Below are 72,089 nucleotides of genomic sequence, written 5' to 3' on the forward strand. Positions count from 1 at the left end.
TTAAAAAGGATAAGATTAGGCAGGAAACATAAATCTGATATTAGACTATAAAGAAAACATTTTTCTATCCCATTTGATTATAATTGCTAAGTGTTAAGCAATACTTGTAGACCTACTACTCACTTATTAATTTGGGATTTACTTGGAAAAATGATGCTTTCTTGCAAAACCTCCAACCAATTAATAGTAACTGAAACTGTAGTTAATATTACATGGCATGTTGGTTTTTCTTTGGTAGCACAGCCAAATAGTTATTTGAAAGCTCTTGGTTTATATTTGAAAACCTCCTCTATTTTTTTCTTTATATGAAGAGTCAGCTAAAGATGTTGACTCCACAGTTTTCATCAACAATGTTAATTTGCAACCACAAAACTACACTTTGACAGTGTTTCTTTAGTTTTGAACTGACAGTGCTGTGGAGACGCTCTCTTGATCAACACCCAAAGGACAGAAGGAATGCTAATTTTTTGTTTTTCTTTAAATCTGTGGGCCCCTATTTCTCAAGAGTAACCCCTACCACTTGTTTTTGTTTTCACAATTAACTAGGTAACTGCATCCAGTATGCACATGTCCTCTAGGCAACTTAAGTTCAATGCTGCTCAAAACTGATGTTCAACTTTAGTATTATTAATTATCCTTTCTTAGCTGTAATTGAAATCATAATCATCCTGAAAAGACTACCAATTAAAATATCCGTTTGCCTATATGGAAAGTAGCTCCCCTAGAATATCCCAGAAATCTTTAAAAAGGAAAAAAAAAAAAGTTCCTTAATCTCATCTTGCAAACAGAGGCTGAAATTTTACCAATCAGGTCAGGGACAGGGTCAAGAAAAACAGAGGTCAAGAAAGAACACTAAAGCTTACTTTTAACCTCAACCCGAAAGGATTTTTAAAATCACACAAAATCTCTTTTTTCTCAGTCTTCGTTAAAAAACAAACTTCAGCAGGTAAAAGACCTTTCCCAGTGTGGGCTTCGGAGCCACCACATGCACAGAACAGAGAAAAGCACGCAAAGCCGCTCTCCTTACCTGAGATGAAAGCAGTGCACCAGCTTTGTTACTATTATAACCATCTTTCCCAGGTCAAGGGCGCGGAACGCCCGGGTGACAAGAAGTGAAGAGCCGGCGCCGAGGCTGAGCCGCCGCGGCGACAACCTTCTCAGGGCGCTGCTTCCTCGCCACAGCTCCTCTCTCGGGCTCGGAAGAGCAGCGGCTCGCACTCTCCTGTCACCGGGAAGCGCGGCTTGTCATTTCCGCTGGATCACCCAGCAGCTGCTACGAGCCTCGGGCTGCGGCGCGGGCGCGTGGACCAGGAGCGCGAGAGTGCGCTGCGGGGCCGGCAGAGCGGCTGCAGCTGAGGCTCCGGCAGCCGCACGTTACTGGGCAGGGAAGGTCAGCTTTCCAGGAGCCAGGATCAGCTGCCGCACGAGCCCCTCGCCTCTCCGAGCTCCGCGTGAGCCAAAGCCGGCTGCGAGGGCGGAGCGGCCCCAGCTATGGAGCGTGCTCGCCTCCGACTAGGGTCTTGCACGCGGTGACCTTTTGCCTGATCTGAGAACCAAGAGGTGGGCCAAGGGTGAGATTTAATGGAGGTAATTTTTCTCGAATAGGGAGATGAACTTCTCCCTATCCGCCTTTGAAAGAAAGAAAGAGGGGAGGAAGGGAGGGAGGCCTCCTAAGATGTTCTTTGCCAAGATAAGCCAAATCGAGGGTGGGAGGGAGAGTGGGTGGGAGGTAGGGGGTGGGTGGGGGGGTCCTAAGATGTTCTTTGCCAAAATGAGCCAAATCCAGAGAGAGGGGAGGGAGGTAGGTTGGGGGTATGGGAGGTAGGAGCGAGGGGTTTGGGGGTAGGCAGATGAACACATTGCACTGCCCTTAGCACATATTTCTGATCGGTAGGTTGATGGAGATGTTTGGATGCTATCAGTGATGTTTAGTCTTTAACGCTCTTCCTGCACCATCAGGTTGCCTCTGGGGTCAAGTACGTGGTCTAGGGAGTGAAGGGGTTTTAATCCTAGCAAATCACTGATTATCTTAAGGATTAGGTGTGGAATTGCCTGTGTTTGAAAAATCTAGACAGCTGTGTTATGAATTAATTGATCTCTACACAAGTGAAGTCTGCCTACAGATAATTACTTTAAAAAACAAGCGTTTTATAAATGTGCAATTTTAAAATTGAAATGTTAACACGTATTATAATAACATTTTGAAGTTTCAGTCTTTCAGATGGCAAGCTCAGTGAAAGCAGGGAATGTTGCTGATTCGTGAATCCTTTTACCTGGGCTTGGTGAATGGCAAATGCTCATAAATGCATGTGTGTGACAGTGAACTGTGGGTTTGGTAGTTAATCTGTAAATGGCACATTCAGGAAGGCTGAAGTTCTTGAATTTGGTGTGAATTTTATTCTAACTCGACCTCAGTTTGCCTTTTTAGCCCAATGACACTAATTTTTGTCATAAGTGTCCAAATGCTTAAGCAAATTGGCTTTTAACTAGGATTTTCCTTTTGTGTTGCTGGGTGTTCTATTTTCCTCTCTTTCAGGCCAAGAGGAGTCAAATCCAGAGCATATTCTCTCTGCTACTATTGATATCAGGGACATTGACTGTCCATGTTTGCAGATCACACCATTATTTAATTTTGAAAAATTACTAGCTACTCAGTTCTGGCTAGTAGACTAGCCAGTGGAGGGTGGAGGGTGAATCCAAGAGGATTTCATGGCTGAAGTGGAGCTAAAACCTGAAAGCTGGACTTGTGGGAGTCTGGACAGGAAATAGGCCTGAGCTGGGAGTCAGATGTTTTTTGAATCCTTGGTGCAGCCTTGACCTATTGATCCAGTCCCTAGGTCAGGAAAACTCTATCTCCCCACCCCATATCTGTCTCTCTTCCCCATCTCTCTCTCTTCCCCATCTCTCTCTCTCCTTCTCTTCCTCTCTTTTCCTAGTCCTCCATTTTCTGACTACTTTCCACACTCCCTTTAAGACTCAAGTGCTGTTGGACTCTAGAGCCCTAACCCCTTGCCCCTTCAACCCCCTCACCCCAAACCTCCAACTCCCTCACCCCTCCAACCCCCTGACCCCCCACTCAGCCCCCTCATGCCCCACCCTCGACTTCCCCCACTCCCACCTCTCCAAAGCATATTTTTATCTCACACTTTCTGGATTGTTTTTAACTAAATCAGGCCCTACCTACCACCAGCTGTGAATTCCTTAAGATTAGGGACAACACTGGCTGTTTCCATCTATACAATTGTAAACATCTCCACAATTACTGGTCTTCACTTGTTTTCAGTTTAGATTAAGGCACAGGTGGGAGTCCTAACTGTGGTGACCAATTAGAAAATTGGTGGAGTTAATTTAGGGACATTTTCTAGAAGTGATTCTAGTTGGACAAATTAAAATTTCAGTGTAACCAAATCAAATATTTCATACCTGGGAGGGAAGACACAGAACTTTTTGTGCAGACCAGATAGATACAAATAATCAGGGTAGTGCTGTTTATTTAATCCCTGCTTTGGCCACCTGATGCAGAGTCAACTCACTGGAAAAGACCCTGATGCTGGGAAAGATTGAGGGCAGGAGGAGAGGCGGCAACAGAGGATGAGATGGTTGGATGGCATCACTGACTCAGTGGACATAAGTTTGAGCTAACTCCAGGAGATGGTGAAGGACAGGTGAGCCTGGTGTGCTGCAGTCCATGGGGTTGCAAAGAGTTGGACACGGCTGAGCAACTGAACAACAGCAAATCCCTGCTTCTTGATCCCAATTGAAACAGAAGAGGAAGCAATTATTCTCTTACCTTGGGCCCTCTGGACCCACTCATTTTATTTCATAGCAAAGATTCCTTATACCATCATCCTCATTCATCTCCTACAAATTTCTGCTATTCATTAACTTCAGTAAAGCTGGTTCTCAAAGGTTACCCAGGGTATCCAAATCATCTGAGCCAAGAATTTGTTTTGGTGACATAGCCATCGTTTCTTTGGCACTTTATGTTCTTCCAGGCACAGCTAAATTCTTTACAAAGATCACATTGCATTATCACACAAAGCATCTTTTAATAGCACTTACCACAATTTTATATTTTGAACTTACAGTGTATAACTATATGTTTGCTGAGGAACAAAAGAAAACAGGCACAAACAATCATTGGTCATGGATATGGATAGACTATTATCATCTCTGATGATGAAACCAAGGCTTTGAGAGCTCAAGAAATAGAACTATAGGTGGAACCAGGTTTGAAGTCCATGTTGTCAAGTGTCAGAGTTCATCAGAGCGTCACCAGTGGAGACTGCAACCACTCTGTCAGAATCCTGAGCCTTGCTGAGACAGAGGAGCACAAAAGGAAGCAGAAAGATTCCACCTGGAGAAGGTCAGAGTTGTCAAGAGTCAACACTGTACCAAATGAAGAGTCCAGATGGAAACCATGGGTCTTTAGTGAGTATCACTGAACTGACCTATTTACCAATGCGTACCTTTACCTCACCTATTGGAATGTGAGCTAAAGAAATATGTTTAAAGTCACTTTATTGTTTTTGATTATTTAATAAAATTAGTTTTAGTTTTTTTCTACAATATATTTTTTTTGCCACATGTGGCATGTGAGATCTTAGCTCCCCGACCAGGAACTGAACCTTCCTCCTGCGGTGGAAGTGCCGTGTCTTAGCTGCTGGACACCAGAGAAGTCCCTAAAGTCACTTTAAATTGGGTTTCCTTGTGGTCAAAAGCCTCCTGAAATAAGCTTGTTTCAATTTCTTATTCAAAATGTTAAAATGACTAAGAATTAACTCAGTGTCTTAGCATAGCATGTGAGTACTTTCTGTCACACTCAGCCATGCATTTTATATTCTGGCTGAGCTGGACTGCTTGCTCTGACCATATCCTTTGCTGTCCCGCAGTCCACTCTGCCTTCCTCCTGCACTTTCTCCTTAGTTCTGTTTGCCATATACTTGTGCTGTGGTTAGTCGCTCAGTTGTGTCCGACTCTTTGCCACTCCATGGGGTTCTCCAGGGAAGAACACTGGAGTAGGTTGCTATGCCCTCCTCCAGGGGATCTTCCCAACCTAGGGATCAAACCCAGGTCTCCTGCACTGCAGGTGGACCCTTTACTGTCCGAGCCACCAGGGATGCCCATGTCATACACAAAAGTCTCTTCCTTACTGAATGATAAACTCCTTAAAGGCAGGAATTGGCTTCATCTTTGTGTTTCACTGTATGTTTCTTGTTGTAGAGTCCATGTGGAGATTATGTTACTGAGCTGAATTCTACAATGTGTGACCTCAAACTTCTGTGTTAGCAACTCCTTACCCAGGTAGCTCAGGCTTCCCCAGTGTCATAATGGTAAAGAATCCACCTGCCAATGCAGGAGATGTTGGTTTGATCCCTGGGTTGGGGTCAAGAAGATCCCTTGGATATGGAAATGGCAAGCCACTCCAGTATTTTTGCCGGGGAAATCCCATGGACAGAGGAGCCTGACGGGCTACAGTCCATGTGGTCACAAAAGAGACACGACTTAGCAACTAAACAATAAAGTCCTTATAAAATAATAAGGATAATGCCCTCCTCAATTCCATGAGAACTTGCTCTTGGAAGATGTAATATGCTATTCTGTGATTCATATTTTTTTAATTTTTAATAATTTTAAAAAGAATTAACTTAGTCTTACTCCTGTGGGCCTGTGTGTTTCCACACAGAAGTTCTATTCTAAACTTCAGAGTCCGGTGTCAGGCGATAAAGTGGAGCATTGGTTGTTTAACACTCCCTTTTCCTCAAACTTAAGTCCCACAGACAATGGATTATCAAACTTTTGAGTTAAATTTATAATGTACTTCAATTCTTGACTGGGAAAATAATTTTCTCTTGCTTGATACAGGATTTCTTCAACATTTATTTTTAGGTGAGATGTGTTGACTTAAAACCAACAGACTGCCAGATATTTCTCCAGGAAAGATGGAATTTATTCAGTATCAGCAAGAATTGTTATGTATTATTGTTAATTTAGAGTCAATAATTATGGGTAAGATATAATAATAGTGTTTATCAGCTAGAGCCCGACAAGGAGATGGAAACCCCAGAGTAACTTGTAAAGGGAAAGCTTAATATGAAGAATTATTCACTGTTTTCAGAGAAAACTAGTGAAAAGGGATCAAAAGAGTTCTAAAGAATACCCCGAGGATGAAGAAGTATCCAAGGAAGGAGACTCTTCCCAAGACTGTGACTCATTTCTCTGTGAGGCAGTTGCTGCCCAATGGATAATGGAGAGGTTTCCTGAGTGCCCAGGCCAGCACTGGTCCATCCTCAGCAAGCCGAGGTCATGAACAGTGGGGGCTGGGACTCCCGAGCTAGAAGGCTTCTGCAGTGATGCTAGTAGGCTGAGGATAGCTGGTAGGACACTGCCTGCTGGGAGGCTACCTGGGGAAGCTGCTGTTGAACTGGCTGGGCAGCTAGTTGGATACTGGCTGGACTTACCAGAAAATTGCCAGGAAGTCACCAGCAAGAGGTATTGAACTCTCTGGGCACCCACAGAACCCAGCTAAATCCAGCCGTGAGGCTGTAAAATGAACTTGCAGATGTGTAGGTAGCTGGAAAGACTATAGAACACTCCAGAAGCTGCTGCCTGGAGATGATGAGATGCCAGTAAACTCAGCTAGGATGACTCCAGAACTCACCTACAAACTGCTTTGGGAGGTACTGCTGCAGTACTGCTGGAAATGCTATTGGGGCTGAAAAGACTTCTACAGGAGTGCTGCTGAAAGTCACTGAAGGTGAGCTCCACTGGATGTCCTGCATGTTAGCTCAACATTTCAGGAGAAAGAAGGCACACAGAAGGCACACATTGTGCCACACACACAGAAAGCACAACATCGCAGGAGAAAGAAGACGCACAGGAACCAGGAAGAGGCAGCCCCACCTCCTGCAGTGTCCCTCCAGCGCCCTCTATTGACCAACGTTAATATCATGCCATCTGGAAAGAAATATTTCAGTATCACAAGCAGGCAAAGAATGGTTTTGGAGTTGAGAATCAATACATTAATAACTGACTTGCACTGTGCTTTTGTCAAAATCACTACTTTATATTAAGATTATCTCTTTACTCATTTGTCTCTTCCACTAGCAGATGATATGCAAGGGTTTCAAAGGTAAGGAAAATATTCATGCATGGCATAGACTTTGGCGCATGTTATATATTTAGTAAACATTTATCAAAATGTGGTACTACATTACATAAATATTGCATCCTGCACTGAAAGGCTCACTTGGTCTGACAAGCCCTAGGTATGCCCAAGTTTATTTGACATGAAGGGAGTTATTTCTTTTATCGTCATCCATTTACACAAAGAAGGAAAATTACCTTAGTGGCAGTTGACACACTGGATATCTATAGAGTCACTATTTTCTGAAAATGAACTTATTTTAGTTCCTTGAATGTTTGCTTGAGGTTGACTGACCAAATCTTCCATGAATCACTAGGATTAAAAAAAAAAAATCCCCCTTCTTTTGAGAGGAAGAATAGTCTACTCAGAAATATATTGAGGGAAAAGAGCAAATAGACTAGTAAGCTGAAAGATGCCCATTTCACAGATTTTAGTAAAATAGAAAAAATAAGAACAACTCATATATAACAGAAGTTGTGTGCTTCAGTATGCATTAACAAGATCCACTTCTGTGACATTCTGACTTAAAGACTGAATTTCATCTCATGTCGAAGATATCTGCACTGAATGAGTTTGGGAGTTGAATAAAGAGATGAATTTATTTAGTCGATATCAAGTATCAAGTCAATGCTTTGTGTAGGATAGAAATCAAAGTATAGTTAAAATATAGACTTAGCTACTACAACGAGACCCCCGAAAAGATAGAAATCAATTTCTTCCTCATGCTACACCTGTAAGGTGGGCTCTGCTTCATAAAGTCCTTTGGGAAGGAGCTCAGGTTTCTGCTTTCTTGTTGGTTGGCCATTACTTGGGATGTCATCTTGCCTCGCAGTAGAAGACAGCTCACTGGCAAAAATTTAGCCCAAATTCTCCTGTAGCATTGGTTAGGGACAAGAGAAAGAAACAGCAGTTTTGGCCATGAGTTTGTCCAAAGGTATGAATTATCTGTCCAAAGTGACTGTTTTTATCAAATCCAGTGGCAAAGCAAGGACATCTTTATTTTCCTGGAGCAGCCATGTTTTAAAATTTTGGTAAAGACACTCTATGCTAGTTTTGGGCAGCACCTCCCAGTTCCAGCCCACAGAGAAGAGAGTGAAAGCAGAGGGTAATTCCCTTGAAGGAAATGGTGTTGAGGTTGTGCTTGCGCTGAGACCCACTGACTGGAACATAGTCATGTAGTCACAATTTTCTGCAAGGTAAAGTGGGAAATGTGGCTGCTAACAAGAAGGTTTTTACTATCAAAAACAAGGAAGAATAGATACTGAAAGTTAGCAGTCTCTGCTACACTAAGATACTCTATTCTGAGATAATTAAAATGTTTCCTCAGTTTTAAATACCTTTTATTTAGGAATATGTTGAATGTGCTGTAATATTAACATTGATTAATATTAGCTATAAAATAGTGTTAACTATTCTGAACATGTTAAGTGCTTAGATAGAGGATCAATGTCAGCCCTCATAGTTTCAGTTACTTTGTTTTATTAAATTGATATATAGGCTGCTAAAAAGATGATCATTCACCTTTAATAAACAAATTGGTAGCTAATGTGCCAAGAAACAAGAAAATACATGAAAAAATGGGGAGAGGAAAATGAAGTAACAGAAATTTCTAAAGAAATATATGGAGTAGGAGCAGAGGTACAAAACTTAATTGAAAAGGCAAAAATTATTAAACAACAGCAAAAAGAATACCAACAGCCTTGGAGGAAGGACAGTAACATCATTAATGTTTGAAAATGTCATCTGGGATAAACCAGAGATATGAAGAGCAGGAGTTGAGATGCAAGTTGAAATCACACTGTGATACACTCACTGAAGAGTATGGTAATGACAGGAATAACCACAGTTGAAAACATAAGCTATTATATGACAATATTTTATGACAGTACATATCATGGATTTGATCCCTGGATCAGGAAACTTCCCTGGAGGAGGAAATGGCAACCCACTCCAGTATTGTTGCCTGGAAAATTCTGTGGATATAGGAGCCTGGTGGGCTACAAGTCCATGGTGTTGCAAAGAGCTGGACACAACTGAGCATGCATGCATGTACGTTTTACAGTACTATGCAAACAAATTTGAAAAACTGAGTAAAATAGATAATCTTACAGAAATTTAAAAATAATTGACCCCAGAAGAGATATAAAACCTAAACAGATGAGCAGCCTCATAAGAAACACAGAAAGCAATCAGAGAAACCTCAAATAAAAAGTTGTTTTGTGGATGACTGTTTTCAAATTTTTCTAGTACCGAGAATGTCAATGTAATATAAATTGTTTCAGAGACAGAGAAGAAGGAAGGCATCTGTATCCAGAGAAACAGAACCAACAGGATGTGTACATTAGTCAGCTCAAGCTGCCATACCAAAATATCATAGACAGAATGGCCTAACCAGCCGGAGGCTGGAAGGCAGAGACCAGGCTGCCAATGGGATCAGGTTTTGGTGAGGGCTCTCATCCTAGTTTGCAGATGGCTCCTTTCTCACTGTATTCTCACATCATAAAGGGAGCAAGTTCTCTGGTGTCTCTGCTTATAAAGGGCGCTAATCTCATCATGAGGGCTCCACCCTCATGACCTTGTCTAAACCTAATTACTTCCAAAGCCCTCATCTTCAAATACCATCATATTGAGAGTTGGTGCTTAAACATATGAATTTTGGGGGTGCAATTTGTGTGTGCATATTGAGAGAGAAAATATTAATGAAAAAACCCTAAAGAAATATTAACATGTTGAATTTAACAGAGGTCAATAGGAAATATGTTTAATTCCAAGAGTAGATTGAAGGACAAAAAAATAAACGTGATTGTCATGGTAGAGCCTGGTAGAACCATCTTTTCTGGTGAAAGTAACTGAGAGAAAACCTTTACCTGAGAACATGGGAAAAATCCCTGAACTGAGGGGTCTGGAGAAGAGGACTCCTAAATTATATGTGTGACCTGACGCAAATCAAGCTTACACCTGACCTGACCTACAGAACAGACTAAGAGAAGCACAGCAGAGGTTTTGGGAACTGAATTGTGATATAAAACAGTACCCAGTTCCCAGACTGGCACACAAAGGGTGCATGTGCAGGGCAGACACACACAGCATAGCAAAGCTTTGAAAACTGAACTGCCAATGGAACCACAGCCCACAGATTGCAAGGTAGAACTTTCAGTCTGAATGTTGACTGATTGCTAACATCATCAACATTCTCCACGGGATTTTAACAGGATCCAGAGTCTCACAACATGATATTCAAAATGCCCATGGTACATTTGAATTTACAAAAAATTACCAGAAAAATATGACCACAACTTAAAGGAAAAGCTAATCAACAGATGCCAACCCTGAATCAACCAGATGTTGGAATTATCAAAACTACTACTTGGGAATCAAAGACTGGAATAGTGATGTATGCAACAATGTGGATGAGTCTCAGTTTTATATGTTACATGTAAAATAGGGTACATTCTTTATGATTCCATTTATATGGCAGTCTGGAAAACTACAGAGATGGTGAACAGAGCAGAGGTTGCCGGTGGTTAGGAGTATGGGAAAGGACTGATTATAAAGGAGGGGCTGGATGGAAACTGCCACCTTGATGGCAGTTTGACTCCATGTGTTTGTCAGTAAGTAGAATGAACTTCTTGTGTAAATTTAAAGTAAATGTTAAAAATACTCTAAAAACTTATTCTTTCCTCCTTCTGGGTAATGCTAATATTACCCAGTATTTTCATATCACCTTGGTTTTATAGCTATGAATTGGTCATCATATTTCTTATTCTTTTTTATATTCAACTTTTTTAAGATTTACCAATATGTAAAATGTAAAATGGTTTTTTCCTTCTTGCCTCTCCTTCCTTTCTGCAATTACTCTTCTCCCTGAAATAGCGATACTTCGCTTAATAGTTCATTCAGCAACATTTAACTCAATTTACTCATTATTATCCAAATAACCCTTTAAATTGGTCTCATATTTGAATGATAGCTTATCTGGATATAATATCTAGATTCTCAGTTATTTTCTTATGAATATTATAACTATATTGTTTCATTGTCTTCTTGCAGCTATTGATGCTATTTATGGTGAGAGTTGGACCATAAAGAAGGCTGAGCACTGAAGAATTGATGCTTTTGAACTGTGGTGATGGAGAAGACTCTCAAAAGTCCCTTGGACTGCAAGGAGATCAAACCAGTCAATCCTAAAGGAAATCAACCCTGAATATTCATTGGAAGCTTCAATACTTTGGCCACCTGATGTGAAGAGCCAACTCATTGGAAAAGACCCACTGCTAGGAGAGACTGAGGGCAGGAGGAGAAGGGGGCGACAGAGGATGAGATGCTTGGATGGTATCACCAACTCAATGGACATGAATTTGAGCAAAATCCCAGAGATGGTGAAGTACGGGGAAACCTGGCATGCTGCAGTCCATGGGGTCTCAAAGAGTTGGACATAACTGAGTGCCTGAACAGCAGCAACAAATGTTACTTATCAGTCTGTATTTTTTTGTGCCTCATTGCTTAATATCTCCTTTCTATTTTTGATTTTCAGTAGTTTAAGCATGTAGCTTTGCTATCCTCCAGACTTACTTGTTTAGACTTTGAATCTTAGATTACTAACTTTATTAAATTCTGGAGAGTTCTGTGTTTATGCATGCGTGCTCAGTTGCTTCAGTCATGTCCAACTCTTTGCGACCCCTTGGACTGTAGCACACCAGGATCTTCTGTCCATGGTATTCTGCAGGCAAAAATACTGAAGTTTCCATTTCCTTCTCCAGGGGATCTTCCTGATCTATGGATCTAACCCACGTCTTATGTGGCTCTTGCATTGGAATGCAGGTTCCTTATCACTAGCGTCACCTGGGACGCCCTCTTCTATGTTCGTATCATTTACAAAATTTGCCTCTCTTCTAATCTCGTTAATGTCTTCTCATGGTGTACCAGTTACACATATATTGAACCTTCTCATTCTATCCTGCATGTCTGTTCATTTCTTTTTCACGTTATTTATTTATTTTTATCATATTGTCCATAGTTTTCTCAGTAAAATCTACCAATGCACTAACACTCTTTCTATATTCATATAATCTTAAGTTTAACATATTCAACAATTGTTAAATTCTAGTGACTATATTTGGAGAAGGCGATGGCACCCCACTCCAGTACTCTTACCTGGAAAATCCCATGGATGGTGGAACCTGGTAGGGTGCAGTCCATGGGGTCGCGAAGAGTCAGACACGGCTGAGCGACTTCACTTTCACTTTTCACTTTCATGCATTGGAGAAGGAAATGGCAACCCACTCCAGTGTTCTTGCCTGGAGAATCCCAGGGACGGGGGAGCCTGGTGGGCTGCCATCTATGGGGTCGCACAGAGTCGGACACGACTGAAGCGACTTAGCAGCAGCAGCAGCAGCAGCAGCAGCAGCAGTGACTGTATTTCTTTTGGAGAAGGAAATGGCAACCTACTCCAGTATTCTTGCCTGGAGAATCCCCATGGATAGGAGAGCCTAGCGGGCTTCCATGGGGTCACAAAGAGTAAAACACAACTTAGCAACTAAACCACCAACCACCATATTCAGTAACTTAAATTCTAGTGGATATATTTATTTTCTACAAATTTATTTTTTCTTTTTAAAATTTGCTTGGCAGTTTTCATAGTAACATATCTTTCTCATGTCCTTGTTTGTTTAGTTTATATACTTTATTTAACATGTTTATTTTATTGTTGTGTCTGATAATCTTGTTCTTGGAGGTGGGGTCCAATCATACCTTTTTTTCTCTGCTGATCTTTTTCAGGGTAGATTTTTTTTCCATGTATGTGTTAGAGTTTTAGAATGTGAGCTTATCTTCCTAGGATTTATGTGTGGTAATTCTATGTAATTTGATTTAAGGTATCCTAGGATTGTAACTAGTCTAGGTTCATATTTATGTTAATTTATTGGTATGTAGTTCCCAGACTTACAATGATAATGTCAATTCAAACCTCAAAATTGTGTGATCAGGTCTATGATCATAAATTTACAACGTTATTAACTTTTTTCAACAAAAGCCTTGGCTGAGACCAAAAGTTTTCCTTCTCACCCTATGTTAGGGACAGATAACTTTTAGTTTACCTTTTCCATATGTGTAAATAATTTCTAACTGCCTATCTTTTTGTAGGCTCAATTCCCTACATGCCATTTCAGCATGGATTTATGCTCAGTTAATTTCCAAGCCTCTGGTTCATCAGGATTCACAAACCCCTCTTTGAAAGACATTTTTTTTCATTCAGTTTCCTTTCTTTCCTTTGTGTCCTCTGGAGACTTCCCCCACTTTCTTGTGAGTGTAGCTGTGTATGTTAAAATAATGTTTGCTTTCTTTCATTTATAATTTCTGTAATTTTGCATTGAAAAGCTTTTCATTTACTGTCCTATTTTCAGAAAACCTTTTCTCTTTTAAGATGATATTAAACCACATTAATTTGTCCACAGCTTTACAAACTCTTTCAAAATATTTTGGTATTAATTTTGAAGGCATTTTAATAGCTTCAAATCAGGACAAGATTATACAACATAGCCAATAAACAGTTCATGTGAAAAGACTAAAACCCTAGATTAATAAACAATGTAGCAATCTAGGATTTTTGCAACCAGTTTCTTTGAAAGAAAACTGAATACAGAAATGGTCAGAGTAATATGATTGTGTAAATTACTTGAATTCTTCTCAGGCAAAATCCTTCATTACGAGATCTTAATTCTAACAAGATAACTGGCATAGAAATTTGAAGGTCTAGTGTGCAAAACAGTGGTTCTGGATGTTTGCTGTTCATCAGTTCTTAGAGACATAAAAATGATTTACCTCGATGCTGGCAGGGCTGCAAGGAAAAGGGTAAATGCTTTTATGGCTGATGGTAATATAAATGGGTGCCATTTTTCTAACCATCAAGAAGGTAATATGTAACAAGATCTTAAAAATACATTTATATCATCTGACAAAAGAATGCTACTCCTGACTATACATCTTTCTCCTATTTTCTTAGAAGCGTTCAGTGGTGTCTATGTGTAAAAATCAGTAGAACCTAATTATTTTTATTAATAAAATTGATGTAATTTTTAAATGAGTAAAACATATCAATTTTATTAAAAAAATAATTAGGTTCTACTGAATTTTGTTTTTAATGCATTTATTATACATTGCTGATTTTTACACACAGATACCACTGAACACTTCTATGAACATAAAGATATATAATTCAGGTGTAGGATTCTTTGGCCAGATGATATAAATGTATTTTTAAGATCTTGTTACATATTACCATCTTGATGGTTAGAAAAATGGCACCCATTTATATTACCATCAGTCATAAAGGCATTTATTAATAAAATTGGTGTAACTTTTAAATGAGTAGAACTTAAAAACATGACAACAGTTGAAGCTAAAGTAAAAAAGGAAGATAGTTTACCGGCCCTCATTATCATGACCTGGCCTTTTCCCTTTCTTAAAAACATATGTAATCTGATTTCTTTTCTATGATTTTTGTTTAGCTGAAATGATAAGTATTATAACTGATTTATTGAACACTTAGAAGATTAGCACATATCTCTATTCATTAACAGATGTTTAAATGAACTTCTCTAAAGTAGGTGAAATGAGATAACTATTAAGGCATCATGTGCTAAACAGTAAACAAGGCATTAGATAGTCATGATAAAGTAATAGAGTGTAATAGCAACTGATATTTCATTGTTATGATTCTGAAGACAAACTGTCCTCAAACTGAGGTGACCTGTGGTCCTATGTCAAGAAATGCCCTGCACCCACAGGTGAGAGTTTTCTGGTACCTCAGAGTGTCCTTCAAGTTACAATTTCTTCCCATCTAAATTCATGTGTAACAACAGGGCAGGAGAAAGGATTTCACAAAGATATTTGTGGCACATTTTCTTCAGGCCCTTGAGAACTATTACCTAAATAGGACTTGCAAATAAAGCACAGAAACACTGGCTTGAGATGACTCTGAGTTTCTAGTAGTAGTTAAGAGAATTCCCATCCAAAAGAAAACACAGTTGTAGCACTTTCTTTTCCCATACACATTTTATCGATGCTACCTTTTTAGGTGTGAATCCTTGTATGGAGCAGTAGGGTACATATTATGATTACTATTAACACAACTGAACACACACACATATGATTACTATCACTATTACTATTACTATGTGCTGTGCTGTGCTAAGTTGCTTCAGTTGTGTCCAGCTCTGTGTGATCCTATGAACTGTAGACCTCCAGGCTCCTCTGTCCATGGGATTCTCCAGGCAAGAATACTGGAGTGGGTTGCCATACCCTCTTCCAGGGGATCTTCCCGACCCTGGGATCCAACCCACGTCTCTTACCTCTTCTGCATTGGCAGGCAAGTTCTTTACCACTAGTGCCGCCTAGAAAGCCCTACTATACTGCTACTACTGTTATTGTTATTGTTAGTTATTGAGGTGTGCACTGAAATCCAAACTGACTAACCTTTCCCTGTCTGGGGTTTGAATCTGCAGTGGAGCTGTGACACATAGGAAAGGAAGCCCCATGAGTCATTTCAGATACAGATGTCTCTGAGTTCTCACTAAAATGCATTATTAGTATCTGTTTCCAGGAGCACATATCTTCCTTCATAAATACTTTCCAGATGTGTTCCTCTTGTTTGTAATATAAAAATACACATTTCAAAAAAAAAAAAAACTACCAATAGTGTAACATTTTAACTAAAAATGATCTAGTACTACAATTTATTAAAAACTCAAAATGTAAAACCAGCTATAGACACAATCTGTAACTATCACACAACCCTGCAAATTAGATGTATAACCCTTTTTGCAGCAGAATGCAAATACTTAACCCATTCTGCATCTTGAGTTTCAACACATTCTCTCTCCCCATCTAACAAACTTGCCATGCATCCTGTAATTTTGTCCCTGTGTTTCTCAATCAGTTTCATCTCTCCTGACTCAGAACTTTGGCACACCTTTATATTTTTGTGTCATAACCTTGTATTGAATTATTATGTTCTCCTTAGGGTTACTCCTCCAAGTTCAGGCTAGCCCTCTATGTTTCTCTAAACACAGGTGGCATTTGTTCATTCAGTAAACTGAAGGACCTAGTCTAACATCTATGTAAGAAGTCATCAAAGGCACTGCTACATTCCACATAGCTGGGCAACTGTTTCTTACCCACACAGGATAAGACAGCAGGCTTGTTCCCATACCCAGGCATAGAAGTCTGGAAGAAGGTGTGACCTCTGAAAAATGGGCCAGTTAGAAGATGTAAGCAGACTAGGTACTGAAGCTTGCAGATTTTATTCTCCATTCCTAGGATTCTGAAAGCCATTTTTCAAAACCAATGAAGATCATTTAGTATAAAACCTGGGAACTTTACTTAAAAGGTAGAGCTTGCAGTCACTTGAACAGGACAGAATAAAAACAGGTGCCCCCACCCTGATCCTCATCTTTCATGGCACAAGCAAAACTGGATGGAGCCTTAGTCTCCCAACCTCCAGATCAGCACTCTTGTAAGCCATGCCAGCCCCATCTTGGGTTCACCCGAGTCAGAGATTCTGACCCGCCCCAGCCTTAAAAGGAGCACCTCCAGGCCCACGTGGAATTTAGCAGTGGTCCAGTCCCAGCCCTGGCTCAACTTCTTTTCTCGATTTCCTGTCTTCCTAAGGCAGGAAAGTGGAATGGTTTTCTTTAGGAAATTTCTGAGGCCCAGGGAAAGTCCTAGAAATACCAACATCAGAGGTTCCACAATTAAGTGGCCCACTTAGATCACCTGGTGCTGAATCTCACAGTTAACACACCTCACTCATGGACCCAGAGCTTCCAATCACCCCTCCCTCTACAGTATACACGGACAAGTAGATATTAAGATATTAACAGGCATCTCAGAAGGCCCTCTAATATAAAAGATATAGATCCAAAAGGAAGAAAAACAGAAGCCACTTAGGAGAAAAATATATTAAATAGGAAGAAATAAAAAAAAGTCTATCATTAATATCTTCAACAGTGAATAGTTTTATATAGTTTTAATAAGGTATAACATTGAATGCCAATCCAACATATCAAGCCAAAATTATGATACAACTTTATTGGGAAAAGGGTGGTTCACACACACACACACACACATATAGAGAGAGAGAGAAGGAAAGGGAGTTAAGTCCTCAACTTTCCTAGTGGAAAGTCAATAGAAAATGCTTAAAATTTAAAAAATATAATAATACAGCTTATTATTTAGTAGCTAAATACCTGGGCTTCCCTGGTGGCTCAGTGGTAAAGAATCTGCCTGCCAATGCAGGTGATGCAGGTTCAATCCCTGGGTCAGGAAGACCCCCTGGAGGAGGAAATGGCAACTCACTCTAGTCTTGGAGAATCCCCAGGGACAGAAAGCCTCATAGGCTACAGTCCGTGGGGTTCCAAAGAGTCAGACACAACTTAGCATCTGAGCACAAGCACCTAAATTATCAGCTAAAATTGCTGATGATTGCTCCCTCTAGGGAAATGAAGGAAGGATGAGTAGGAGACCAGTGTTGTTTTTCTTAACAAATTTTGTGAAATCTTTTGCTACTTTATATACGTGTGTGACCTCAACATTTTTTTTTAATTTAAAAAGAAGAGATAAAAAGAAGCCAACAATGGCATATCATTTAGAAAACTTTTTTGAAGTCTATACAAAAATGATGATGTCTTGAATTAGGATCATGGTAGAGGAAATTAAAAGAACTAGACAGATGGAACTATTTAATTGATTTCTGGCATTGTGATCAGAAAAGATGTTTTGATATGATTTCAACAGATTAAACTATGAAGTCACAGGATCTGAAAATAACTTAGATGTAGATATCCAGTTGGAGAGCGTGAGGCATCCAGAATGACCACTAGGTATTTAGCTCAAGCTACTGGATAGATGGTGGTGCCACTTGCTGAAGGAGAGAATTAAGGGGGCGGAGCAAGTTTTAGGGGAGAAAATACTGAGTTCACTTTATTTATTGGTCATGCCACAAGGCATGTGGGATCTTAGTTTCCCAACCGGGTGTCCAGCCCATGTCCCCTGTATTGGAAGCATGAAGTCTTGACCACTGGACTGCCAAGGGAGTCCTGAGTTCACTTCTAGAACTCTTTCATTTAATTTGCTTATGTGTGTGCTTAGTCACTCAGTCATGTCTAACTCTTTATGACCCTTTGGACTGTAGCTCACCAGGCTTCTGCGTCCATGGGATCCTCCAGGCAAGAATACTGGAGTGGGTTACTATTCCCTTCTCCAGGGGATCTTCCCAATCCAGGGATCAAACCCAGGTCTCCTGTACCACAGGTGGATTCTTTACCGTCTAAGCCACCAGGGAAGCCCCTATACATTTCCCCAAAAGAAGCAGGGCTGCAAAGTTATTTATATGATCTTCTAGAGCTCAAGACCCATAGTTAAGTTAGAAATTATAGACAGAAAATTGACCAAAAGTGATAAAGAAGACCATGGATATGTATTCTGTTTTCTTGCCCAATAACTCTTTCCCCCCCTCAGAGTTCTTGTGAGGATGCGCGTGTGTGTTGGTTGGCACTCAATCTGTTTTACTCCTACTGCAAGGTTAGGACCCAGACTGGCCCTCTAAGTAGCCTTTCACTGTGGCCACAGGGCTTTGGTTCAGGAAGAGCATGTAAACTGAGCTGAGTTTATCAGAACCCTTTTAGCAAAAGTGGAAATGGATATAAATGAATATTGATTTCTTTCCTTCTAGAATTCTGAGCCAGGAAAGTCTGGAGCTGCCTATGGCTCTCTTGTCTATTCAGGGAGTCTGGCTGTGGATGAAGACAACATTGTGTAAATCAGGACAGATTCTTACTATGATTAGTCACCTTCTTAGACTGAGCCAAGTTTCATTCTCTGAATTCCCCACTTATGTGAGCCAGTAGTTTCCCTTCCTAAGATGGTCTGGGTTGCCCTGACAGTGTCCTGTCTTGTGAGTGGACATGGATAAGGCTGTCATGTGAGAGTGTGAGGGGTTAATAGAGAAAGTATCTGGATCTTACAAGCCTTACAAGTCTATGAGTAGACGAGGAGCTGGCAGGAGAGACAAAGAAGAAACTGTTGAGTAGATAGTGGGGGAGTTGGGGGGGGGGAAGGAAAGGAAAAGCCACGGCAGTCATAAGACAGTGTTTCCAGAAGCAAAAAGGAGTCAACAATATTAACGTTGCCCAAGGTCAATCAACACCTTGAAAAACTGGCTGACCTTGAAAATGTTGGTGAGAGCAGTCTTGGGGAAGTGAAACTTTGTGGAAATGGCTTGGGGGAATGTGTGGGAGTTGGAGAAATTGAATTAATAAATGGTGACAACTCATTCAAAAGTAAAATTTGTTGAAGGAGAGAGATCACATAGAAAGTACCAGGGGACGGGTCTAGGGAACATTTCTTTTTCCTTTTTCAGGTTTTTGTTCTAAGAAAAGAGAGGCATGAGTATAATTAAATACTGATGAAAAGGACTTAGTGAAAAGAGAGAAACTGAAGTAGCAAAGTCTAATAATTTATCATAGGGAATCTACGAAACGTTGGGGGAAATGTAGTCAGGAGCAGAGTTGGAGGATAAACTTAGGAAGAGAGATGGTGATGTTGATGGGTAAGATGAAATTGACTTTTATAGGCTTGGATGAGAGAGTTCCTATCACATGAATTCATTTTCACTGTGAAATAAGAAGCACTGCTGCTGCTGCTGCTAAGTCGCTTCAGTTGTGTCCGACTCTGGGCAACCCCATAGATAGCAGCCCACCAGGCTCCCCTGTTCCTGGGATTCTCTAGGCAAGAACACTGGAGTGGGTTGCCATTTCCTTCTCCAATGCATGAAAGGGAAAAGTGAAAGTGAAGTCGTTCAGTCGTGTTTGACTCTTCGCGACCCCATGGACTGCAGCCTACCAGGCTCCTCCGTCCATGGGATTTTCCAGGCAAGAGTACTGGAGTGGGGTGCCATCACCTTCTCTGAATAAGAAGCACAGTTATCTAAGAATGAGGAGATGTGGAAGATTTGACTGAGGTAGGTAAGACCTGAAATAGTCACTGGGCCAACACGTGAGATAATACTGGATTGCTGGGTAGAGTTGAGGGCCTAGATCAGGTTGTGTCCAGGAATTTAAAGAGGCACAATCTGCAGAACCGAAGGAGTTTGTCAAACAGTGAGGGGGCAGTGTGGATGCAAGCAGGGAGGGAAAGCTGGGTTTGTCTAGGATTTACATAGAATGGCAGTTCAGTCACTGTTTCCTATAGAGTTTGGGAGAAACCGTGATCTTGGGGGGCATAAAATTTCTTTCTTTAGAGAACAACCCATCTGTTTTTCTTACCCGAGGGTGTTTCAGGGAGAGTTGATGGAGCCTATTAATTGAACAGTGGGGTGGAGAGTGGAGGGATACATTTTATATCAGGAATAATAAAAATAGGTATTTATCAGGCAGGCTCATTGGTAAAGAACCCGCCTGCCAGTGCAGGAAACACAGGAGATGCGGGTTCAATCTCTGGGTTGGGAAGATCTCCGGAGTAGGAAATGGTAACCCACTCCAGTATTCTTGCCTGGAAAATCCCACGGACAGAGGAGCCTGGTGGGCTACAGTCCATGGGGCCCCAAACCACTTAGTGACTGAACAACGGCAAAAAAAATCAGGCAACGAGTAATTGATTATTCATCAACTAATCTTCATAAAACTCTAGGATGTAGTTTTACTGAACCCATTTTATAGCTGAAGAAGCAAGACTTGGAGGATTACTAACTTGTCTGAGGTCTCTCAGCAGGAAATGCAGACAGACTGCTATTGTAATAGAACAAGCAAGATTTCTGCTGTGTCAGAGACACACAAATACCCAGCCAAGCTCTTCTCACTATGCAAGAGCTACACATGTCATCATCTCTGGTCCTAAACACTCTGTGTGATGAGTGGCGTATCTCTGGGGACAGCAGCCCTCGGGGCAGTGATGGCAGGGTCCAGACATCCATCTAGAACTTGGGCCAGAAAGGCCCCTGTCCTGTGCCTGGCACTTCAGAGGGCCACAAGTATCACAAACTTCTGTGAACGGGCGTGTAGTTACTTCTATCAGCTTGCCACCTGTGTGGTGCTTGGTGCTGACATGGTAGATCCCACAATCCTAAACATCTGCTCTTGGAAGTAACACTTTTCATCCTTGGAGAAACACTGCACATTTCTCTTCCTGTCTCTAGACGAATGCTGGCCGCCACTGAATGCTGTCAGGGTTTGGGGGTTGTGTCGCTCACACTGCTTCTGAGTGCAGGGAGGATTCTCGGTGTGGAAGTAGGTGGAAAACAGAAAAAGCAAATTAACCTATTGTCAAATCCTTCCTCTCAAATAAGATGATTGCATTAGACTCTGGCAGAATGAAATTGTTTTCACAGTGGTATCAAGCCTCCGCGTTCCCACTCTCCTCGCCGTCTACATTCACTGTTGTATGTGGCACCCAGGGAGCATTTTTACATATCTATATCTCCATATACATAAATCTAGACAGAATGAGTAAAGAATAATCTAAAGTTTGTAATGACTAGATGAACATTAAAATCTGCAATTGCAAATAGTTCAGTTTTTGTGAAAGTATTTAATGAGATTTTATTAACTTGCCCCCAAGTAAATAATTTCAGGCTAGTTTAAATAATTTTATGTTAAAATTTTAATCAATCATTATAATTTTTATTGTATTTTACTTTATATACCATTTTGAATATTTTAGAACATAACATTTTTGAAAATATATAGATAAAATTTTAATTTCCACTTTTAATGAAAAAGGTCAAACTGAGTTTAATTTGAATATAATGACATTTTATTTCTCAGTCCTTTAGGTTAGTGAGAATGAATTCATATTTCTAGTATGCTAGAAATTGAAAATACAAAAGTAGCGCTTATGGAGAAAAAGGTGAAAAGCATCAAGAAATAGGAAAGGTTCAAAGAGGCAACTTGCTTATGTTTTTAAAAACTCAAAACAATGAAAGTGAGATTTTATTGGCCATAACCCACATAAAATTTACAAACAGGATATTATATAAATACTTTATTAAATAAGGATTTAATTACTGACCAAAACACTGAAAATGAAATGAAATTATTTTATTAGATTCACTTTAAACAAATCAAATCCCAGCAATAAATTAAGATTTAATGAAAACATTACTATAAGAGATGGTAAATATTATTGCATAAGTACATGATGAAAATAAAATATCTCATAAAATTTTCTTTGCTGCTGCTGCTGCAGTCGCTTCAGTCGTGTCCAACTCTGTGCGACCCCATAGACGGCAGCCCACAAGGCTCCCCAGTCCCTGGGATTCTCCAGGCAAGAACACTGGAGTGGGTTGCCATTTCCTTCTCCAATGCATGAAAGTGAAAAGTGAAAGTGAAGTCGTTCAGTCGCGTCCGACTCTTCGCAACCCCATGGACTGCAGCCTACCAGGCTCCCCCGTCCCTGGGGTTCTCCAGGCAAGAGTGGGGTGCCATCACCTTCTCTGAAAATTTTCTTTAATAATGTTCAAATTTTGTAATATTGTTGTTTCATTCCCAAGTATGAGTATTGCAAATTTTATTAATTGTTTTGCTATTTTTCAGCTGGGTAGTTTCTCCAAATTTACATTAATTAAATGTAGTTTAGGACCTACAGTGACTCAGTTTGATATTACTGTTAATAGAACACAAATTATAAGAAAATCCTGATTTTAACAACCTAATTGGCATTTTGCTTCCTGAAATAAAACCATGAGAAATAAATTGTATGGAATAATTATACAATGATGTATAATTATGGAGCATCTCCACTGTATTACTTACTTAAACATCATCACCTCAATCAACAAAGCACCCGAACTTGTACAATAATAATACAATCACATTTTCTTGAAATCTTGTTCTCTTCAGGTACATAAAAGCTTGTTTTACACGGTGTGTATAAGTTTTATTGTTAGTACGATATCTTTGTCAGGATGGGGGTAAACATTTTATTTAACAGTTTGATAGACTTTACTATTTAAATGTTGGCTTATGGGATATGTGGGTCTCCATTTATATTCTTCCCACAGACCGTTTAGTAATTAACCATGGACTTGAGACTAGTCAAAACTTGTTAAATCAGAACCCATTAACTTAAGCACCTGTGGGCTGCCGTCTATGGGGTCGCATAGAGTCGGACGACTGAAGCGACTTAGCAGCAGCAGCAGCAGCAGACTTAATTTAACCAAGGGATTCCAGAGAACTACCTGAAAACCACCCTGAAAACCCCACTGGGATGATTTGGAAAGCAACAATGCAACCAAATTAACCTAAGAGATTCAGCCGTGGTAGAAGAAATCAGAAAGGAAGGGCACTTGTAAGTACAATGATCTCTAAGTCACTGGCTCACACCAAAACCTTCATGAAACATTGTATAGAACTGGCAGTGATAGTTAAAAATTCCACCTGGAAAGGTTTTGGCAAATTATTTTTGATTATATGAAAATCTAGAGTGATGATGAGTTGCTTATTTATTTTTGTTATTATTTTTCCTAAAAAATGATAATGGTGCTAGTGTATGGAAGCAATTGAATAAAGGATGCTCTATGTGATTTACCTGCATCATTTTCTCATTGAAAAATACCTCAGTCTCATCCTATCTGTAATGGAAATAGACAATTTCTTTAGTGCATATAATGGAAAAAAATTACAGCTGTCAGAAATGATAGCCTAGATTACTCTTATAAAGCATTTCCTTAAAGCTGTAAATCACTGGTGTTAGTACAATCTTAAATTTTCTTCTCATTCTTTTTCTGTTCTTCCTGTTTACATTTCTACCCTCATTTATTTCTTTATATTATTCTCCTTATAAGTGTTTATCCATGCTGTCATTTTGAGTAATGCTTCTCATTAAAATTTTTCTCTTATTTTTCACATTTTGAACATATTAAGCCTCAAAAATCTGGGTCTTTGTGATACAGTGACTTCTGTTTAGATGTTCAGCATGTTAGAGAAAAGGATACTTTAAGTTTTGACATTTGAGAAAGTTTTTACTTGTATGAAAACATATATGATAATACCTCATAGGATTTTTATTTTAACACAAACAAATAAGCAAAAAAGCGAAAATAGCGACAATGGTTGAGAGCACTGGTTTAGGTCACATAGACCTCAAATCAGTCTGAGCCCTCCCTTTACTAGCTGTCTGACATTGAAGAATTTTCTTAATCTGCATTAGCCTGGATTTCTTCATCTGCCAAGTGGGTATAATAATAGTTTCTATCTCATAGAGGTGTGAGAATAAAATGATCTATGTACTGTGCTTATAACTGTGTGAAGTACATAAGCAAGTTTGTAAACATTATTACTGATTCCACTGTTATTCTCATTTATTGTTATTAATTGCTTCTGACCTTCTTTTATTGAAGAAGGAAACGGCAACCACTCCAGTACTCTTGCCTGGAGAATCCCATAGACAGGGAGGCTGGTGGGCTACAGTCTGTGAGGTCCCAAAGAATCAGACACGACTATGCACACAGAGGGCCTTCTTTTATAAAATAAAGTGAGACAGACTCACAGTAGAAAATTTAGATGGTGGAGAAGCATAAATTGAAGAGCCTTCTTTTCTTGTGTCTGTTATCCCCTACCCTCGACCTCTATTAATGGTTTTTCTTGTGTTCTGCCCCCAAATTAAGTAGGGAGCCAGCATATATATGGTCCTTTCTGAAATGACAGGCAGATCAGACTTTGCACCCCATTTTGCTCTTTCGTCATTTAATTTATCTTGTGTGCCTTTCTCTATGCACACCTATCTATCACCCTCAGTCTTTATAATAACTGTGTCATGTCTCATCATATAAATGTACTCTGAGTCATAAAACTAATCTTCTTTTGCAGTTTTTTATATTACTATTATATCTGTAATAGTAAGTAGAATAACAGTAGAATTTCTCAATTGAAGCATGCAGGTGTTTTCTACTTTGATACATTTTGCCAAAATTACCCTCCCAAAAGTTTACACTAATTTACTTTAGTGGTATGGATGCATTTGGATATGGTCCTGAAAACATATATATATATATATATATATATGTTATTTGATATATAGATTTTTAAAAATTAAATTAATTAGAGATGTGCCTTATGTTATAGCAGGCCCCATGACTTTCTTTGATCATTTTTGAAAGATGTAGACTTTCATGTTTCTAACAATTTACAATCCAGAAGACGCATGTGTGCATATTCGTTTAGAGGAACTGCACCTATGATAGGCTGGACAATGCCCGCCCCTCAAAGATGTCCAGTGAGACTCATCTCAGACTTCTCACCTCCAGAAACAATATAGTGAATTTGTGTTGTTTTCAACAACTAAGTATGTGGTCATTTGTTATAGCAGTAAGAGAAAACTAATACATCAACCATATATCCCAAGTGAGGATTCAGCTGTTCGGGCCGATGCGCTGTATTGGAATACATGAGAGCACAGCTTTAGAAGGACAAAAATCCTTTGGTACACAAAGCAGAAAAAAGTGGAGCTATCCAGGACCCACCCTGTCCTCCCACTGTCATAGTCCTGAAAGCATCTTTGTGGAACCGTCAGCATTCCAAGAAGTAAACTGAAAACTACTCTTTTAGAAAGTTAAATAAGCTTTCCTCTGTGATTTGAGAATGTGTTCATAAATTGGATCTTTTAAAAATGTATTTTTCAATTAGTAAGTAATTATCGGTATCTGTTTAAGGTCACTACTCTACTAGACTCCAGGACACAGCAATAAACTAGGCAGACTTATTCCTACCCTCACAGGCTACAGTATAGAAAGGAAAATAGCCAATTCCAATAGAATGTGACAAATGCTTTGATGGGAAAAGACTAGGGAGCTGTGTGGATGCACAGAAGGGATACTGTCAGTGGTCTGATAAAGGCATAATAGAAATCTTCCTGAGGGAACATCCAAGCTGAGATTAAGCAGAATAAGAATGAGCCTGCGAAGCTGCCTAAGAAGGGGTGGGGTAAAGATAAGAGGTGTGGCATGTTGAGAGTCACTCTGGTAGAAAGAACATGATTTCTAAAGACCTAGTAGAGATAGATGAGGGTACAGTTGGGAAACTAGCATGGATAAAGCACAAAACACAATGAAAAAATGGAAGGAAATGAGGCTGAAGTTCTTAAGGGGTCTTGGTCTTCCTGCAAGGCATTTCCTCTTTATTCTGCTGTCCAGGCAGAGACACCCCAGTAGGTCTGGAATGGAGCCCCACTCACATTTAGAACAATTGCTCTGTACAGTGGAGGACTAATGAGAAGAAGTTACGCTGGAGGCTACTGCAGAAATCAAAGCTAGAGCTGGAGCAGTATGGAATGGCCTGACAAGATCTTTAGGTCCCATGCTTGACAGGGCTGGTGATGAGTGGGTCTGTGGAGTGGGGGCTGGCAAGAAGAGAGAGGAATCCGGAATACACCTGGATTCCTGCCTTGATGAGGAATACAGGAGACTTTCATCCTGCACGTGTTGAGTTTGAGCACTTGTAGGGCATTCTTTTTTGTGCTTAGTCTCTCAGTTGCTTCCAACTCTGTGACCCCATGGACAGAGGAGCCTGCCAGCCTGCCAGGGTCCTCTGTCCATGGGAATTTTTCCAGGCAAGAATACTGCAGTCGGTTGCCATTTCTTCTTTCAGGGGATCTTCCCAACCCAGGAATTAAACCTGTATGTCCTGCATCTCCTGCTAGGTAGGCGGATTCTTTATTGGTGAGCCACTGGGAAGCCCATGGAGAGGTCTAAAAAATAGGTGCATAAATACTTTTATGGAGCCCCAGAAAGTAATCTGGAATAGAGACAGAGATTTATGAGCTATTAGCTTATCAGTCAGTTCAGTCACTCACTCGGGTCTGACTGTTTGTGACCCCATGGACTGCAGGACACTAGGCTCTCCTGTCCATCACCAGCTCCCAGAGCTTGTTCAAACTCATGTCCATCAAGTCGGTGATGCTATCCATCCATCTTACCCTCTGTCATCCCCTTCTCCTCCTGCCCTCAATCTTTCCCAGCATCAGGGTCTTCCCCAATGAGTCAGTTCTTTGCATCAGGTGGCCAAAGTATTGGAGTTTCAGCTTCAGCATCAGTCCTTCCAATGAATATTTAGGACTTATCTCCTTTAGGATGGACTGGTTTTATTTCCTTGAAGTCCAAGGGACTCTTAAGAGTCTTCTCCAACACCGCAGTTCAAAAGCATCAATTCTTCAGTGCTCAGCTTTCTTTATAGTCCAACTCTTACATCCATACATGACTACTGGAAAAGCCATAGCTTTGACTAGATGGACCTTTGTTTGCCAAGTAATGTCTCTGCTTTTTAATATGCTATCTAGGTTGGACATAGCTTTTCTTCCAAGGAGGAAGTCTCTTTCAATTTCATGGCTGCAGTCACCACCTGCAGTGATTTTGGAGACCAAGAAAATAAAGTCTCTCTCTGTTTCCATTGTTTCCCCATCTATTTGCCATGAAGTGATGGGACCAGATGCCATGATCTTAGTTTTCTGAATGTTGAGTTTTAAGCCAACTTTTTCACTCTCCTCTTTCACTCTCATCAAAAGGCTCTTTAGTTCTTCTTCACTTTCTGCCATGAGGGTGGTGTCATCTGCATATCTGAGGTTATTGATATTTCTCCGAGCAATCTTGATTCCAGCTTATGCTTCATCCAGCCCACCATGTCACATGATGTACTCTGCATATAAGTTAAATAAGCAGGGTGACCATATACAGCCTTCACGTTGTCTTTTCCCAATTTGGAAACAGTCTGTTGTTCCATGTCCACTTCTAACTGTTGCATCTTGACCTACATACAGATTTCTCATGAGGCAGGTCAGATGATCTGGTAGTCCCATATCTTTAAGAATTTTCCACAGCCTGTTGTGATCCACACAGTGAAAGGCTTTGGCATAGCCAATAAAGGAGAAATAGATGTTTTTCTGGAACTCTCTTGCTTTTTTGATGATCCAACGGGTGTTAGCAATTTGATATCTGGTTCCTCTGCCTTTTAGAAATCCACCTTGAAAGTCTGGAAGTTCACGGTTCATGTACTGTTGAAGCCTGGCTAGGAGAATTTTGAGCATTACTTTGCTAGCGTGGGAGGTAAGTGCATTTGTGCTGTACTTTGAACATTCTTTGGCATTGTCTTTCTTTGGGATTGGAATGAAAACCAACCTTTTCCAGTCCTGTGGCCACTGATAAGTTTTCCAAATTTTCTGGCCTATTGAGTGCAGCAGTTGCACAGCATCATCTTTTAGGATTTGAAACAGCTGAACTGAAATTCCATTACTTCCATGAGCTTTGTACATAGTGATGCTTCCTAATGCATTCCAGGATGTCTGGCTCTAGGTGGTTAATAAGCTAATAACCATCGTGGTTATTAGCTTATACTTAGGTATAAAGCAGTGAAGTGTGTGAATAAAGTTCCCCAGGCAGAGAATGTAGAGTGGGGTGAGCATTTAGGACAGGACCGCAAGGAAGTCAGTACTTATTCAAAGAATAACAGAAGAGGTGCCCACCATGACACTGATGAGGAACTGCTGGGGAAGGAACAGGCAAGGCTGCCAAGTATAAGGGAGTGGTTGGTAGGGCTCCTGCCAGGCCATGCCCTGTGAAGGGCTGAAATAAAATCATTGCTAAAAATGTCTCTTGAGTATTCCACTGAAGGAGGGCTCAAGTTTCTCTAGGATAGTTTTAAGAGTGTGATGGGGGCAGAAATGTGACCTGAATAGGGTGAAAAGTAACTGGGAACTGAGTCCCAGGGAGAAGGAGTAAAATTCAGAGCATAAGTGGAAGAATGAACTGCAGAGGTGGGAAAGAAAACTTGCTCCATTGCAACAGAATGAAAGGAGAAAGGATGGGTGCACTTCAGTTTTCATAAAGAAAATTTAGTCTCATCTTCAGCTATTAGAGAATGATTTTCTGATATCTAAATTATAAGAAAGAGCAATTAGAAATCTTGAGTTGTCTTAATGTCGGAAACAGGACCAATGAGGAAACTAGCGAAAGATCAAGTTTGGCTTGACTTCAGGAAGAACTTGTTAATGATGACAGTTCCCAGAATGGAATACTCTTGTTAGTAAATTGTGAGTTCCCTGCCGTGGGTTTGATTGAAATGAACACAGTCACTATTGCAAGGAAGAGTAAAAAAAAAGTAACGGAGAGGGGATAGAGGAGAAAAGGATTGACTACATGTTTTTGAAAATCCCCTCCAGTTTCTCATATTCAATTCTGTAAACCACAGCAAGCCTGTTATGTATTGAGTACTGTCTCTCAATTCCTTTTTATTGGACTCTGCCCAATTACTGGTGATAAAAATTTCATCCTCTAGACACTCAGCTTTGAGATTCAGAGATAGTTACAAGTATAGTATATCAGACCCAGAAACTGCATCACCTCCAGAATGGGGACTGGAATTAGTCTTTTGACCTATGTCTAGTTTCCAGGGTGTCTGAGTTGAGATCCACAGGTCCTTAAAGGCCCGTGATGCTAATCACCACAACTGTTCATTATAACTGAACATCTTGTTTATTGCTAAACACTTACTATGTTCCAGGAACTAGTCGAGGTGATAAGTAGATGAGGTTGAAAGTACATTTAATAAGGATGCAGATATTTGTCTGAAAACAGTTCACTGATGTATTATTCCTACACCTAAAGCAATGCCTGGCACAGTGTGGGTCTCAATAAATTTTTGTCCAGTGAATGACACAAACTGCCTATAAGTTGCTTGAATCTAGTGCTCATGACAAGCATCTTCATTGCCTCCTGTGATACAATGTGACAAGTACAGTTATAAGAAATTACACAGAAAGCACAGAAGGGAGACACCTTCCCCAGCCTAGGGTTCTTGATTTGTATTCCAGTTCCCAAATAGCATGGGGGCCTAGCCTGAACTGCTTGTCAACCTGTCAGTCTTTGCTATTCCTCTAGACCTAAAAATGAACCATGTCATTCTACCCCAAACCATTTTCTGGGACTCCTCTTTAATCAAGCCACAGACATCATGATGACCATGAGTGGCTATTGCTCCTGATCAGAGGTGGGAACTTACATCTAGCAGATCAGAGTTCTTAGAGAGAGAAGCCTGACAGTCCTAACTGTTCCTTGTAAGTCACTCAGTCATGTCTGACTCTTTGCAGTTCCATGGACTGTAGCCCACCACGCTCCTCTGTTCACAGAATTCTCCAGGCAACTTTCTCCAGGAGATCTTCTGGACCCAGGGGTTGAACCCTGGTCTCCTACACTGTAGGCAGACTCTTTACCATCTGAGCCACCAGGGAAACCCATTGTTCTTAATAGACATCATACCTTGGACAGCTCTACATGTTCTTAGAGGCCAAGGCATGCTGCCAAGACAGTGTCTCTAGTGCAGGCCACTCTCCTGGCTCCTATGCTGGTTACCTTAGAATCCCAGTATGACTCATACAAGTGTTCAAGCAGATTCTCTAGGAATCATTGCCTCTGCTAACATGCTGCTGCTGCTGCTGCTGCTAAGTCGCTTCAGTCGTGTCCGACTCTGTGTGACCCCATAGACGGCAGCCCACCAGGCTCCCCCATCCTTGGGATTCTCCAGGCAAGAACACTGGAGTGGGTTGCCATTTCCTTCTCCACTGCATGAAAGTGAAAAGTGAAAGTGAAGCCACTCAGTCGTGTCCGACTCTTAGCGAATGCAAAATGCAGTCACAGGGAGAGGGCCGTGTGGTGAAAACAGCAGGAGTTTGAGCCTTAGACAACCTCTTTGCCTCTTTCATATGACTTTGGAAAAGTCGCTTAAATCTTCTGATTCTCCATCTCTCTCTCTCTATTTTTAAATAACTTTTCTCTATTTTGACAAATCAGACTTATAGAAAAACGGCTGGTTGTGGGTCTCTATGGCTCCAGAGCTGGTACCCACCCACTGTTGGGTGAAGCTGGGTCCTGGGCCTAGTGTCAGCCTGCAGGTGAGGGGATCTGAGTCCTGGGGTCTCTGGCTGTAAGCTCTGGAATTCCAGGAGCTGGCTTCAGCCTGACTGTGGCTAGGGCTGGATCCCAAGCACTGGCAGCAGGATCCCGGGGCTAATGCCAGCCCGCAAGTAGGTGGGACTGAGTCCTGGGCCCTGTGGTGGGTGGGGCTATGTCCTGGGATGGTTGGTGGCTCAGGAAATAATAGGGCAGCTGGTCTGCTGATAGGTGGGCTGTGTCCCTGTCCAGCTGGCCGCTTGGCCTGGCACATTCCCAAACTGTTGCTGACTGGCTGGTGGACAGGGCCAGAACCTGGTGCTAATAAGCTAGAAGGAGGATTCCAGAATTACACTTACCAGCATCAGTCTTCTTGTGGAAGGACAAGCTCCCCCAAATGGCTGCCACCATTGTTTCTGTCCCCAGGGTGAGCTCCAGTTGCCTCTTGGCTCTCCAAGAAGGTCTCCAATATCAACAAGTGGGTCTAATCCAGCCTCCTCCTAAATTATCACATCTGCCCTAGGTCTTAGAATGTGTGAGACGATTGTGTGAGTCCTTTAAAAGTGGAGTCTCCATTTCTTACATCCCTCTGGTTCTCCCGAAAGTAAGTCCCACTGGCCTTCAAAGCCAAATGCTCTGGGGGTTCACCTTTCCAGCGCAGGACTCCCAGGGTGGAGAACTTGACATGAGGCTAAGACTCCTTGTTACTTGGGGAGAAACTCTGTGATCGTAATTATCCTTCCATTTCAGGCCAGCCATCTGGGGATGCGGGTCTTGACTTGATATGCATCTCTGCCCCTCATACCCATGTCATGGCAGTCCCTTCTTTATATCTTTACTATGGCAGATGGTCTCTGCTAGTCTTCAGGCTGTTCTCATCAATAGTCGCTCTGTGAATAGTTGCAGTTTTGGTGTGCCTAGGAGGAGGAGGTGAGCTCAGGGTCTCCCTACTCGGCCATCACGGCCACGCCTTTATCTTCTTTGCTGCTAATGCAGATGGGGTTTTTTACACCATTGTGTTCTCTGTTATCATTTTGTAAGTAACTGCCACTGATTCCTATGTTAGTTTTATGGCCTGCTACAATAGTAACTTCTCTGATTGTTCAAGTTTTATCGTTGCTTCTCTAGGGTTTTCCAGTTATAACATCTGCACATTGAGATAATTCTATTTGTTCTTTTCCACTGATTATGCCTCTAGTTTCTTCTGTTTAATTGCTTGGTTGACATTGCCAGTACAGTGTGGATGGTAATGGAAATGATGGTCGACTTTGCTTTAGTGCCTTGCCATTAAGTAAGATATTGGCTTTAGAACTAAGGAATGTATATTTTGTCTTATTAAGAAAGTACCAGTTATTATAATCTTAAGTGTTTTTATTAGGAAGGGATGCTGATCTTTTTCAAGGACATTTTCCAGCATTTATGGAGATACTCGTGTATACAGTTTTTCTTCTTACAGTTTTTAACATGACATAATATAGTAATGAGGGCTTCCCAGGCAGCACAGTGGTAACAAATCTGCCTGCCAATGCAGGAGATGAAAGAGACATGGGTTTGATCCCTGGGTCAGAAAGATCCCCCAGAGTAGGAAATGGCAACCCACTCCAGTATTCTTGCCTGGGATATCCTATAGGCAGAGGAGCCTGGTGGGCTACAGTCGATGGCATGGCAAAGGAGCTGAATTTTTCTATTTTTGAAATAACCTTGTATTTGGAAATAAATCTTACTCGGTCATACTGTATTTTATAAAAAGTGGAATAGATTGCTTTTGCTAATATTTACAACTTTGTATCTGTACTCATAAGTGACATTGAGTTGTAATTTTCTCTTTTTGTACTGTCTTTATCAAGACTATTGTTATGCTTGCTTCATAAACTATTACAATATTTTCCTTCATTTTCAGTGCTCTGTAACATGTTAACAGTGGAGCACTGGGGACGTGCAATATCTGGAGCTTAGATAGTGATTTTCAGCTCTCTAGCATAAAATGAAATAGTTATAATAATATGTCCTTCCCAAGAAGTTGTGCAATCAATTGAGTTGATGGATTTGAAAATGTTTTACAAACAGCACATCACCTGCTAATTATTACAATTTAGATAAGAACAAGGGCTTCCCTTGTAGCTCAGCTGGTAAAGAAACCTCTTGCAATGCAGAAGACCCCAGTTTGGTTCCTGGGTCAGGAAGATCCCCTGGAGAAGGGATAGGCTACCCACTCCAGGATTCATGGGCTTCCCTGGTGGCTCTGACAGTAAAGAATCCACCTGCAATGGGGGAGATCTGGGTTCAGTCCCTGGATTGGGAAGATCCCCTAGAGGAGGGCATGGCAACCCTCTCCAGTAGTCTTGCCTGGAGAAAGCCCATGGACAGAGGAGCCTGGCGGGCTACAGATCATGGGATCACAAAGACTTGGACAGGACTGAGTGACTAAGCACAGCACACAGGTAAGAACAAGATGTGAGGCAGAATGGGTAAATAAATCAGCCTGTATTGGGAAAAGGATAGATACATAAGAAGGTTTCATTAAAATTATCCTTTAGTTTCAAATAAGGAATAGGATTTTATTGAACATGTACTGAAGTAAATATTCCAGATAAAGGAAAGAGCATAAGTTAAGATTTAAAGCTTATGATTTTAAAATTTACTAATTTTGTGATATACATTCATGACACACAGTTGATGCTTTTACTTGTTAATTTGATTTTTTTGGGGGGAAATATAGATGGGTGTTATATGCATCTTAAGGTCAGGGAGGGCAGTGACTTCATAAGAAGTGTGAGTCCAGCATAGGACCTGGAACAATTGCTAAATAGTTGGGGAATTTTCTGATGATACAAAGCCACAATAAATTTTTGTTTCTTTTGCACTTTCTCTGTTCCTCTATTATTTTTGTGTATTATATAATTAAACAATTATTACCAACATATAGTGTTGTTTTATATACCATACTGTCCATTCACTATGTCATTTATGTTTTCTTTATCTGTACAAATGGTGGCTCCTTTTAATAGGCAGAGTACACATTTGCAGTCTTGATTTCATTCTTGTGTTCTGCTTCCTTCCAGTAGCTTGTGAGTTTCAAGAGAAGCTGACACTCTCTTCCCACCCTCCTACCTTCTAGACAGGAAGTGCTCAGATTGTCTTAAGCCAATCAGTGCATCCCATTGCCCTGGCCACAGTGACTGGCTCAGGACCCAGAATGAGCTAATAAGATTGGAGGCTTCTGGGAAAGAAACATCCTTGCTCTTTCCCACTGGATCTAACAAGGAATATGAGCAATCGAACAAGAAACACCTAAGGTGAAACCTGCCAAGAATGAACCTAAACAAGGAGACAGATTGGAAAATAGAAAGAAACAAACAAAATCTTGAGCTGTCATTTCATACCTCACTTGAAGTCACGTTATCTTGGATTTTTCAAACACATAAATCAATAAATATCTTTATTCTTAAGATCAGTTTCTGTCATTTTCAATCGAAGGTTCTCACTGATATAATTTGTATAGTGCTTTATATAGCTGATGTACTTCATTGGTAGTAAAGAGGTAGGCTAAAAATCATGAACTGAACTTTTGTGAAAACTATAATCATAGTGTATCCATTAATTTATTCATTCGGTACTCACTGAGCATCTACAATGCCACTGATTCTGTTATTCATACAGAAATATTATAGAATTGAATTACTATTAATATGGTCTTGGATTTATTTTTCTAGTAGTTTACTACAAGTGACCATTCATATACTCAATTCAAAAAATTGTTTTTGAGTATCCATTATGTGTTAGTCCATTATTTCTCAGAGACATTTCCCTTGTGACTAGCAGGACTCATTTGTAGGAAACACATGTTAATAAAGGTAAAACTATGGCTGATTCATGTTGATGTTTGGTAGAAAACAACACAATACTGTAAAGCAATTATCTTTCAATTAAAAATAAATAACTTTTTAAAAATAACTATGAAATGAATGCACATTACCAGTCCAAATGACAAAATCAAAACTTTGCACCACTTTCTCAGTAAAAATGAACATAGTGAGTTCAACTTCCATATAATTACCAAATCAGATTGTTTGGATTTTATAAGTAGTATGAAAAACAGCTGAGTTTAAAAATTATTACAACTCCTTATTATACAAAAATGTCCTATAAAAATTGGAAGTGTGTTTGAGACTGACTTCATAGAAAAAACTACATCGGTCAACAGCTCATTAATCTTCACAGCAATAAAGAATTGTGTGATGATGATCACATTTCAGAAAATAAATCTCAGCTATGTTTATTTTAAACTATATTATATATAATTTACCTATGTTTATTTTAAACTATATTATATATAATTTACCTTATTTTCTACATTGGGAACTGAAAAACCTAAGAATTATAATCTTTAATGACTTGATAACTTTTTTAAGTTTTAACATTATAGACATCTGCAAATTGTCTTTTTATTATGATAGTTTGATCAGTCATTAACTTTAGCTTCACAAACATGTTAGCTGATATCCAAAGGGATATTTCCACTTAAAGATCCTGCCTTTAGCTCAAAATCAACATACTGAACACTTAAACTGATCTTTCTCTTTGTATTCCGCTTCTAGACACTATAACCATATGTTCAGGCAATTGGTATCAAGAATTTGATATGAATCACAGCACCATTCCTGCCATATATATATGCACCCATACATAATATGCAGCAATATTTATGTGCACATTAAAAATCTACACAAGAAAATCAACATGTACTTTTATTATTTTCACAAACATTTTTGAGATCTATCATGTTCATTTATTAAATTCTTATTGTTTCTTTAAAGTGCTACATAGTATTTTACCTAATAATAATTTTTTAAACATCAATGCTCATTGACGGACATTTATGTTTCTTCAATTTACTTTATTATAAACAATGTTGTAGTTCACATTTTGTCCTCGTGCAGGAGTTTCTGTAGGGTACCCATGTGCAAGTTGACATGTGGGGCTCCTGTATCTTCCACAGGCATATGTCATAGATACTTCCAAAGAGGGTGTACCTACTGAGTTCCTATCAACAGTGTTTGAACAATCTCTTTTCTCTTCATCCTTGACAACATTTAGTATTGTCATGTGCACTTTCAACTGGAAATTTTCTAATCTCGAAGCACCTTTGACAAGTCCCCAAAATGTAGTATCTGCAATACAGTCTGTCATGCCACTAGTTGCCTCAGTGTTCGTCTGTTAGCTTATTTGTTGTTAGTCGCTCAGTTGCGTCAGACTCTTTGTGATACCACCGTCAGTAGCACACCAGTCTCCTCTGTCCATGGGATTTCCCAGGCAAGAATACTGAAGTGGGCTGCATTCCCTTCTCCAGACACCAACACATTGTACAAGTGAAAGTGAAAGTCACTCAGTTGTGTCCAACTCTTTGTGACCCCATGGATTATACAGTCCATGGAATTCTCCAGGCCAAAATACTGGAGTAGGTAGCCTTTCCCTTCTCCAGGGGATCTTCCAAACCCAGAGATGGAATCCAGGTCTCCCACATTGCAGGTGGATACTTTACCAGCTGAGCCACAAGGAAAACCCAGGAATACTGGAGTGGGCAGCCTATCCCCTCTCCAGGGGATCTTCCTGACCCAGGAATTGAACCGGGGTCTCCTACATTGCAGGTGGATTCTTTACCAACTGAGCTATCAGGGAAGCCCTTAAATTAATTCTCCAAGCCAGAATACTGGAGTGGGTAGCCTTTCCCTTCTCCAAGGGATCTTTCCAACCTAGGAATCGAACCCAGGTCTTCCCCATTGCAGGTGGATTCTTTACCAGCTGAGCCACAAAGGAAGCCCCACATTGTACATTACTAGACAATGTACACACAGTCTTTATGCATCATAGCTGGCATGACAGCCAGCTCTGGGTTTTCTATGCACTTTTCCCTTTCCTTAAAGATGGACCTTTTTGCCCTAAGTAACTCAGCCTCAAACTCAGCCTGATGGGTTGAGTTAAAACACCTGCAGGTGAAACAATTTTTTCCTTCATAAATGAGGAGATGCTTCCATCTTGTCTAATACAGTAGCCACTAGTTTTAAAGTTAAACTAATTAAAATTAAATTAAAATTCAGTTCCTCAGTCATGGTATCTACCTTTCAAGAGTCCAGCAGGCATATGTAGCTAGTGGCTACTGTACAGGACAGTACAGATAAATGGAACACTTCCACCACTGCAGAAAGTTCTGTTGGATAGAGATACTCCAGAACACACAAAAAAGTATTTCCATTTCATTAGCAAAATTTGGCCCTGAGAAGAGACTAGATTTCTTTTGGTGGGGTAAATATTTTGGAAAGTCATTTGGGATAGGTTAAGGTGATACCCTGAAGTGACATAATTGGAAAACAAAGAATGGTTTTCCTTCAGGCAATGATTACTATTTTTTAATAGTTTTTCAAAAGATTTTTTTTTATATGGACCATTTTAAAAGGCTGTATTGAATTTGCTACAATACTGGTTCTATTTCATGTTTTGCTTTTTTAGCCCTGAGGCATGTGGGATCTCAGCTCCCTGACGAGGGATCGAACCTGCACCCCATCCATTGGAAGGCAAAGTCTTAACCACTGGATCATCAGGGAAGTCCCAGTGATAAGAATTTTGTTTATATTACCAGTATATATTAGCTGCAGTCAGAATCTGATTTGCCGGGAACATACAGTGTTTTTAGAGGTTGTGTAGAGACAAAGTGTGGAGAAGGCAATGGCACCCCACTCCAGTACTCTTGCCTGGAAAATCCCATGGACGGAGGAGCCTGGTAGGCTACAGTCCATGGGGTCGCGAAGAGTTGGACACGACTGAGCGACTTCACTTTCACTTTTCACTTTCATGCAGTGGAGAAGGAAATGGCAATCCACTCCAGTGTTCTTGCCTGGAGAATCCCAGGGATGGAGGAGTCTGGCGGGCTGCCGTCTATGGGGTCGCACAGAGTCGGACATGACTGAAGCGACTTAGCCGCAGCAGCAGCAGCAGCAGAGACAAAGTGAAGAAGGGAACAGGGACCTGGCCATTGACAGCAGCTACAGAAGGAAGCCAGGATGTCTAGTGAGGAGACAAGTGAGTGTGCTGTGGTGAGTGCAATGCAACCCTCTTCTCATCTCCTCCAAAAAGTTTGTATAAAATATGCATTACTCACAGAGCTTTAAGAGGTAAACATGTTTTTTTTCTTTTTTTTTTCTGAGTCCACTCTCAACACGAGTACAATGAAGGTACAGTTTGTCCACTTATATTTAGTTTAACATTTTACTCCCTTGTTACTGGGCACCTTCTTTGTTCAGAGAGCAATCTATGCTTCTCTTTTCCTTTTGACTGGATCAGTAAAACAATCAATCCCTTCCCAGGTGTGCCAGGGGAGTTTTCCAATGTGCAACTAATTTGAAGGATTGTAGCCAACAGCTCTGAAGCAAGAAAAAAATGTATTTGCTTTTCCTACCCATTTAATTGTACCTCTGATATGTATGACACAACCCAGACAGTGTTCTAGGAACTGGTTATATAGCATTGAACAAAACCATATACCTGCCTTCAAATAGCTTAAAGTTCTCCTTTAATGCCCTACCATCTACCCAACAAAGCTGGTTAAAGATCAACAACTACTAGGTATGATGCTTTACCTATGTGATACTTGAACATCCCTATTTCCTAGGAGTTGATATGCATTGTAAAATTATCCTTTTATTAGATGCATGTTAATAGTGTAAAAATGACAGTTCTTAATGTGAGAGGGGTATGGTAAAATTGGTACTCGTACTTTTGTTGGGGGAACACATTGGTGCAAACATTGTAAATAGCAATTTGGAAATATTTTTCAATAATTAAAAGATATTCATGCCATATGGTCTAATAATTTCATTTCTGGTGATCCATTTTATCTGAGAATTCGAGAAGCTGTCTAATGTCTATCTACTTAACATGAGAAAAAATTATACAAAACTTAAGCATCAGTAAAAAGGAAATGGCTAAATAAGTTGTACTGTATTTATATTATAGAGATATATACAGCCATTAAGAACACAGTTAAATATATTATTGTGATGATCAAATATGATACCCGCTTCATGAATATGGGCTAGATTAATAAGCTGATATTTTGTGCAGCTGTCATTTAAGTTATTGGATAATATTTTCAGTTTCTTCCTGTTTGAAGTATTGAGCATATGCGGCAGGGTGAATATTCTTCACCAAGAAGAAAGTCAGATGGTAATTAACTCTGTTTTTAAAGATGATTTGATTAGAGATCATTTTACTAAACCATCGGGAAAATTTAGATAGAATAAAGGCAAATTGAAAAGGAAGAACTAAGGTAAGTGAGGCATAACACTTGGAAATACTTTATTGTTCTCTATTCAAAATGTGGAATACTCCCAAATTTTTACATATTTTATGAGACCTTTTCTGCAGTAGAAATCTATATATTATCTTCATGTGAACCAAGTTGCATTTCCTCCTTTTCCTGACAATTTTTACCAAAAGGATCTATGTATGCTTTTGTTTTATATTATTTTACCTGGCGATTGAGGTATACAAAGTTTATAAAGCAACAACTTTAGGAAATGCATTTATTTTTTCCTTAAGATTTGCTATAAAATCCTCTGTCACAAAGTATATGTCTTCTCACTTCTATAGGGTAATCTCTGCAGCTTTAGAGGGATACCAAACAAATTTTGAATTTATCAATTCAGCTAGTAAGGTAAATAAGTTGAGCAAAACCCATAACATTTTAGATAGAAGTTTAATCTTTAGACTACAAATGTGAAAATAGTCCTCATATATATTTTAGGATCACAATCAATACAAGTAAAGATAGGTTCATTCACTTAAGAAATAATTCTTTTAAGTAAAATGTTATTTTAAAATGTGAGAATTAATTTATAAGATAACACTGTGGAGTATAATAACTTCAAAGCATATTTAGGAAATGGTTATACATAATACAAAAATATTATCATTCTTTAAACTATGAAAATAGTATCAATCTTGCCTGAAAAATATGCATCAAAATATAGCATAGGATCCTACCAACTTATGATTCTATATGGAATACTGGAAAAGTAAATTAAATGGGCATGACTCCTGACCTTTGAGAAAAAAGTATATATATAAAATTAAATTTTATATATATATATACAGGAATAAAAACCAAAGTGAATATATAGTTGATATGTCAGATGTATAGTATTTTTAAATTAAAATATGCATCCCAATTGTATTTTAAATTTTTGTGTATTAGGTGGTGTCATCTAATAGACAATAATAATTATTTTAATGAGTAAGAGGAAAACCAAAAACAGAAGAAACTTGTGATCAGGAGAAAAGAAAGAGAAAGATTAACATAATGGTAATTACCTGAGCAGATGGGTTCCTAATCCTAGAAATAAACATGCTAATTAAGCTATACTACAGAATGACAAGATTTTAAGGTCCTCTGAGTCTAGAGAGATTCTTATTCTAATTTACTAGTTTAACAATTCTCATTATATTAAAAAGTACTTAATCAACCAAATTTTTTTTAATTATCAAATTTACTTAAGCAGCTTTAATGTTTCTGTAAATTTCTTCCAAGTGTGGGTTAATATAGGGGCAGTCTTTTTCATCAGTGTATTTATGGTTTGTTCGATATTTGCATTTTTCACAAAGCAAGATTCAGTTTTATGTATCACTGACAATACAGTTTTCTTTGTGCTGTCAGTGGGGTTTTAACCAAGGAATCAAAGATCATAATGCTTACCCTTTCCTAGCTTCCGTATCCTACCTTCCTTTAAAGATGAAATTTACAGCCCCTTGACTGATTTAAATGAGTTACAGATTTTGATACTTCTATAACCAAACATTTTGAAGGAAATTAACAGGAAGAATGGGAATAATGGACGGAAAACAAAAATTTGTGTGAGTCAGTAGATGTGAGACAGAAGAAAGGGAGACAGTATCATTATTTTCATACTTACATGTGCACAAGAAGCTTAAATCATTTAACAAATAACTGATTAACACAAAGTAGTTTTTGGAAGGTTTTCTGGAATATATACAATTAGCATGACGTTTCTTAGAGGTTGAATGCATGTCTTTAAGGAAGAAATAGACTTTTAGGATAAAAAGATCCATTTTGGAAACAATTCTAGAGATAGCTTCTAATTGTTTCCCAAGATGTTTTTGTGGGAGTGTGTGTGTTGGGGGTGGGGGTTGGGGGACAAGGAGAGTTGTCACTTTCCTATCATTTTTCCTATGCTTACATTTTAATTGTAACCATGTTGTACATTTCTTTTGTATATGCACATCTTTAGTTGTACTAAAAAGCGGGAAATATTTGACATATAAATATGTCTTAAACATATAAATTTTAGATACATAAATTTAACTCAGCTCAGTTTTAATACAATTCAACAAGCATTTATTGAATAACCATGATATAAAAACCATAGGATGACAGTACAGAGCTAGACAACCTTAAAAATTACATCATTCAAACTGCTGAGACCTTACTTCTTAAAGTGTGGTCCGTGGACCGGCAGCACAGGCATTTCCCAATAATTGTTAGGAATACAGAATTTCATGCTCCATTCCAGCCCTTCTAAACCAAAATCCACACTGTAACAAGATCTCCAGGTGATTCAAATACACATCAAATTTTGAGAAGTATTATATTAAAACACCATAATCTAAAGAAAGATGTAGGCACTTACACTTTTTAGAAGGCAATATTCTCATAAGAAGTGCTCTAACAGATACTGTGGGACAATAATAAAAATCTAATTCTGGTTACAGGGATTTGCAGTAATTTCAAATCTGCCTTTTTCTATGTTATAGTTTCCACATGACATATCAGCATTTTCTAAACTGTGCCTCTGATCAAATATGTTTGAGAAACAACACAGGAGGTTATCAACTACTACTTAGTGCTGCTGTGTTCACAATAGCATGTTGAAGATTCTAAGAAGTCCAAAATAAATAAGTCTGTTTTACTAAAATACTTAAACATGCAACTTTTCTTTACAAGGCATTATTAACATTGCTTGGAACTAGGGTTCTATGGAATATACTTTGGGAAACACTGTATTTATGACTTTGCATATTTTGCTCATGAATTCTTTACTAGGATTCATTTGCTCTCCATTAATTTCTCTTGTTTCTTTTTACAGTTAAAAAGCATCTAGTCTTATTACAGTTAAAATGTATCTAGAATAAATTCAACCTTGAATATAGGTATGAAGAAAAAATACAATCTAGCTTGGATACCATATATGTAATAACATAGAATTGGCTGTTCTGTTAGAAATCATCCAGATCTGGATAGATAAAATTATCTTTGAACAAACAGTATGCTAAAGTCTGGCCTCCGCATATCATTGAAATTAAGCCGAATCCTGCAAGTAATGAAAGGGAAGTTTTGGTTAACTACTAATAATGAATAATTCATTGGTGAGATTATGAATAAGAACAATCATCATGACTGAAATAATGTTCCTGAAACTGACACAGCATTTGCAATAGATGAGTTTATAGATTCAGCTAAAAGAGAGTAGGTATGTATTCTGTGCTGGTAAATTATTGAAATTCAAAACTTCCTTCAGGGAATAGGTGCATGGTTCTGTCAAATTAATGGTAAGGAACTCTTAAAACTCAGAAATTCAAAGGCAACAGAGTCAAAGCACATGCCAAGGAATTTACAGTTCTCAATTCTTTTAGCTCATGTGACCTGCAATTTGTTTGTGTTGTTGCTATTTTAAAATATTCTTTATAAGGTATTTTCCCCCTCTTAATTATAAAAGAAAAACGTGCTGACTAATGTGGAAACTATTTTTGAGTATAGAAAAGAGTTTGAACACAAGAATTCCACCTACCTGAGCTATTTGGTTTTATGAAAATGCCTTTAGCTCTGATTTCATTGGCCTAATGATTCTTGTTTGTTTTAAAATATTAATCTAGCCTTACAGGGCTCCCATAAATCTGTTGTTCCTTGCGAGGCAGTAACTCCGTAACTCCCATGAAAAGTAAAAGTCGCTGAGGTAAGTGCCCTTTGTGAATCAGAGGCCTGGCAGGACCACACAACTTCCCCGCACAAAGACGCACATCCAGTGTGAGACCACAAGATAGAATTTCCAAGATGTTTAGCCACTATTCTCTTACTTTTAAATTGTTAATGCAAATAAAAACCAAAGAAGGCTACCTTGGACATCATTGGGCAAGTGTCCTCTGGGGAATCCAAACGATTATTGAAACTGAAATCGTTACCCAATTATTTTAGCAAATTCTATAAGTTCTTTCATTATGCCAAAGTTGACTTTCCTTGTCATCAGGGTTGTATTTGATATGTGACTAAGCTGGCTAGGCCTCAATAAATTTTGTAGTACTGTAAATACAATCCCCAGAGAGAAGTTCTTATTTTCCATAGAGACAAGATGATTTCCACTTGGGCTCATTAAAGTATTTCTTTCGGTATCATATTTTCTGATTTATTAAAAATTGACATCTTGGGAAGGTTTATGCAAAATAAAAAATCTACTTTCTACAAGTATTTTCTGTATGCACTAAACAATATTGGAGAATTATGGATATGCAAGGTAAGTAGAGAATTAAACTTGAGGGAAGGGGGTTAGTAAAAAATATAAATAATACTGGTACTAAAAGTAGATAACTTTAGGAGAAAGAATGTGGTAAAGTGCTGCATTCCCATTTCTCATTGATAAACATGACAATAATTAGATAACAACTATTGCCAAGCTTACTGAAAAGAGAAAATCTAAAAATATTTTGAGGCCAGTGTCTGGCTTAATCCAAAGAAAAAGCTTTAGAGAAGTCTACTTTTACTTGGCTAATTTTCTTACTACGTATGTGACTGATGAATTCAGTTGTTCAGTTGGTGGATAAAAAAAATTGAGATAAAATAGTTTTCCTTCTTCTGTACTACGATAAAGACTATATTGTCATTCATGGAGAAAGATAACTAAAAGAATATGTCACAAATATATATCCAATGTTTTATCCTAGAATGATAAAACCATTGAGTAATCTGGTCCAATTATCTGACCCCCCAAAAATATTTTATGCCACTAGTTTATTCATAAATATATATTTCTATTAAATAAGTATCATATATATGTATCATATATATGTATATAATATATATCTATATCTAATCTCTCTATACGTACCTAAGGCAGCCCACCAGTGTGACGTCAAGGGAAATTCCAGCATAACTGCAATAGAAAAGAAAAAGGCCTTGTTCATTTTTGAAATACACATTATTGTTTTACTCATGAAGAAATACTTGTTTGGTCAAATCATATCTTCATAACAAAGAGAAATCTTGTCTATATTCATGAAATCAAGTAGTACCAAAGTGGTACTTAAGTCATTGTCTAAAAACGTCATTTGTTAAGTCAAGTATTTGAAATTCCTCTCCTAGGAATGATGTCGTAATCTGTCAGATTCTCAGGTCAAATTCACGCAGTCGACTTGAAGTCATATGCAGCAGAAATGATCCTAAAACTGTTCTGAATCCTCAGTGCCTGGCTCTCTGGAGTTCTGGGTGACTTTCCTCTGAAAGATCTATTGAGCAATATTTTTAAAGTGTTTTCTATGTGCCATAGGTTGGATGATTAACTTGTAACTTTTCTGGATCCAGAAAACCTATTGTCTGAAGGCTGAGACCCTGAAGACTGAGCCAGCATATGCTCCAAAATCCTTCTTAAAATGTCCTATGACTGTCTTCCAGGAAAACTTAAGCCCCAAAGTAACATAGAGAATTTGAGATGGGCTTCACTGGTCCTCCAGTTACTAAAAGACTTTGTATCTGAGGAAACTGATGCTAGGAGATTGATGTACTGGCATTTGCTAATAGCACTGAGGCTGAGACATAGCAATTCATTTTGAAATTGTGTGTTCTTAAGTCAGAGACTGATTATACCCATCGATAGATCAAAGCACTGAAAATAAGAGTGATATTTAAATAGTTACAGAGTAGTTAAACAGAATCTCCTGCAGCAAGAGGACAGCTCATGGATTCCAGAGAAAACAAGAGTTGACTCCTAAGTCCTACTGGGGCCTGTGGGAATTCCAGTGCTCTCTTCCTTCAATATGAAGGCCTGTTGAATCAGGAGCATGCAGTCAAGCATCCTTCAGTGAACCTTAGGCAATAGTTTGAGGGATTTCAGTGAGGATAACTTCACATCAAAACTGGTTATTCTCATGTAATTAGAGTTGGGAATCAATTATGTGGCTCAGTGGTAAATAATCCACCTTCAGTGAAAGATGTGTGGGTTTGATCCATGGGCCAGGAAGATAACTTGGAGAAGGAAATGGCAACCTACTCCAGTATTCTTGCCTGGGAAATTCCATGGACAGAAGAGCCTGGTGGACTACAGTTGATGGGATCACAAAGAGTCAGTCATGACTGAACAACTAAACATAAGTAGTTAATAAATAAGAATAACGTTGAATTATAACTTGTGGTTGATTACCACTCATGCTTTTACTACTGTGTTTCTCTTTAATAATGGAAGGCAGTAAGAAATAAAAAGTTACAAGGGAAGAGTAAACCTTGAATAAATGGATTAAGGAATGGATAAAATTACCTTTACTCAGTAATTATAGGCCAAACGCCATGTCAGACAACCTCTCTCACACAAGCTTCACAAGATACCACCCATTTTGTAGATGAGGCAATTATGTCTAACAATATAAATGATGTTATATCTTGCCTTAGACAAGCATCTGACAGAAAGGACTGGAATTTGAATCTGTTTTATTCAAACTCCAAAGCTCACAAGTAAAAATAAAAGCCCTTAGTCTTAGAACCTGGTGGTGGTAGTGGTTTAGTCGCTAAGCTGTGTTTGACTCTTGAGACCCCATGGGCTGTAGCCCACCAGGCTCCTATCCCCTTGGGATTTCCCAGGCAAGAATACTGGAGCAGGTTGCCATTTCCTCCTCCAGGAGATTTTCCCTACCTAGGGACTGAACCTGCGTCTCCTGCATTGGCAAGCAGATTCTTTACCATTGAGCCACAAGGGAAGTCATATTTTTGTTAAAATAATTATTAGGAAGTTTGCAAGCCTGGAAGTACAGATTTCCTCAGGCCCTAGCTCCCAGTCTTTGGCCAATATCTGCTTCAAGAAAGGATTTGGAGGGAAAGAATTCTAACAGTGGCAAATCCTTTACAACTGATAACAAGTTGAATGGGAGCAACTGATAAAAAGTTGAATGAGACAGAATAGAAAACTGCTACATTTCAATACACTCTTCCAACAACACAAGAGAAGTCTCTACACATGGACATCATCAGATGGTCAACACCGAAATCAGATTGATTATATTCTTTGCAGCCAAAGATGGAGAAGCTCTATACAGTCAACAAAAACAAGGCCGGGAGCTGACTGTGGCTCAGATCATGAATTCCTTATTGCCTAATTCAAACTTGAACTGAAGAAAGTAGGGAAAACCACTAGACCATTCAGATATGACCTAAATCAAATCCCTTATGATTATACAGTGGAAGTGAGAAGTAGATTTAAGGGACTAGATCTGATAGACAGAGTGCCTGATGAACTATGGATGGAGGTTTGTGACATTGCACAGCAGACAGGGATCAAGATCATCCCCATGGAAAAGAAATGCAAAAAAGCAAAATGGCTGTCTGGGGAGGCCTTACAAATAGCTGTGAAAAGAAGAGAAGTGAAAAGCAAAGGAGAAAAAGAAAGATATAAGCATCTGAATGCAGAGTTCCAAAGAATAGCAAGAAGAGATAAGAAAGCCTTCCTCAGAGATCAGTGCAAAGAAATAGAGGAAAACAACAGAATGGGAAAGACTAGAGATCTCTTCAAGAAAATTAGAGATACCAAAGGAACATTTTATGCAAAGATGGGCTGAATAAAGGACAGAAATTGTACGAACCTAACAGAAGCAGAATATAATAAGAAGAGGTGGCAAGAATACACAGGAGAACTGTACAAAAAAGATCTTCACGACCCAGATGATCACGATGGTGTGATCACTCACCTAGAGCCAGACATCCTGGAATGTGAAGTCAAGTGGGCCTTAGAAAGCATCACTATGAACAAAGCTAGTGGAGGTGATGGAATTCCAGCGGAGCTGTTTCAAATCCTGAAAGATGATGCTGTGAAAGTGCAGCACTCAATATGCCAGCAAATTTGGAAAACTCAACAGTGGCCACAGGACTGGAAAAGGTCAGTTTTCATTCCAATCCCAAAGAAAGACAATGCCAAAGAATGCTCAGACTACTGCGCAATTGCACTCATCTCACACGCTTAGTAAAGTAATGCTCAAAATTCTCCTAGCCAGACTTCAGCAATACGTTAACCATGAACTTCCAGATGTTCAAGCTGGTTTTAGAAAATGCAGAGGAATCAGAGATTAAATTGCCGACATCCGCTGGATCATGGAAAAAGCCAGAGAGTTCCAGAAAAACATCTATTTCTGCTTTATCGACTATGCCAAAGCCTTTGACTGTGTGGATCACAATAAACTGTGGAAAATTCTGAAAGAGATGGGAATACCAGACCACCTTACCTGCCTCGTGAGAAACCTGTATGCAGGTCAGGAAGCAACAGTTAGAAGTGGACCTGGAACAACAGACTGGTTCCAAATAGGAAAAGGAGTATGTCAAGGCTGCATATTGTCACCCTGCTTATTTAAATTATATGCAGAGTACATCATGAGACACGCTGGGCTGGAAGAAGCACAAGCTGGAATCAAGATTGCCAGGAGAAATATCAATAACCTCAGATATGCAGGTGACACCACCCTTATGGGAGAAAGTGGAGAGGAACTAAAAACCCTCTTGATGAAAGTGAAAGAGGAGAGTGAAGAAGTTGGCTTAAAGCTCAACATTCAGAAAACGAAGATCATGGCATCTGGTCCCATCACTTCATGGCAGACAGATGGGGAAACAGTGGAAACAGTGTCAGACTTTATTTTGGGGGGCTCCAAAATCACTGCAGAAGTTGCTTGCAGCCATGAAATTAAAAGATGCTTACTCCTTGAAGGAAAGTTATGACCAACCTAGATAGCATATTCAAAAGCAGAGACATTACTTTGCCAACAAAGGTCCGTCTAGTCAAGGGTATGGTTTTTCCAGTGGTCATGTATGGATGTGAGAGTTGGACTGTGAAGAAAGCTGAGCACCGAAGAACTGATGCTTTTGAGAGTTCCTTGGACTGCAAGGAACTCCAACCAGTCCATCCTCAGAGATCAGTCCTGGGTGTTCATTGGAAGGACTGATGCTAAAGCTGAAACTCCAGTACTTTGGCCACCTGATGAGAAGAGTTGACTGATTGGAAAAGACCCTGATGCTGGGAGGGATTGGGGGCAGGAGGAGAAGGGGATGACAGAGGATGAGATGGCTGGATGGCATCACCGACTCGATGAACATGAGTTTGAGTGAACTTCGGGAGTCGGTGACGGACAGGGAGTCGTGGTGTGCTGCGATTCACGGGGTCGCGAGGAGTCGGATACAACTGAGCGACTGAACTGAACTGAACTGAACAGTTCAATACAGTTTTGAATTGGACAATGTAGCTAATCAAAACCTCTCTGAGGAAATGGTAGAGGAAGCTGATGGGGGAGAAAGTGTGAGGGAGGTGATGAAGAACTTTTATCATCAGTTTTTATTATTTCTCCACCAGAGGACACTATGAATACAATAAAGTTTTACCCTTATATGTCGATTTAGGTACAATATCCAGATTGAATGCATTTTGTTTCCTTTATTTTAGTTTGCTTACCAGTTGAAGTGATGGCAACATGAAGAACAGTTACTGAAATACCATAATCCCAAACCCACTCTTCCACTACCAGAACGAAAAGTAATCCGCAAACAAAGTAGGTGACCTCTGTTGAGACTAAAAGAACTGCAAATAAAAGGAAGAATAGAATTATTGGTAATTAGAGCAATTAATAATTCTAAAACACAGTTAGTAACAGGACCACCACAACTTACTCTGCAAAAAAAATTTTGTAAGAAACTTTTAACATTCCATCTCTTAACATTCCTCAAATTTGAATAAGAACTTTAAAAATATTCCATCTCTTAATAACTGTTGGACTTATAGAGAAATAGCAGTACATAATTTCTGTTTATATTCTTTATATTTAGCATTTTAGAAGGTAAAATACAATAAAGAAAATTTACAATGTAACTGATCTGTAACTAGATTTCAAATCTCATTTGAAGATATATTAAAAACTAATGAAAAATTCAGCTCTGGATTTTCAGAAAAAAAATGTTAATAGTTTATTGAACAATAATGTTTCTTTAGTACCAGTTATTGCCTAACTTGGAAATGAGTTCCTTTGTGTCTTTGTAATAAAAGAGTATGTTCAGATAGTCATCTGGGAAACATAATGGATAACCATGGATGAAAGAACGTCTCATAAATGACTTGTGTGGATGGAGGTACTTTTCTAAATCCAGAATGCTTTTTCAGAGTGCTTTCCCTGAACATATATAAAGAGCTAGTTATTCCTAGGTCAGTACCATAAATCTCTAAAAGCCTTGAACATGTGAAGAGTCAACCTTTGCCTTTTTCCTTGATATAGATCTTAAGATTGTGGTGGTTCCAAAGATGAGATTCATCAAACTTTAAAATGAAAATACATGTGACATACCACCAAGGTTCCTTCATAATGATATCAATTTCCATAAAAGTTACCTTTCTTTTAAAACACAGAAAATGATAGGTATGCTCATATAAATAATTAACGAATTGATCAGTCCAGGCAGGCTTTTTTACTTTTTTTTTTGCTTTCAAAGCTAAAATTAAAATAGTCACATGATCTGTTATTGAGCAGAAGTAATTTATTAACAGACATGCCAGCCATTGCCTAGTGGGTCAGCAAGACATGAAATAAGTAAGCAAGTCTCAGGTGCTAGCCTCTTAAAAGACCTCACACTTATTCCTCTTCAATTCTACTTCATTCAACTCAACAGATTTCTAAAATTGAATGGAGAACTCCTACTAGCTGGAATTACAATTATAGCATGTCCTGATCTCTAGGACTCAAGGCTGTGGAAGGAGCTATACAGTGGTATCGTAGTGCCGTTAGCTCTTCCCATCACATCTCCATTTCTGCCTTCACCAGTGGCTCACGGAGCCTCCATGTTACTATAAGGAAATAGAGATGCCTGTTTTATCAGTATTTACAGATTTTACAAGTTAACTTGCAGCTGCTTAGAGACAGTGATTTCAGTCTTGAACCAACTATATTTACATATATTGATAGAGGAGGATTGTGCTTTGTCTATGATATGAGACAGCATGATTTAAAGGAAGTCATACAAAATTTGAAGTCAGGATACCAGTGTTCTAGTCTCACCTTATAGCTTAAGAGTGCTATGATCTTGAGTTGGAATATAACCTCTAGGTCAGTCTAATTATTCCTTGATAAATTGGGAAATGGATTACTATCATATCTAACTCAAAAACTGTTGAGAGGATTTTATTTTAAAATGAAAACAGTTTATAATCCAATCTCTATGATGCAAAGGAAAGATGTTAGTAGTCAAATGTCTCAATAGGACTGACACTTTTCAGTGTCCTTGCTAAGCCTGATCTCCTAGGTAACAAAACTGTTGAAACAGACAAGAGCCTGACCCTCAGTACATGCTCAAGGCTCTGAGATTACTCTTACATTTTATCTCCGAGATTAAACAAGTCTGGATGCTCAAAGCAATAACTTTCAAGAGTTATGACACTTATCTCTCCAAGCCCCAAACTAAAGATCTAATAGACTAAGGGTTTATTGATATCTTTGTACAAATGTTAGTTGTTTTTTGAGAGAACGACGTTGACTGTGCATGGCATTCTGAGGATTTTCACTAATCTCTGCTAGGTCAAAACACAGCTTTCTCCAATAAGCCTGTGTCATTGTCCTATCTATCACTAACCGTCTCAAATGCAAGAATTAAATAACAGTTGGATTTTAAATCTCTTTCTCTACCCCAAACGCACAACCCATATGTAACTCTTTCTTGTGACTATTTCTTTATCATTTGTGGATCCGCTTGGAAGAAAAAGTTAATTCAATCTTCAATAGGGAAATGTGTGAAGTAGAAGTTAAGATAAAATGTTAGAACACGTATCTCATTAGAATGAAAGTTTCTTGTCCTAAGATATCTTTGTCTATCCCAAATTGAATCAATAACGGCATGAAAAAAGCTTACCCATTTGAAGAGGCTGTTCTGAAACTTTTAGTTTAAATTCACTAGTTCTAGCTGACCAAGTTTCCTACACAAGTCACATTTGGCTTCAGGCAATTTTTGTATATTTGCATATTTGTTCCAAAAAAAGATGTCCAGTGGTTTTCTAAAGAACTGCACTGTTTGAAGAATCCACAATTCATTTTTTTTTAATGTGGGAAGAAATTTAACAGAATGTTAAGAATAATTATTTCAACAAAAATAGTAAGTTTGAAAGAGATAAAAAGTTTTTCCTACTATATTCTGTCTTATCATTTTTCCTTTGCAACAAGTTTTACACTATTTTTGGGAAGGAAAAGAATCAAACTAAGCAGAAATGTACAAAGCAGAAAATGAAAGTCCTCTGTCATTCCAGCTGGGAGATAACAGTTTGTTGCATAATTCTCCAGATTTCTTACCACTGACATGATGTATTTTACTCTATTCTACAAAAATGAATAATTATACTATAAAAACACTTTTGTAGTCTTTATTTTCCATTTCATATGTCACAAATATCTTTCTACATCATTCCATTAAGCCATTTTTCTGCCTTTTCTTTGAAAAATATTTAATGCACAAAATTTTATCCATAATATCACTAAAATAAAAATTCATTTAGGAAAACTATCCTCTTATTTCATCCTATTCAATCTTTTAGCAATAGTCATTTTAAAAAAATTGATGGCACTTTTCCACATTTTTGGAGTCAGATATAGGATACAGATGGCTGAGAAGAAGGCTTGATATTTTTAAAATTTTTCTAAAACAAAAACTATTTTGATTTTTGGAGGCATTTATTTCACTAATTAACAAAGATTGGAAACTAAAACCAGTTACCTTTATAATTTGTGTTGAGCCATGAAGGATTTGTTTTGAAATCAAATGGTGCCAGGACATCCAACTCATACACCCTGAGGATGTTACAAATGAAAATAGTTTACTCTGGAGGAGGTAGTTCATAAGGTTGCACATTAACATTTTGCACCTCAAGTGTTCCCATACAAGGACAAGTCAGCTTTAATCACTTTGTGGCACATTTAAAAACTGGCTGACTTGAATGGAAGCCAAATATCTTCTTTATCCACACTGTCTTCTTTGTCCAATGAAGTCTGTTCTCCAAGTGGACTTCATTGTATTTGAGGTGTCAGCTCTAGTCTTGGAGGTCCCTTCCATCAAATGTGGGTGCAAAACCTCATACTGTGATGAGGGCATATACTGGGAAGCAATGGAGCCCAGCTCTAATTCTGATGATTCTGTTAACTGTGAACTTGGGCAGTTGCTTAACCTCTCTGAGCTTTCATTTCTTACCTGTACATTGAAGCAGTTAATCTCTGAGGTCCCTTCCTGTTCTAAAATCTGAGTCTACACTCACATTAGACGTAAGATGAGTCTACATTTTCATAGTAGACATAGAAGACAAAGTTACAGTTACCAAAGGGGAAAGACTTGAAGAGGGATAAATTACAAGCTTGGGATTAACAGATACATGCTACTACATATAAAATAAACAAGGACCTACTGTATAGCACAGGGAACTATATTCAATATCTTGTAATTATCTACATGGGACAAAAATCTGAATCACTTTGTTATATACCAGAAACTAACACAACATTGTAAACCAACTGTATATCAATACAAAAGTAAAATTATTTAAAATGGAAAAAAAAGAAAATTAGGTCTGATTATAAACTCTGCATCTCCTACCAAGCCTAAGTTTGTAGTTGTGTGCAACTGGTCAATCAGTTATCTGCCTCCTGGGGCTTTAAGTTACTTCAAATTCCTCACCTCTGATTCACATTAACTACAAACCCGTGGAATCCCATGCTCAGAGAATTCTGACTATTATAAGACCTTAACTGCTCTAGGCACTGTCTCACCACCTCCAGTCCCAGGCAATAGCTGAAATATGTGTGAACATACCAGACTCCTCCTCAGGGGGCTGGCCTGCAAGCAAGCTTTATAGCATCATTCCCACTGCAAAAGTCAATATAATCATTTCTGGGCATTGATTTGCACACTGAAATTGAAAAGTCCAAATTCCCTGCTTACATAATAAAATTCAGTTGTACAAACAATCAATTTCTAGGAAATTCTTTGTAGCTATACATAATGTATTTCAAGGAAATCAATATATTGGCAAGCAAATCTGTAAAGATAAAATCCAACCCTAACAAGACAAAGAAAAATTACCTTAAAAAAAAAAAGCCTCACACTTAAAAATATCTTTAAAAATACATGTATTACTTGGTCCTCATGATAACTCTCTTTTGATTATTACCTTCACTTGACAAACGGAGATAACTGAAGTAAGAGAAGCTCTCTGGCTTAGTCAGGATGATTCAGGAAGTTAGTAAGAACCTGGGCTGGAATGCAGATCTCCTGACTCTCTTCTAAAGCTATTTCCAGTATGTACAGAAAATATTTAAATTGGATGTAGATTATATCTAAATTCCCTTCTAGTTCAAATGCCCTCTGATCTCTGATGCAACACCAGCCCAGGGAGTAATAACTTCACTTTCTTTCTGTGATCATCCTCATAAGAGGAACAATCTTACCTGGTTCTATTCATTTCATGATTGCTACTTGAATCATTTTCAAAGATGACACATTTGCTTAGTTTCACTTAAAAAAAAAAAACTGAAGAAAATATACCGTGGGAAAAAATCTGCACCCTTTATTGAATACACGTTGAGTATTCTATGTGAACTTCTTTTGTGTTGGATCTGAACTTTTGAATTGTTTGAAGGTGATGTTGTACTTACTTGAGCATCACACAGCACATGCCCAGAACCACGTAGTACACAGTGTAGAAAAGGATGACACATATGAGAAGGTTCTGCCAAACAACCTACAGAGAACACAGGGGTGAGCTCCAAGAGCCTGGGCTTTTTCACATGGTTGTTGGTAAGGAATCTGACAAACAAAAGACAATGAATGACTGCTAGGTCACGTTGGCTAGTCTTGTTTTGCCTGGAGACCTCTGGGGTGGGAAGGACTTCAAAGTACACAATAAAAGTGTTGCCGACTAGAGAAGCTGGCATAGTACATGTCTGCAGCAAGGATTAATGCAGTACATAAATCCACACTAACTATCCATCATCTACCACAACAATATTTATGTTTTTATGTAATTACATAAATTTTACAAAATTTATGTTTTACAATAATGTGTCAATATTTCTGTTTTTACTGGATGAAATGATTCTAAATCTCAGCTGCCATGATAGGAAAATATGAGAAAGGCTAAGAAATTTTGAAAAGTATAAACAAAAAAAGTATACAACAATAGTTAAATTCCTGTGCTAGAATTTACAGAGCAATTGGCTAAAACACAATAGATGGTCCTGAGAAGGATTTTACCACCTGTGAGACTTAAGAAGGAAGAACTGCAGATGAATGAGGAACAGATGGATTATTCAACAAATAGTGTTGTGAAAATAGTCTAACTTCTAGATTTAAAAAAAACTCACTAGATTTCAGTCTTGTATGAAACACCAAAATAAACTTCAGATGGGTTTAAGGTTTAAATGTCAAGAACTAGAACAAGAGAAAACATTTGCAACATATATCACAGGCAAAGGATTGATATCTGCAATATTTAAACACATTTGAATATAAAAGAGACAGACAAACCAATGAAAAAGGGACAAGGTATATAAATAGGCAGCTCATATGAATAAACATTTGAAAAGCCAATGAGCAATTGAAAATGTTTAGAAGACTTCATTATTGATCTTTTAAAATATATTCTTGTGAATATAGTAAAAATGTTAGCATTTCATATGGGATTTTTTTGTTTGTTCTTTTCCTTTGGAATCTTTTTTTTTTTTTAATTATTTTTTAAATTTGTTTATTTGGTTGGTTCGAGTCTTAGTTGCAGCACACAGGATCTTCCTTTGTGGCACACGGACTCTATTTGTGACGTAGGTTTAGTTCTTCCACAGCATGTGGGATCTTAGTTCCCCAGCCAGGGATCGAACCTGTGAGCCTCTGCACTGCAAGGCAGATTCTTAACCCCTGGACCACCAGAGAAGTCCCCCTTTGGAATCTTTTAAGAAGTCATCTTATTTACTCAACACTTTAACACTTTAGGATGGCTCTTTTCTCTGAATAACCGATCCACCAACTTGACCGAGTCTTTTAATTGACTGGGTACAGAAGGAGCCCTCCTTCTGTAGAGGCAAGAAGAGAAGACAGCAGCACAGAGCCCATCACAACCAACTGGCTGAATGGATTAAATTTATAGATTTACTAACAACTCACTTCTTTCAACTACTAAAACTAGGTGACCTCTTGGGCCTAAGAGGGCCATATGAAACCCAGGGTTCATATGAGACTCCAGGGTTTCGAGACCTTCAGAACCGTACCTCTCTCTCTCCCCACCCCATGTCATTCTTGGCCTCTCATACCCTTTGTCTGTAGACTTCCCTTTGCTCATCAAATCCCTTCTCTTTCTGCCCATTGTTCTCAGCCTCCCTTTGCTCTTCAATATTTCCCATTCATTGTCTCCTGTTTTCTTCCTTCATGACCCTTCTTTTGTGTGTATTCATTCACTAAGTCAGGTCTGACACTTTGGGACTGCATGGACTGCAGCAGGCCAGGCTTACCTGTCCTTCACTTTCTCCTTGAGTTTGCTCAAACTCACGTCCATTGAGTCTGTGATGCCATCCAACCATCTCATCCTCTGTTGCCCCCTTCTCTTCCTGCCCTCAATCTTTCCCAGCATCAGGGTCTTTTCTAATGAGTGAGCTTTTTGTATCAGGTGGCTAAAGTATTGGAGCTTCAGGATCAGTCCTTCTAGTGACTATTCAGGGTTGATTTCCTTTAGGATTGACTGGCTTGATCTTCTTACAGACCAAGGAACTCTCAAGAGTATTCTTGAGCACCACTGTTCAAAAGCATCAATTCTTTGGTGCTCAGCCTTCTTTATGGTCTAACTCTCACATTGGTACATGATTAATGGAAAAACCATATCTCTGACTATATGGACCCTTGTTGGCAAAGTGATGGATGTCTCTACTTTGTCTCATTTGTAGAGAAGATGACTTAGAGGTCAAGAGAAAATATGAAAGCTTCACCTGAGTTGAAGGTCCAGATACTGTTCCCACATTTAAGTTGGATCAATTCCTGCTCAGTTGTTGGGATGAGGATCTGCTGATGGAATATGAGTATTATGATAGGGAGCAACTTTGGGGCTTCTGCAGTCTTACAGTTTTCTGAAAGGTCATATATCTTTGGATTTGCTTTACTCTTTATTCTATACATTAATATAAATTTGCTTTTCTTTTAATTTGGGCATTAATAACCTCTAGTTGAAATATTTCTAGATGATTGTTTACTCAATTTCCATCCAAAAAAGATAAATAATATGTAGTCTCTATACTAATATGTAGTCAAACATGAAACTTTTCTTATTTCTATGTTAAGATTGAAATTTAAGTAACATTTTAATTTTCAAATATTCTTTTTGCTATAGAATTTTGCTTTCATAATCCAAGCAGAGGATTGTGCTTCACACTTTGAAAACCCACAAATGCTAAAAATGTGTAAGATATCTGGAACTACTTTTTAATGAAATCATAATTTGTGAGAGAACACATTTATTGACAAATTTATAACATATAGGTATACCTACTTTCCCCAACAAATTTATAAAACACTGCTTATCAATAGAATGGTATAATACATATTTTAAAACTGTTTTGATGGAATATATTGAAAAACAAGGCACTCTTTTTGTAAATAACTATTTTTCCTGCCTGCATAATAAATCTAGATTTTCAAATCATAATTTTCCTATAAGCAAATTCAGTTGCCTCTAGTAATTTCTGCCTATAATCTTTTCTCTATACAGCCTACAAAAGTAACTTTCTAAAAGGCAATCAGACCATGACATTGCCCTACTGGCTATCCTTCAATGGCCCCACACTGTCATCAGGATTCATTCATCCATTTTTTTCATTTGACAAATAGTCACTGGGCTGGGTGGCATTGCAAGATGAATTGGATGTGGTCCCAGGCATAAATACCCAGTGTAGCAGTGTTCATCAAATGTATGAATATCAGAACTCACATTGAGGCCCTGTTAAAACAGATTTCTGGGCCCTAGCCCCAGACTTTTTTATTCAGTAGTTCTAGGGTGGAATTTACATTTCTAACAAGTTTCCAGGGGATGCTAGCACTGCTGCTTCTAAGACCAAGATTTGAAGACTACTGATCTAGAGGCAAGACTGGTGGATGGCTATAATACAGACAGAAAAGCTGGGATTGAGGAGTGTACACAGTGCTATGGGGCTTCCCTGGTGGCTCAGCAGTAAAGAAACCAGCTGAATGCCGGAAATCTGAGTTCAATCCCCGGGTCAGGAGGATCCCCTGTAGGGGGCATGGCAACTCATTCCAGAATTCTTGCCTAGAGAATCCCATGGACAGAAGCAGCTGACAGGCTACAGTCTAAAGTGTTGCAAAGAGTCCGACACATCTGAAGCAACTTAGCACGCATACACACACAGAGTGCTATCGAAATCTGAGCGAGAGACAGGGGTTTGTGGAGGGTGGGGTGACAAGGAACATTTTTCCAGGGGGAAACATTCAACACTAACATTCATTGTAGGTTAACTGTGTACTTCCCTCATAGCTCAATTGGTAAAAAATCTGCCTGCAATGCAAGAGATCCCGGTTTGATTCCTGGGTCAGGAAGATCCCCTGGAGAAGGGATAGGCTGCTCACTCCAGTATTCTCGGGTTTCCCTTGTGACTCAGCTGGTAAAGAATCCGCCTGCAATGCAGGAGACCTGGGTTCGATCCCTGGTTTGGGAAGATCCCTTGGAAAAGGGAAAGGCTACCCACTCTAGTATTCTTGCCTGGAGAATCCCGCAGACAGAGGTGGGCTACAGTCCATTAGGTTGCAAAGAGCTGGACATGACAGAAGCAACTGAGCAGCACACATGCATCATCTCATGCTTGCATCATCTCATGTAATCCTCACAAAAATTCTGAAAGATAAGTCTATTCATGTAGTCCAAGTCTATTATTATTATTATTTTTTTTAGAGAGAACAATGAGGCTCAAAGAGGTCTAGTTAGTTTTTCAAAGCTTCTCAGTAAATTGCAGAGCTGCGATTCAAATTCTGCTAACTCTTAACCATTATGCTGGGGTGGAGGTCAGGGTTCTGCTCAAGGCAAAAGAAGTACCTGCAAAGATGTGCTGGGTGGTGGGGGGCAGAGGTGGTAAGAGAGTTTAAAGAGGATGGGGATCACATGTACACCCATGGCTGATTCATGTCAATGTATGGCAAAAACCACTACAATACTGTAAAGTAAATTAGCCTCCAATTAAAATAAATAAATTCTTTAAAAAAAGATCATGAAGGGAACTTTATGCTTTGATAAAATTTCCAATGTCTCTGAAGGGAAGACTGTGAAAGATTTAAGAATAGTAGACTGGAAATGGAAACTGACTCCAGTATTCTTGTCTGGGAAATCCCATGGAGAGAGGTGCCTGGTGGGCTACACAGTCCAGGCAGTCACAAAGAGTCAGACATGACTTAGCAACTGAGCACAGTGTCGACTGGAGAGGGACTATTAAGTAAGGAAAGCATTGAAAGAAATCCTAACTTTGTGACATGATAGAGGTGTTAGCTAATGTGCTAGTGGTAATTATACTGCAGTATATTAATATATCAAATCAACTTTCTGTGCACCTTAAACTAATACAATGTTATATGCCAATTATATCTTGATTAAAAATGCAAAGAATAAAATAAAGGGGTTTTTAATACTCTTGACCAGCAGTGGAGATGGAGAAGACAAATGTGAGGGCCAGTGAAGAAATAGAATCAACAAGTTGTGGGGGCTTAAGGGAGAGGGTCATTTGATCTAACCTAATTCTGTCCAATAAATTTCTATAAATAAGTAATATATAGTCTATAAATAGATATTTATAATGCAAGCCACATGTATGTCATCTAAATTTCTCTATGAATCACTTTCATAAAAGAAAAGAAAGAAAAGCTAATTTTGATAATATTTTATTTAACCTAATATATCCAACATAAAATTTCAACATGTAGTAAATATTAGAAGTTACTCTTGTGGTATTTCTTGCTTGTTCACAGTACATCTTAGAATTCCAGGGTGAATTTTACTAATAACACATCTCAATTTGGCCTACTCACATTCAAGTGCTCATAGCCTTGTGTAGCCAGCGGGTACTGTATTAGACAATACAGCTCTAACCACTCCCTTTCCTTCCAGCCTCATCCTCTTAACCCTGCTCCAAACTCTTGAGAGTCCAACTTCACTTACTATTCATTGTGGGATTACTATGTGCCAAGCATTGTACCCACATATTCTCATTTTATCTACCCTCCCCATACCACTCCATCATTAATCTGGATAACTATCAACTATACTTCACAGATTTAGAAACTGAGGCAGAGAGAGGTTAAACTTATCCCAGTTCACACGACCTGTATGTGGCAGGGCTCCAGTCTAGATCTGCTGGATGTCTGAACTCTCTTCACTCTGGGCTGTCCTGCCTTCAACCTGGTAGGCTTGGAAGAAAAGCATGCTGAATAATCAATCCTAGCTCAACAGTTTCTTTTTAAAATTATAGAAACTGAGATTTGGATACGTTGAGTGAATGGTCCAAGGTCAAACCTTTATTTAGTGGCAGAGGTGAGTTAGAGAAAAAAAATGGTATTGAATTACCAAAGGAAAAACACTTAAAAATGCTGCAAATGACTGAACACAAAATTTCATTCTGATACAGATATTATTACTGTACTTTAGAAAAATTAAATATATAAGAGTCAGAATTTGTAGCAGTCTCAGTACATAGCTAGCACCAAAATGTTAATTTATTCTTTTAGAATATATATTTGGATCCTGAATCAAACTATGAAATATAAGATATTTATGAGAGTTTTGGCTATGTGAACTTGACTGGATATTTGATAATGCTAAAGAATTAATATTTTAAGGTATTATGGTGGTATGATGACTCTTTTTTGAGTCCTTATTTTTAAAGATACATATGGAGATACTTGCAGATGAAATAATAAGATTTCTGAGTTAGCCTCAAAGTAAAAACTTGGGAGAATAGGTGGATATGTAGATGTAACAAGATTGAACTGAGTTGATAATTGCAAAGTTAGGTCATGGATAAATGAAATTCATTCTATATTTCTATTTTCATTACTATATGCTTATTTTTCCATAATAATTTTGTAAAAAGTTCTCAATAAGTTTATGTAACTGGTAAACATCTTTATAAACTGTAAAAATATAATTTTTTAAATAAAAATTTGAGGAACATCCCTGTTTCCTAGGGCTGGGGTAGGAGAGTCACCTTGTTTAATACTTACACATACCAGGGCTGAGCTAGCAACTTTGCAAACACCTCATCTTCTTTACTCCTCAAAACACTGCCCAATATGATGTCTATCCATATATTCAGCTCAGTACAGTCGCTCAGTCGTGTCCAACTCTTTGTGATCCCATGAACTGCAGCTTGCCAGTCTTCCCTGTTGTACACCAACTGCCAGAGTCTAACCAAACCCATGTCCATTGAGTCGGTGATGCCATTCAACCATCTCATCCTGTGTCGTCCCCTTCTCCTCCTGCCCTCAATCTTTCCCAACATCAGGGTCCTTTCAAATGAGTCAGTTCTTCCCATCAGGTGGCCAAAGTATTGGAGTTTCACTTCAACATCAGTCCTTCCAATGAACACCGAGGACTGATCTCCTTTAAGATGCAGAGGTTGGATCACCTTGCAGTCCAGGGGACTCTCAAGAGTCTTCTCCAACACCACAGTTCAAAAGCATCAATTCTTCGGCACTCAGGTTTTTATAGTCCAACTCTCACATCCATACATGACTACTGGAAAAACCATAGCCTTGACTAGATGGACCTTTGTTGGCCAAGTAATGTCTCTGCTTTTAATATACTGTCTAGGTTGGTCATAACTTTCCTTCAAGGAGTAAGCCATGGCTGCAGTCACCATCTTCAGTGATTTTGGAGACCTCAAAAATAAAGTCAGCCACTATTTCCACTGTTTCCCCATCTATTTGCCATGAAGGGATGGGACTGGATGCCATGATCTTAGCTTTCTGAATGTTGAGCTTTAAGCCAACTTCTTCACTGTCCTCTTTCACTTTCATCAAGAGAATTTTTAGTTCTTTTTCACTTTCTGCCATAAGGGTGGTGTCATCTGCATATCTGAGGTTATTGATATTTCTCCCAGCAATCTTGATTCCAGCTTGTGCTTCATCCAACCCAGCATTTCTCTTGATGTACTCTGCATATAAGTTAAATAAGCTGGGTGACAATATACAGCCTTGACGTACTCCTTTTCCTATTTGGAACCAGTCTGTTGTTCCAGGTCCACTTCTAACTGTTGCTTCCTGACCTGCATACAGATTTCTCACGAGGCAGGTCAGGTGGTCTGGTATTCCCATCTCTTTCAGAATTTTCCACAGTTTATTGTGATCCACACAGTCAAAGGCTTTGGCATAGTCAATAAAGCAGAAATAGATCTTTTTCTGGAATTCTCTTGCTTTTTCGATGATCCAGTGAATGTTGGTAATTTGTTCTCTGGTTCCTCTGCCTTTTCTAAAACGAGCTTGAACATCTGGACGTTCACAGTTCACGTATTGCTGAAGCCTGCCTAGGAGAATTTTGAGCATTACTTTACTAGCGTGTGAGATGAGTGCAATTGTGCAGTAGTTTGAGCATTCTTTGGTATTGTCTTTCTTTGGGATTGGAATGAAAACTGCCCTTTTCCAGTCCTGTGACCACTGCTGAGTTTTCCAAATTTGCTGGCATATTGAGTGCTGCACTTTCACAGCATCATCTTCCAGGATTTGAAATAGCTCAACTGGGATTCCATCACCTCCACTAGCTTTGTTAGTAGTGATGCTTTCTAAGGCCCACTTGACTTCACATTCCACGATGTCTGGCTCTAGATGAGTGTGAGTGATCACACCATCATGATTATCTGGGTCATGAAGATCTTTTTTGTACAGTTCTTCTGTATGTTCTTGCCACCTCTTCTTAATATCTTCTGCTTCTGTTAGGTTCATATCATTTCTGTCCTTTATTGAGCCCATCTTTGCATGAAATGTTCCCTTGGTATCTCTAATTTTCTTGAAGAGATCTCTAGTCTTTCCCATTCTGTTGTTTTCCTCTATTTCTTTGCATTGATTGTTGGGGAAGTCTTTCTTATCTCTCCTTGCTATTCTTTGGGACTCTGCATTCAAATGGGTGTATCTTTCCTTTTCTCCTTGGCTTTTCACTTCTCTTCTTTTCACAGCTATTTGTAAGCCCTCCTCAGACAGCCATTTTGCTTTTTTATATTTCTTTTTCTTGGGGATGGTCTTGATTCCTGTCTCCTGTACAATGTCACGAACCTCCATCCATAGTTCATCAGGCACTCTGTCTATCAGATCTAGTCCCTTAAATCTATTTCTCACTTCCACTGTATATTCATAAGAGATTTGATTTAGGTCATATCTGAATGGTCTAGTGGTTTTCCCCACTTTCTTCTATTTCAGTCTGAATTTGGCAATAAGGAGGTCATGATCTGAGCCACAGTCATCTCCCCATCTTATTTTTACTGACTATATAGAGCTTCTCCATCTTTGGCTGCAAAGAATATAATCAATCTGATTTCGGTGTTGACCATCTGGTGATGTCCATGTGTAGAGTCTTCTCTTGTGTTTCTGGAAGAGGGTGTTTGCTATGATCAGTGCATTCTCTTGGCAGAACTCTATTAGCCTTTGCCCTACTTCATTCTGTGCTCCAACGCCAAATTTTCCTGTTACTCCAGGTGTTTCTTGACTTCCTACTGTTGCATTCCAGTCCCCTATAATGAAAAAGACATCTTTTGGGGGGTTTAGTTCTAGAAAGTTTTCTAGGTCTTCATAGAACTGCTCAACTTCAGCTTCTTCAGCATTACTGGTCAGGGCATAGACTTGGATTACTGTGATATTGAATGGTTTGCCTTGGAAATGAACAGAGATCATTCTGTCATTTTTAAGATTGCATACAAGTACTGCATTTCAGCTTCTTTTGTTGACTATGATGGCTACTCCATTTCTTCTAAGGGATTCTTGCCCACCGTAGTAGATATAATGGTCATCTGAGTTAAATTCACCCATTCAGTCCATCTTAGTTCGCTGATTCCTAAAATGTCAATGTTCACTCTTGCCGTCTCCTGTTTGAGCACTTCCAATTTGCCTTGATTCATAGACATAACATTCCAAGTTCCTATGCAATATTGCTCTTTATAGCATCAAATCTTGCTTCTATCACCAGTCATATCCACAACTGGGTGTTGTTTTTGCTTTGGCTCCATCCCTTCATTCTTTCTGGAGTTATTTCTCCACTGATCTCCAGTAGCATATTGGGCACCTACTGACCTGGGGAGTTCATCCTTCAGTGTCCTATCTTTTTGCCTTTTCATACTGTTCATGGGGTTCTCAAGGCAAGAATACTGAAGTGGTTTGCCATTCGCTTCTCCAGTGGACCACATTCTGTCAGACCTCTCCACCATAACCCTTCTGTCTTGGGTGGCCCCACACGGCATGGCTTATAAGAAAACAAATGCTGACACTTTGCCTTGTGTGTCCCTCTGAGATCAAGGACACCACGTTTTCAGGGATGTTATAAACATGTAATATGGACTATTGAGATGGAGGAAGAGGGTCACTGGGCAGTTCCATAGACTCAGCAAAGCCCCAGGGACTGGCGGGTATATTGTTCTGCTGGACTCTCCAAGGCAATGAGGAGGCATTTAGCTAAAAACATTGCATGTTCCTTTTGGGTGCATTCCTGGAACAGTAAGCCTAATTCTTCAGGTTCTCTCTCTCTCTCTCTCTCTCTCTCTCACACACACACACACACACACACACACACACATGTGTCTCAATAATACCTTGTACCTGTGTGAAGGTCATCCTTTTACATTCTGCTCTTTCCTTGTTTACCTCCTCTTTGGCACTCTAGCCATCCTTCAGTTCAGTTCAGTTCAGTCGCTCAGTCGTGTCCAACTCTTTGCGACCCCATAAATTGCAGCACGCCAGGCCTCCATGTCCATCACCAACAGTAATTGATTTGTAACTGGAGATTTATCATGTTCACATACAGATTAATACTGCAACTTCTTCATTAAAAAACATCTCCCCTTTTGTGTTTGTGAAAAACTGCAAAATTATTTTGAGAGAATATAAGTTCACAAGTCTTTAAAGTGTGCAAATGTAAGATATGATAAATATGTTTTTTTTTTTTTTAAATGTCTGCTACAACTAGACTTTATCATCTTTTATGATTAAGATATTTGGATGACAGACTTCCTTCCTCTGTCCTCAACAACAAAACATTTTTTTAAATGAGTTGAAATTAAGGAAGAACTGTGCTCACTATAAAAGAATAAAGGAAAGTTCTATTCATTTGAGGTCCTGGCCAAACCAGGACCATTTCCTTTGTAAAGACTAGACTGGAACTAAAATAGAGTATGAGTTTGTGCAGGTGGCTCCCTGAGGACTCAGAGCTTCAATGGAGCCTGAGAACTTCAACTCCATAACTCACTCTACTGTCTTGCCAGATCATATCCTGGTTTGACTGGGCATAATTAAAACAGGAATAGCTCCTACTAATTCCGTCCTTCTGGAATTGATAGCTACATTTCACTCTTTTTGTGTGTTGAATTTCTCTTATTGTCTGATAACAGTCTGATGGGATGTCTTCCACATGTATGGAATTTCTTCAAGGAACTGCTAAAAGATACCATGTGTAATTGCTCTATGATACCATTTCATCTAGAGGGGACTTGGAGGGAAGGGATTTGTCCATTGTGCTCACTAATGTACTTTTAGTGTCTGCTGTGGTTCCTGGCACATAGTAGGTACTCACATAGTACCTTCACATAGTGAAATGAACTGAATGACTCATTACAGTCTTAGGGTTAATAGAAGCATGGCTGACTTTCAGTCTGCACAGGAATTGTTTAAGGAGTATCCATTATGATTAGTCGGAAACCAGACCACAATGAACACCACCTCATATTAAAGCAGTCTTTGATGTACCTCGAGATGGTAATCAATCCGTAGATAATTATCGAGTGTTGATACTGTGCCCAAAGCTGTTTCAGACTTCCTGGCATTACAAAGGAAGTGAGGCAGCCAAAATTACCATACAATAAATAATTAGAACAAGAAAATATATCCAACATTTATATGACCATTTAAAGTACACTTGTGCAGATTAGCTCACCCTTCAAAATAAACACATGAGCTAGGATTATAATCACCTCTTTATAGATAAAGAGAAGTTCATAGAAATTAAGGATATTTACAAAGCTGGTCACTGGTAGATCTGTAATTTTATACCAAGTTTATTAACCCTGAAGCAGAAATTAAACTTTATAAAGGCAAACTTACCTCATAGAAGAGAGATAATCTGGGTTTCATAAAGAAAGAGACTTTTAGTAAGAAGTATAATGGTACACACACTTTATATTTAATATCAGCCTACTTGTCCTTTAAGCAGTCCTCAAATTTTATTATTCTTAAGAAATATGAAGTGTTTGCATGTTAAAAGTACAAATTTCTCACACCCCATACCTAGATATTTGGAGTCTGTAGACTTTGGGTAGGACCCAGGTATTTACATTTTAACAAACCTCTCAGATGATTGCAAAGCAAAGCTCTACTGAGAATGCAAGAACACATCCAGGAGATCAACAGAAGCCTCGCTGTCTCCTATAGTTTTCTCCTGAGGTAGGAGTTCTTAACAAGATTGGATGGACAGCTAAGAAAAGTGGGTTCTTGATGTAAATGGACAAGACAGACAAGAGACATATTTCCAACAGAAATAAATAAATGAATAAAACATTTTACTTCACTCATAATAAACACACACTACAATGAGACACTATTGAACTCTTACCAAGTTAGCCAAAATATTTTCTTTTTTAAAAAAAAGAATAACTAGTTCTGGTGATAAAATATTCACTATTCTAGACTGCTGATGTGAGTGGAATTTAGTGGAAGTCTGTTAGAAAGCAATATATCAATATGTATTTTCAAAGGTGTTATTTTGAACCCAAATGTATACTGCTGGTAAGAAATAGAAAATTTTTAATGGTGTTTGTCCTTACATGTTAAAAGCATTTCTTCTTTTTCATTTTTACTGTATTTTATAAATTTTTAATGAAAGAATGAAAGAAACCTAGTCTCTAGTAGTTACAGATTGCTAGACTGTGGGTAAATTACTCTGAGTGATATTTTTATCTGTAAAATTAGACAGTAAGGTTTTTAACCCTTCTGTACTTAACTGTCTTGTGGAATAGCTAATGTAAACTATCAACTATGTGGAAAAATAGACATGCTCAAGGATACACACAACAAACTGTGTGTGCAAATTCAGTATTGTCCAGAATCTCAGAAGCCCACTGTGGATCCCAGATCAAGAATTCCTAATCTTGAAGGATAATTACATCTCTCCCAGTCAATCCTAAAGGAAATCAACCCTGAATATTCACTGGAAGGTCTGAGGCTCCAGTGCTTTGGCCACCCGGTGCAAACAGCTGATTTACTGGAAAAGACTGACCCTGGGAAAGATTGAAGGCAGGAGGAGAAGGGGGAGAGACAGAGGACGAGATGGTTGGATGGCATCACAGACTCAACAGACATGAATCTGAGCAAGCTCCGGGAGTGGTGATGAACAGGGAAGCCCAGCGTGCTGCAGTCCATGGGGTCAAAAAGAGTCAACAAGACTCAGAGACTGAGTATTGAACGACAACAGTTATACTGGTGCCATTTAAGAGCATTTAAAATTCTGTAGATAAGTGATTATCTCCATCCCCACTAGAAGACCTAAAAAAAAATCATCAACCTACTCATCTTGTCAACAACTATGGCAGATACAACAAGTTGTATAAATATTATTTGTAGGACTAGTATTTAAAATTATATTTCAAATTTCAAAATGTTCATTAGGCTCTTTTTCTAGTTGTAGGGAACAGAACTATCATGGTGATAACTGAAAAAATTTCAGAATCAAAAAAACCACTGTAATAGTTGCTCGACTATACTTTGTCACCATTTAGGACCAGCAGCAACTCAGAAGATAAGCAAACAATGACACTGCAAAGCCACTATATGTTTAGGACTAAACTCTCCTGGTCTCTGTTTCTCTCTGTTCCTTCTTTAACTCTTAACTAATTAACTCTTGCTCATGCAAGAAGAAAAAGAGAGAGAGACAGAGTGAAAGTGAGAATCCAATTTGAGAAGCCAATCACTATCTGGTACGTGGCGGCACTCTGGTTGGATAGAGTGTCATCAAAAGGTGCTGATGAACAGCTGGCTGGGCTGTGAATGGCTGTCTTTGCAGAAAATGAACTTCTCCAAAATCAAACAGGGGTCTCCAGTTATAGAGTTCACCTCATACGAAGCACGGCAACCTATGTAAAAGGTACTGTATGAATAGGGACCAGTGTGTTTTCTTGGCAAAACTCTGTTAGCCTTTGCCTTGCTTTATTCTGTACTCCAAGGACAAATTTGCCTGTTACTCATGGTGTTTCTAGACTTCCTACTTCTGCATTCTGGTCCCCTATAATGAAAAGGACATCTTTTGGGGGTGTTAGTTCCAAAAGGTCTTGTAGGTCTTCATAGAACCATTCAACTTCAGCTTCTTCAGCATTACTGGTTGGGGCATAGGCTTGGATTACCGTGATATGGAATGGTTTGCCTTGGAAATGAACAGAGATCATTCTGTCATTTTACAGATTGCATCCAAGAACTGCATTTTCAGACTCTTGTTCTTCTAAGGGATTCTTGCCCACAGTAGTAGATATAATGGTCATCTGAATTCAATTCACCCATTCCAGTCCATTTTAGTTCGCTGATTCCTAAAATGTCAACATTCACTCTTGCCATCTCCTGTTTGACCACTTCCAATTTGCCTTGATTCATGGACCTAACATTCCAGGTTCCTATGCAACATTGCTCTTTACAGCATTGGAGCTTGCTTCTATCACCAGTCACATTCACAACTGGGTGTTGTTTTTCTTTGGCTCTGTCTCTTCATTCTTTCTGGAGTTATTTCTCCCCTGATCTCCAGTAATATGTGAACCGTGAACTCCCAGATGTTCAAGCTGGATTTAGAAAAGGCAGAGGATCCAGAGATCAAATTGCCAACATCTGCTGGATCATGGAAAAAGCGAGAGAGTTCCAGAAAAACATCTATTTCTGCTTTATTGACTATGCCAAAGCCTTTGACTGCGTGGATCACAATAAACTGTGGAAAATTCTGTAAGAGATGGGAATACCAGACCACCTAACCTGCCTCTTGAGAAATCTGTATGCAGGTCAGGAAGCATCAGTTAGAACTGGACATGGAACAACAGACTGGTTCCAAATTGGGAAAGGAGTATGCCAAGGCTGTATTTAACTTATATGTAGAGTACATCATGTGAAATGCTGGGCTGGATGAAGCACAAGCTGGAATCAAGATTACCAGGAGAAACATCAGTAACCTCAATATGCAGATGACACCACGCTTATGGCAGAAAGCGAAGAAGAACTAAAGAGCCTCTTGATGAAACTGAAAGAGAGAGTGAAGAAGTTGGCTTAATACTCAACATTCAGAAAACTAAGATCATGGCATCTGGTCCCATCACTTCAAGCAAATGGATGGGGAAACAGTGGAAACAGTGACTTTTAACTTTTTGGGCTCCAAAATCAATGCACATGGTGACTGCAGTCAGGAAATTAAAAGACACTTACTCCTTGGAAGGAACGTTATGACCAACCTAGACAGCATACTAAAAAGTAGAGACATTACTTTGCTAACAAAGGTCCATCTAGTCAAGGCTATGGTTTTTACAGTAGTCATGTATGGATCTGAGAGTTGGACTATAAAGAAAGCTGAGTGCTGAAGAATTGATGCTTTTGAACTGTGGTTCTGGAGAAGACTCTTGAGAGTCTCTTGGATTGCAAGGAGATCCAACCAGTCCATCCTAAAGGAGATCAGTCCAGAGTATTCATTGGGAGGATGGATGTTGAAGCTGAAACTCCAATACTTTGGCCACCTGATGTGAAGAGCTGACTCTGGAAAAGACCCTCGTGCTGGGAAAGATTGAAGGCAGGAGGAGAAGGGGATGACAGTGGATAAGATGGTTGGATGGCATCACCAACTCAATGGAGATGAGTTTGAGTAAACTCCAGGAGTTGGTGATGGACAGGGAGGCCTGGCATGCTGCAGTCCATGGGTCATGAAGAGTCAGACACAACTGAGCGACTGAACTGAACTGAACTGAACTGAATAGGGACAGTACCTAGAATACTTCTCAGAAAGTGGCAGAGTAACCAGCAGGTCTGTGTATTTGTATTTAACAGCAAATAACAACCTGTATTTAATAGCAGGTCTGCTGTTAAACTATTAGTAAGACAAACATCTGGGAAACAGGGCTGTATATAAACTTTTAAAAAACTATATGATAGTGTTGGTTATTAGATTGAGGTAGTTTCAGAGGGTAGGGGAAGACAAAATAAATTCTCTTGTTTTCCTATTCTGGTTAGTAGTTTTCAGTCAATTCAGGTCTTCTCAATTTCTTTCCTAGCTTCTAAAGTTCAAAAAGTTCTAATGTGCTAAAGAGGCCCCAGTTGCCTCTTTGATTTTCTAAATTCTAGAGATTTAAATAATATACATTCATTAATTCAGTCCCCAAAGTACTTCAGTCAGTTCAGTTGCTCAGTCGTGTCCGACTCTTTGCAACCCCATGAATCGCAGCATGCCAGGCCTCCCTGTCCATCACCAAATCCTGGAGTTCACTCAGACTCAGTTCCATCGAGTCAGTGATGCCATCCAGCCATCTCATCCTCGGTCGTCCTCTTCTCCTCCTGCCCCCGATCCCTCCCAGTATCAGAGTCTTTTCCAATGAGTCAACTCTTCGCATGAGGTGGCCAAAGTACTGGAGTTTCAGGTTTAGCATCATTCCTTCCAAAGAAATCCCAGAGCTGATCTCCTTCAGCATGGACTGGTTGGATCTCCTTGCAGTTCAAGGGACTCTCAAGAGTCTTCTCCAACACCACAGTTCAAAAGCATCAATTCTTTGGCACTCAGCCTTCTTCACAGTCCAACTCTCACATCCATACGTGACCACTGGAAAAACCATAGCCTTGACTAGACGGACCTTTGTTGGCAAAGTAAGGTCTCTGCTTTTGAATATGCTATCAGGTTGGTCATAACTTTCCTTCTAAGGAGTAAGCGTCTTTTAATTTCATGGCTGCAAGCAACTTCTGCAGTGATTTTGGAGCCCAGAAAAATAAAGTCTGACACTGTTTCCCCATCTATTTGCCATGAAGTGATGGGACTGGATGCCATGATCTTAGTTTTGTGAATGTTGAATTTTAAGCCAATTTTTTCACTCTCCTCTTTCACTTTCATCAAGAGGCTTTTTAGTTCCTCTTCACTTTTTGCCATAAGGGTGGTGTCATCTGCATATCTGAGGTTATTGATGTTTCTCCTCGCAATCATGATTCCAGCCTTTGCTTCCTCCAGCCCAGGGTTTCTCATGATGTACTCTGCATATAATTTAAATAAGTAGGGTGACAATATACAGCCTTGACGTACTCTTTTTCCTATTTGGAACCAGCCTGTTGTACAAAAGATAAAAATATAAACAAATCTGAGTGTCAACCTAATAGTCATTGTGGAAACCTTGTAAAAGAAAAACATGAAGCAAAAAAATGAGAATCATCCATAATTCATTAATCAAACAAACCTAAGTTAAACTGCTACTCAGCAACAATTTAATTGCTATCAATTCCTTTAGTCAACATCTGTAGCTTCCAGAGATTGGAAGTCAGTGCGGGCTTTTGGTCTATACCATATCCTCAATTCAGTACATAGAAATCATAAATCTGATAGAAAACATGAATGTCTTAATGGTGTTTGTCTATAGATGTGAAAATCATGGGTATTCTGTTTTCCTTTTCTGTATTTCATAAATTTCTAATGAAGGAAAAAGGCCAGATTTCTGTATGTTATAATAGTAGCAAGTCCTACTCAATAATAATAGCAAGTTCTACTGTGCCAAATATACTGACATTTATTAGCAAACAAAAAAATATTTATACAACCTGTTTTGAAAACTTGGGGAAGTTCCACTCTCTCTTAGCACATTAAACAAACCCTATGAGTTTGTCATGCTGACTCTGAGGCAGTCACAGTGACACCCTGAAGCCAGATTACTCCCCACCCCGGCCAGAGCAATTGACAAATTCCTCCAGGAAGTAGGGGTACAACACAAGAACATGGAATTCTAGATCTTGGGTATTTCTCTGATGGTATTAGGTTACTGAGCTTCCTGGATTCTGATAAGGCAAGGATTTCGAGGCCTGCTCAATCTTGCATATTTTGACAACACTCATCAGTACAAAGAATATCTTGTACTTATATTAATTAACAAAGTCTTGTTATTGGTTTCAATAGCAATTTTTGAGCTGCATGACAACCTCTTCAAGTGAGGATTCCTCATAGGGATATATCACATGCTAATAGGAAAAGGGGTACATCAAGGCTGTATACTGTCACCCTGCTTATTTAACTTATATGCAGAGTACATCATGAGAAATGCTGGGCTGGAAGAAGCACAAGCTGGAATCAAGATTGCCAGGAGAAATATCAATAACCTCAGATATGCAGATGACACCACCTTATGGCAAAAAGTGAAGAGGAACTAAAAAGCTTCTTGATTAAAGTGAAAGAGGAGAGTAAAAAAGTTGGCTTAAAGCTCAACATT

The 72,089-nt window shown here is 38.9% G+C and overlaps 1 protein-coding gene across 1 annotated transcript; it reads right to left on the reverse strand.

The window, feature by feature from the left end:
- Positions 1–1,412: 1,412 nt before the first annotated feature.
- TMEM244 (transmembrane protein 244) lies at positions 1,413–55,784 on the reverse strand. The gene is made up of 6 exons (XM_068984951.1): positions 55,695–55,784; positions 54,048–54,133; positions 52,120–52,193; positions 48,827–48,952; positions 44,240–44,284; positions 1,413–1,546 (listed from the first exon to the last, which is right to left on the reverse strand). Exons 1-6 carry the CDS (start codon positions 55,782–55,784, stop codon positions 1,413–1,415), a joined length of 555 nt encoding a protein of 184 aa, XP_068841052.1.
- Between the last annotated feature and the right edge of the window lie 16,305 nt (positions 55,785–72,089).

The sequence above is a fragment of the Capricornis sumatraensis genome, chromosome 13 (assembly GCF_032405125.1).
Source record: "Capricornis sumatraensis isolate serow.1 chromosome 13, serow.2, whole genome shotgun sequence".
NCBI lineage: Eukaryota > Metazoa > Chordata > Mammalia > Artiodactyla > Bovidae > Capricornis > Capricornis sumatraensis.

Coding starts and splice junctions, on each gene's coding strand:
- TMEM244 (XM_068984951.1), bottom strand. CDS start 55,784: ATGGGAAATATTGAAGAGCAAAGGGAGGCTGAGAACAATGGGCAGAAA. Junction 54,134..55,694: donor GGGAAGTCTACAGACAAAGG/GTATGAGAGGCC, acceptor TGTTCTCTGTAG/GTTGTTTGGCAGAACCTTCT. Junction 48,953..52,119: donor GCTCAACACAAATTATAAAG/GTAACTGGTTTT, acceptor TTTTATTTGCAG/TTCTTTTAGTCTCAACAGAG.